The sequence below is a fragment of the Lampetra fluviatilis genome, chromosome 47 (assembly GCF_964198595.1).
Source record: "Lampetra fluviatilis chromosome 47, kcLamFluv1.1, whole genome shotgun sequence".
Lineage (NCBI taxonomy): Eukaryota > Metazoa > Chordata > Hyperoartia > Petromyzontiformes > Petromyzontidae > Lampetra > Lampetra fluviatilis.
In genome coordinates, this window is record NC_136321.1 from 728571 (window position 1) to 800659 (window position 72089).

The window sequence follows — 72089 nt, forward strand, 5'->3', positions numbered from 1 at the left end:
ATTGAATGGCATGGGGGTAGTAAAAAATGCCATGTCGTTAACGTAGCAACCTCGGGACACCGGGCACACCACGTTGTATAAGAGCCTTACTTCTCTACAAGGACCTCTGGGGGGGGCGGACCGTTATTTTTCCTATACTCGTGGGAACAAAAATTGACACCAACAAATAAAAAAAAATCAAGGAACTATGGTAACGACAAATGCTTAACAAATAACGGATCATCGGAACGGAAATTGAAAAGAAACTGCAACAAAAGCGACGGTTAGAAAATGCTCTGCAAAAGTACCAAAAAAAGCGTGCAAATGAAGACGAAGAGGCAAAGCGCGCCAGACTTGAGAAACGACGCGATCGTTTGAATGATGAAACACCATAAGCTCGTGATGCTCGATTGCAACGAGATAGTGAATATCACTCGCAATCAAGAGATGGAGAAACACCAGAAGCACGTAACGTCCGATTGCAACGAGACTGTGAACATCACATACAATCAAGAAATCAAGAAACGCCAGAAGCTCGTGATGCTCGATTGCAATTTGTGCGTGAACACATGTCACAATTAAGAGTTGCAGAAACACTTGAAGCACGTGATGTCATATTAAAGCGAAATCGTGGATATCAATCGCAACGTCTTCAAGCACTCAATGCTGACATGGCAACATTTGACAATGCAATCAATACATTCTGCGATCGAATCTGTAAAGTCTGCACCAAACGATGCTATCCAAATCAGATTTACAGAGCACGACGTAATGAAAATGTATCGCACTATCTACCAACCGAAATGTCATCAAAGCAAACATTGCAAGTGTGTTCACGTTGCAAGACACACATCACCAGTAACAAAAGAGCTACACCGCCAATAGCTCACTGGAATAATTTGGATCCTGGTGAAATTCCAGATGTGATTCGAGTCTTAACACAACCAGAACAACGACTATTATTAAGAGTGATAACATTTGTGAAGATCATCAAATTCAGTGGAGTCTTTGGTCAGGCAGTTATCTTTGCTATAGACATCTTTGAAGTTAGTGACACACTTCCACGAGTAATAGATAATACTGGGATGGTTGTCATCACAGAACATCTTGAGAATCTCAACATCACACGTGAATTTTCTATAAATCGTGAACGAGTTTATAATGCACTCAACTGGCTAATTCGAAACAATCCACTTTATCGGGATGTATCAATCAATGAAGAAGCAAACATCACTGATGTACATTCAGTTGCTATTTCTGCGCAACAACCAGTGGAGCAAAATCAGCCGCAAGAACCTGCAAATGCTTACATGCCAATCAATGAAAGATCTAGAATTGTTCGCGCTGCATGGCATCAAGCAAATGAAGATGTGCTTATATGGGGCAATGCAGGTGTTCAATGTTGTGCAATGGTGTTGGCAAACATTGTAAGAGCTGCTATACTGCCACCAAGCATATGGACCACAAACAGATTAAACGTGAACTTGATTGCGGGTGATGAAATGTATGAAACCATTCGATTGGCCAAACTTGATAATGTAGGATGTCTAATGACAGCAAATGGATATCTGCAAGTCAAAAATTTAGATTTAATAAGAAACGACTTAATTATGTTCAACAACTCATTCTCTAGCCTATGATGAGGAAATTCTACTCGTTGGAAGTCTACAAGACTCGGTCAATGAAGGCGATTCACAAGGAATGACTTTGGGCGATGTATTTAATGAATTGTTCACAAATCATCAGGCTGACATACTAATAGCATGATGTAAATCACTAGGAATTATGCATTACGATGACAAATACTACTTCACTGATTCAGATTCATGTGGTCAGAAAGGTGCACCGGCAGGCAATGGCAGAGCATGCATAATTGAGTTGTTACACAATTGAAGAACTTGAACGAATCTGCAGATGATCAAAGGGATCAAGAAATGTTCAATTCGCCATCAACTTCATAGATGTTCATCCGAAAAATGACATCGTCGATCCAGGAATGCGAGAAGAAGAAGATTCATCACCACATTTGCGAGAGCCAATGCAAGAAAATATGGCAGCACAAGTTGAATCGATACCTGTACAAACATCAGTCATGGCTTCGATAGATTGTGATCAGCCAAAAGTGGAGGATGAATACGAAGTTTCTGAGAATACTCACGAAATAAGGCGTAAAACAACCAACAACATTGTGAACGAAGCACATGAATTGAAAGCTCAAGAGTTTGCATGGTTCTACCTCTTCCCAAAAGGAATCAATGGACTCAAAGAAGTAAGACCTGTCAAAATCACTCCATTGGACTACTTTCAATTCAGAATTATGGGTAGTGATGCACGATTTCAACTAAACGACTACGCATTATCAATGTTTGAGTATTATCGCATCCAATCTAACATCTCAGCTTGTGGAAAGAAGGTTCAAGGACAAGATGGTAGAAGAGAAGATCTTCACCTCTACCTTAAGAACCATCGAGGATCAGCTGCATATTGGCAAACATCACTGAATTAATTGATCAGACAAATACGTTCAATAGGACCACCAACATACTTCGTGATATTCAGTTGCAATGATTTTAATTGGCTTGATATGCGTAAGGCACTCTTAATGGCTGATGAAAGACCTGATGAAGATCCAAATGAACTGAACAGATATGCCACACAACGATTGATCGAACAGTATCCTGTCATAGTCGCTCGACACTTCATGATTCGATTGAACGCACTTATTAAATTCTTGAGAAATAATCATGAAGTGTTTGGTGGTCGATTGAAGGATTACTAGTGGCGAATCGAGTTCCAAAATCATGGAAGTCCACATCTACACATGCTGGTATGGATAGAAGATCATCCCTAATTCAATACCCCTGAGGGAATCAATCAAATTGATCAAGTGTGCACAGCAAAAAAGCCGGACGAGAGTTCTGAGCTATATGAGATCGTGAAAAAGTGTCAGGTTCACCATCATACAATCACATGCAAGAAGAATGATGAGGACTCATCAATAGCGTGCCGCTTCAAATTTCTACGACACGTTTGTGCTGAAACCTGCATCGTCTCTGAAACATCTGATGACTTCATTAGCAATGGTGGTCGAATATGCTTGCTGAAGCGAAGATACGAAAACCGATGGATTTACAATTACAATCCTGTGCTACTCAAGCTCTGGAAAGGAAATATGGACATCCAGCCATGCGGATCAAATGAGTCAATCGCGTACTACATTGCACAGTACATTGCAAAATCTGAACCTACAGAGCTTTCCCCAGGAATCAGACAAGCAATACAGAAAATTCGACGTGAAGAAAATTATGTGTCATGCAAACTGTTCAAGATCTGCATGAGAATAATGAAGAAGTGACAGGTTTCAGCTAGTGAATTCCGATTATGTCATCTCAACCTTCGAGCAAGTTCAAGAAAATGTGTCTTCCTCAATACTTAAAAACCCGAGCAGTGATACAGAGTGTTGAGATTCAATGAACAAGGTCAAGCATCTGGATATTGTTGCCAACATTTTTGAACGATACGAAAAGCGTCCTTTGTAATAGCAAGATATGTGTTTGGTAGAGTTTGCAATGGTGTTTGAACCACATTACGCACAAGGACAAGACAATCTTCAAGTTAATATCAATAACGATGCAAATGAAGAAGTAGAGAACTCCGCAAGTGGAAGAGAGATGATCACGCTCACTGATAGAACGAAAATGGTCAAAATAAATGTTCCAGCAGTTGGTAGTGCCATACTTTGCGGTTGCAACAGATCCTGAAAACTACTATTATAGCTCTTTGGTTCTTTGGTAAAGTCACGTAGGTAGAAAAAAATATAGATCACGACGTTTCGATCGCAACACAAGCAATTGTCATCAGGTGGGACAACTACAGCAAGAAAAAACTGCTGAAGTAGGCAAGAGATCTGCCGTGGCACGAGTTTATTTTGGCCTCGGCAGTAGGGGGAGAGAGAGAAGGGGGGGGGCAAAAAGTGGACCCCGCAGTAGACCCCGCAGTAGCACCCGGGTCACTGGAGTAAAGTGGGCTACTGCAGCAGCACAGGAGAGGTCGGCTGCAGGGGGGAGAGAGAAGGGGGGGGCAGCACAGAGAGAGAGAGAGAAAGACACACAGAGACTCGGAAATAACAGCTGATATGGGCAGGTAGGATGGAGACATCACAGTCAGTTAAGACTTTACCTGGTTAATAACGTCCTTCCAATGATTGCTCAGTTTGTACCCATCTTCTTGGTTGAAGTTGTGTCTCTGTTAATATATCTAGATGGCTTCATGAACAAATCTCTGATAATAGCCGGTGGGTTTGCAGAGTACCTTCGTCTTGGAAAAGTCCATTTCGTGTGAGCCCACTGCGTTAAAACAATGATCAAGCAACGGTAGAGGTATTCGTCCTACCATGTTTCAGATCAGCCTTGTGTTCGCGAACGCGGTTCGAGACATGTCGTTTCGTTTTCGCAATGTAACTGCTGCCACAACTCAGTTTGTAGACACCCGAGTATTGCATATCAGGAATCACATCCTTTACAGATGAGATTAAATCACAGTTTTTGTGTACTGTGTTGAAACGAACCTGGATCTTGTGTTTGTTTAAGATTTTGAAAATCGTTTTGGTAAACCCCTGCTATGTATGGCAAAGTGATGGTATTGGTTGGATCCTCAGATGGTTGTCTCCCCATGGCTGGGGAGACAGCTTTGCGGATTGTACGGTCAGAATATCCGTTCATCCTGAGGGCTTGGTGTACGTGCTGCAGCTCACTGGCTAGGTGATGCTGGTCGGAGATGCAACGGGCCCTATGGTGTAGTGTTTTGATGAGGGAATTCTTCTGGGCTGGATGGTGGTGGGAGTCAGGCTTTAAATAGGCATCCGTGTGGGTGGCTTTCCTGTAGACAGTGTCCCATCAGGTCTCTTCTCGATCAAAACATTTAGGAATGGTAGTTTGCCATCCTTTTCTACTTCCATGGTGAATTTTATAGATGGGTGTATGTAATTGATGTGGTTGAGAAATTGGTTCAGTGCTGGCAGGCCATGTGGCCAGATGACGAACGTGTCATCTATGTATCTCTTCCACAAGGAAGGATGTAGGGTGGATGTCTGGATGGCATCTGTCTCAAATTTCTCCATGAATACATTCGCTACCACTGTCGATAAGGGAGAACCCATTGTGGTACCCTCATTTTGTTTGTAGAATGTACCATTCCAGGTGAAGTAAGTGTTGGTAAGGCAGTGTCTTACCAAAGTTGGTACATCTGGATTCAGTCCCTGTTGGACCAAGTCTTCAATGATTGCAATGGTATCAGGTACAGGTACCTTGGTGAACAGGGAGACTACATCGAAATTGACAAGTAAATCATCTGGAGACAGTGAGATGTTCTTGATTAGAGAAACCAAGTGAGCTGAGTTAAGTACAGCTGAGGTGATCTTGCCCGTAAAAGGAAGCAGGGTGTCAGACAGAAATCGGGCCAGTTTGTAGGTGGGTGAGTTAATGGTGGAGACGATAGGACGGAGTGGGGTACCTTCTTTGTGGATCTTTGGAAGGCCATAAAATCTGGGTGGTCTAGCAGCCGAAGGTTTTAGAGAGTGCTGCTTGTTTGAATCTATAAGAGAAGTCGAATTAGTGATATTGTTGCTTTTGTAGCTAGGCAGTTGGTGGGATCTCTGTTGATTTTGGTATAGCTGCCATCATTAAAAAGGTCCTGAATTTCGTTGTTGTAAGTGGTTTTATGCATGATGACAGTGGCTTTGCCCTTGTCGGCTGAGAGGATGACTGTCATCTTAGCAGATCGCTCGCCTACTTCAGCAGTTTTTTCTTGCTGTAGTTGTCCCACCTGATGATAATTGCTTGTGTTGCGATCGAAACGTCGTGATCTATTCTTTTTTATACCTACGTGACTTTACCGAAAGAACCAAAGAGTATGGATTCCTGCAGTCACAAAAGCTTCAAATCAAGATTCCTATTATAGCGTTCTGATTCAATACATACAGAAGTGAACAAGAGCTATTGTAAGGATTTGATACTGCAAAGGAAGCATTTCTGGCAAATGAACAACAGCTCAAACATATGAGTGAGCATATGGAAGTGCATCGTGAACATGACAGACAACTGGAGAATGCATTAAATCAAGTTCATGCACTCACCATTCTCGAAGAAGCTATACCAGTTCAAATGGAAGACGAAGAAGAAAAGGTGGCAGATGTGGCAATGGATGAAGAACAATTTCAATCGGCACGTAGAGAAATGAATGTAGGACAACAGGAAATGTTTAGAATGGTCACATAAAGCATTAACCCTGAGAGTGAAGACTCTCCTGAACGCTTAAGAGTCTTCATCACTGGTGGAGCTGGAGTGGGCAAAACATTCCTACTGAAATTGTTGAAAAATCAAATCAATCATTGCTTCGCAAAGAAAGCTATAATAGTCTGTGCGTTAACTGGAGTCGCTGCGCACCTTATTCGTGGATCAACTATTCATTCCACATTTAAATTGTCTGTTCAAAGAGATGGTCAAAGTGCTACCATGTCACCATTAGCCGGACATTACTTAAGAACCATGCGACTACAATGGAAGGACATTGAATGCATCATCATCGATTAGATATCAATGGTCTCATATCAGATGCTATGCATGATTGATATGCGTCTTCAACAGCTGAAGAATAAGTATGATCAATTCTTTGGTAGTATCAATGTCACGTTCTTTGGCGATTTGATGCAGCTTCCTCCAGTTAGACCAAATAACACAACTGTCACTCCTATATACAGTGAGGGAAAAAAGTATTTGATCCCCTGCTGATTTTGTACGTTTGCCCACTGACAAAGAAATGATCAGTCTATAATTTTAATGGTATGTTTATTTGAACAGTGAGAGACAGAATAACAACAAAATCCAGAAAAACGCATGTAAAAAATGTTATAAATTGATTTGCATTTTAATGAGGGAAATAAGTATTTGACCCCTCTGCAAAAACATGACTTAGTACTTGGTGGCAAAACCCTTGTTGGCAATCACAGAGGGTAGACGTTTCTTGTAGTTGGCCACCAGTTTTGCACACATCTCAGGAGGGATTTTGTCCCACTCCTCTTTGCAGATCTTCTCCAAGTCATTAATATTTCGAAGCTGACGTTTGGCAACTCGAACCTTCAGCTCCCTTCACAAATTTTCTATGGGATTAAGGTCTGGAGACTGGCTAGGCCAATCCAGGACCTTAACGTGCTTCTTCTTGAGCCACTCCTTTGTTGCCTTGGCCGTGTGTTTTGGGTCATTGTCATGCTGGAATACCCATCCATGACCCATTTTCAATGCCCTGGCTGAGGGAAGGAGGTTCTCACCCAAGATTTGACGGTACATGGCCCCGTCCATCGTCCCTTTGATGCGGTGAAGTTGTCCTGTCCGCTTAGCAGAAAAACACCCCCAAAGCATAATGTTTCCACCTCCATGTTTGACGGTGGGGATGGTGTTCTTGGGGTCATAGGCAGCATTCCTCCTCCAAACACGGCGAGTTGAGTTGATGCCAAAGAGCTCAATTTTCGTCTCATCTGACCACAACACTTTCACACAGCTGTCCTCTGAATCATTCAGATGTTCATTGGCAAACTTCAGACGGCATGTATATGTGCTTTCTTGAGCAAGGGGACCTTGCGGGCGCTGCAGGATTTTAGTCCTTCACGGCGTAGTGTGTTACCAACTGTTTTCTTGGTGACTATGGTCCCAGCTGCCTTGAGATCATTGACAAGATACTCCCGTGTAGTTCTGGGCTGATTTCTCAGCGTTCTCATGATCATTGCAACTCCACGAGGTAAGATCTTGCATGGAGCCCCAGGCTGAGGGAGATTGACAGTTCTTTTGTGTTTCTTCCATTTGCGAATAATCGCACCAACTGTTGTCACCTTCTCACCAAGCTGCTTGGCGATGGTCTTGTAGCCCATTCCAGCCTTGTGTAGGTCTACAATCTTGTCCCTGACATCCTTGGAGAGCTCTTTGGTCTTGGCCATGGTGGAGAGGTTGGAATCTGATTGATTGATTGCTTCTGTGAACAGGTGGCTTTTATACAGGTGTAGTAAGTATTCAGGAGGCTTTGACGACGGGGTCGGAGGCACACTTATTTATTAACACCAACTTGTGTACAGTAACGGGTACACACAGTACTTAAAGGGGTATCGTCCCCTTCACTCGGCTAACAGGGAGACACAACATCTAACCCCGCTAACCTACGCCCAAGTCCTCCACTATGGAGCTAGGGGAGGCTACCTATCCCAGCCCTGGTCAAGCTGGGATCCCGGCACCCTGAGTCTCCAGACCGGCTCTTATAAGAACGTCAGTCTGGGCTCTCGGGGCCACGCCACCGGCTTGCCCTGGTCAGCCCTGACAAGGACAGCGAGCCAGGGGAGCTCCGGGGCCTATTCTAGCTGGTCTTCAGTCTTCGCTGATTTAAGCTAATACTCGACCTCGAGCCCTCCGGCTCACCACCTTTTATAGTACTCGGCCCCCGGGAGGGGCCCGTGGGGGATGCAGGTGCGGACGTCGGTGTGAGCACCTCCTCTGTGTACGGCCCTAACCACGCCCCTTGTGTTTGTTAGGCATCCGTGCCCATACACAATTACACCTCTACATCACCCCCCCCTGTACAGCTCGCAGCCGTCCCCGGCTGCAAAAAAATCAGAAAAAAGGTGCATCCCTCCCCAAAACCGTGTGTGCCTCGCGTAATTTTAACAAGAACAATGACAACCATAACAACAACAGGAAACAGGAAGAAAAAAAATAACCCGACGCACCCCCCCCGAATAAATACCCCATTCCGCAGAACCAACATATATACACGCGCTCCGGACGCCTCCCCCCACCGTCCGCAAGGGCCCCCCAACGGCCGACCTAACAAAAGTCTGCGCGTTTTGGCGCGCGTTCTCGCGGCGGGCCCGTTACAGGGGCCCGTCCCGGCACGCTCAGTGGCGGTTGTTGACGGTCCGGGTGCGAGAGAGTCTGGCTTCGCCGCCGAGTGACCCCCGACCCCCCCGGGAGGGGTTGGCGGTCGTGGATCCGTCACTCCTGTTGCACCTGGAGATGGAACAGTTGATGGTAGGTTAGGCGAAAGCAGCGACGTCGGGGAGTCGGCGGACCACTCACACGTTTGGCCATGCGTGTGTGTGTGCGAACCATGGGGCGGCGCAATGAACGGTTTCAACCTTGAGGGGTGCACGTACCACCGACGCCTCCCCCATTTGACGCGAACACATTGCGGCCGCAAGACCTGTACGACCTCCACGGGCCCCCGCCACGGCCGTACCAACTTTGACGAGGTCGCCAGCGGCACCTGGGGACAGTGCAACCATGCCCTGACCCCCGGTTTCCATTTGAACACATGTACCCGCCCCAGCCTAAGCCTCTCGTTCGCCTTCTGGCGGAGTTCAGAATTTTGCACGGCCGCTTCCCGCGCCTCAGATAATTTGCTGATGTTAAATTTAACGTGTTCGGACAATGTAGACTTCGCCTGAGGTGCCGAGAGCTTCAGCTGGGTCGTCACAGGGGGATTAGCCTCGCGGCCATACATTAAAAAGAAAGGGGAAAATCCGGTGGCCGCATGGGGAGCCATCCTGTAGGCTTGTAACACACCGGCAATGCGAAGGTCCCAATCTGTCTGGGATTCCGATACCTGCTGGGACAGCATGGACGTGATAGTCCGATGCAGCCGTTCCACCATCCTGTCAGTTTGTGGGTGATACGGGGAGGTCCGAATTTTCTCAGTACCCAAGAGGTCGCACACCTCGCGGAGGAGTTTCCCCGAAAAATTCTTACCCTGGTCAGTCAGGAGCCGTTCCGGAGCACCCTTGTCGAGGACATAGCCCTGGACAAAGGCCTCCGCGATGGCTGCTGCCGACTGGTTGGCCAGGGGCCAGGCCATGGGCCATCTCGTGAAGTATTCGACCCCTGTCAATAAATACCTATTTCCCCTGGGTGTAGCGGGAAATGGCCCGAGAATATCCAGAGCAACGAGCTCGTTAACCCGGGAAACCTTTATGGACTGCAGCGGAGGGTTGGACCCCCTCGCTGGTGGCTTCCGCTGCGCGCATTGCGTGCACGACCCCAGGAGATCCCCCACGTCCTTTGCCATGCCCGGCCAGAAGAAATCGAGCTGGAGCATGGCAAAGGTCTTGTGAACCCCCAAGTGTAGGAGCCGCTCATGCGCAGCCCATACCACCTTACCCCTCAATGCTGCAGGCACCACGAGCCGTTTGCGGCGGGATTTTCCATCCCAGTGCATTAAAAGCCCCTGGAACAACCCCCACGAGTCAACGTTCGCCACCCCCTGACCAACCCCCCCGGTGCGACGGCGCAGAGCGAGGAGGGAAGTGTCCTCCATTTGGAGGCGTCCCCACTCTGCAACCAACAACCCCAGCAACGAATCCCTCCCTTCTTGCTCGATAGGACCCGAAGCCGAAGGCGCATCGGCGGCGGCCACGAGGACCGAATCGGTGGTCACGTTCGGGGGCTTACAACGCCCGAACCTAAGAGGCAAGCGCACTCCGAAGTGGGTGGCAACCGCGACAGGGCGTCAGCGTTCGTGTGGCGGACGCCCTTACGATATGTGGTGACAAAGTCGTAGTCTTGGAGAATCTCCAACCATCGAGACAACTGCCCGGATGGTTGTTGAACCCGCAGGGCGTACTGCAGAGCCGCATGATCTGTACGGACGGTGAAACGTCGACCGTACAGATACGGGCGGTACTGCTGAACGAAATAAACAATTGCCAATAATTCCCGACGGGTAATGCAGTACCGTTGTTCCGCCGGAGACAGTACCCGACTACCGTAAGCCACCACATGCTCTACGCCACCAATGAGCTGGGACAGCACGCCCCCAATGCCCGTGTTACTTGCGTCTGTATCGAGCAAGAAGGGTTGTGAGAAATCTGGGTAATTCAACGGCGGAGCCCCCACCAGGGCATTCCAGAGGGCGCGAAAAGCAGCCTCCTCCTCTGGCCCCCAATGAAACCTGACTCCCTTGGACGTCAAGGCATGCAATGGTTTCGCGATCGTAGCGAAGTCAGCCACAAACCGTCGGTAGTACGACGCGAACCCAATGAAACTCCTGACCTCTCCCACCGAGGTGGGAGTTGGCCAGGAGCTGACGCATTCCGTTTTGGCGGGATCAGTGGATATCCCCGAGCGCCCAACAATGTGACCCAAATACCGCACCGATTCGCGGAGCAAATGGCACTTCTGCGGTTTAAATTTCAAATTGGCAGCTCGCATTTTGAGAAAAACAGCACGCAACCTCTGGAGGTGTTCCTCGAATGATTTGCTAAAGACGATGACATCGTCCAAGTAAATTAAACACGAATCCCAATGCAAGCCTGCCAAGACCAGTTCCATTAACCGCTGAAAAGTTTCTGGCGCAGAATGTAAGCCCATCGGCAAGCGGTTAAATTGGAAGAGACCTTGCGGTGTACGGAAAGCAGTCTTAGGTTTGGATTCGTCATCCAGAGGAAGCTGCCAGAATCCAGAAAGTAAATCCAGGGTGGAAAAGAATCGCGCCCCCGCCAAGGCATCGAGCGACTCATCCATTCGAGGAAGCGGGTACGCATCTGCCACAGAAATTTTGTTCAATCGCCGAAAGTCGACACAAAACCGCAGTGAGCCGTTGTGTTTTTTCACCAAAATGATTGGCGCGCCCCACGGGCTGTTGAAAGGGGAAATGATATCGGCGGCTAGCATGTCATCAACGGCCGATTTGACATGATCCTTTTCGGCGGGACTCAGCCGAAAGGGATTTTAGCGGATTGGCGCGCTGTCACCCGTGTCAATATGGTGTCGCAGCAATTTAGTACAACCAATATCAAATTTGTGTTGACTAAAAACGTCGGCAAATTCTTTCAGGAGAACTCGCAGCTGCGCACGCTGCGAGTCGGACAGGTCCACTGATCCCGCGCAAAGTGCATCCAGCCATCCGTCATCACAGTCCGAATGCGGTCGCGACGGAGGATCAGTGATTACCTGACCCACGAGTGGTTCCTCATAGGGTGCTGGCGTTGCGTGTGCAAGCACGGTCCCTTGAGGAACCACGGCCGTTCGCGATCCTACATTAAGGACTGCAATGAAGGGGTCCCCATCCCCTTTCACCATGGTCTGAGCCGCTAGTAAATCGGGGCCATTGACCCCAGTCCGAGATGGTCCCAACAAGACCCCCTGATCCGCAACCCCCTCAGCAAACGGCCGACGCAACCTAAGAGGGACGAGCATCTGAGCCCCCGGGGGTACGCGCACAGTTTTTGCCACGAGCGCCTGCACGGTCGCAAACGCCCGATGCTCCGTGGCGGGGGAAGACAAAAACGTTACACGTCGACCCGACGGGAGCTCGATGCACCCCTGGTCGATCAAGATACGAATGGGCATTTTGGCCAAGAAATCCGTCCCCAACAGGCACGGAACCGCCAGTGAGGAGGAAACCAAAACAGCGCCGGATAATTTAATGTCTCCAATGCAAATTTTGGCGCGGATTTGCCCAATGATGCCTAGCGAGCCCCCGTTAGCAGCATAGCATGGCACGTCAACGGGGAGCAAGGGACGACTTTGAACGGGAAGAATGTTATAAATCAAATCAGATATAATGGTCGCCGATGCTCCTGTGTCAATTAAAATCCGCACCTCTACCCCATCAATATGACCGACCACGACCGACGATCCCGCCGACGCTGCAACGACACGATGGGCGAGCTCCGACCACTGACCCGGTTGGAGCGCTCGCCGCATTTCAGAACAATCGGATGCAACGGCCGTCGATTTGCGAGCCCTGTTCGGTTGAGCACGTGAGTGTGTGTCGGATGTGTGCATGGGCCAAACGTGTGAGGTGCCACGACTCGCCGTATTTCTCTGCTGGAGCTTGGGTGTAGACGGCGTGGCGTCCTGACGAGGTGTCGCCCCGTGCTGACGGGGAGCCCGGCATCCTGAAGCAACGTGGCCTTGAAGGCCACAGTTGTAGCAGCGTGTGAGCGCCCCAGATGGCCTGGGCTGCTCCTCGCGGCTCGGTCCGTTCCGAGCCTGTGGTGCCGCCGATCTCCATTCCCCCCGCCGCTCCACCCCGCAAACCTCCTCCGAAGGGAGGGTGGTGGCCGCCATGGCATGGCCAGCCACCCCCTTGGTGGCCTTGCGACGCAGGGACCGCAAGCCCCCGTGGATGTGGCGCGCGACCAGCAAGGACGACATCTCTGCGTCGTCTTGAGCCAAGACGGCGACGTCCGCGAGTAGCAGCAGCTTTTCAGCCACCATAGCGTCCACTCCCTCCTCGTCCATCCGCGGGAAAGCTGCCTTCGCCAGGGCCAGGAGAGCCGTCCGGAAGGCCAGAGGCGATTCGTTGGCGCCCCGATGACGATCGTGGAATAGCTGCCTGCAGTCCAAAGGCGGGCCGTAGACAGCTGACAGCAGCTGCAGCGCCAAGTGCAGCGTGGCGCGCTTTTCCTTAGGCGCCGAGGTGAGAGTAGCCAGGGCATCATTGTCCAGCATCGCCGGCAGCGCGCGTAGTGCTTCGGCGTCCGTCCAGTTCGCCATCTCCTGATGAGCGATGAACCGCCTTTAGAAGCCGCCCCAGTCCCCGTCCGCGCCCACGAATTCTTTGAGAGGCGGCAGTCGCTGCTGTAACGCGACGTCCATGGCTGCGGATCGCGCTCCGTCGTTCCCAGCAGACGTTACAGTGTGGGCGGGCTGCGAGCATGGCATCGCCGGTCGCTCCGTTGGTGACGCGCTGGCCGGTGTTGATGATGTCACGGCTTGTGCTTGGCCCTCAGCAGTCACCTGACGCGGGCCGACCCCGCCCTGTGCCCGCACTGTAGTGATGGCAGGAAATTTAACCGCGAGCCGCGTCGGGGTGGCGGGAAATGTCGCCGCGTGTCGGCTGCCGTCGTCGTCCCGCGCAGCCCCTCCAGCCCCCAGCCGCGTGATCTCCTCCAACGTGGCGGCCGCAGCGTAGAGCAGCTCCGCCAGGCGGGAGTGAGCCAGCCGAAGTCCCTCGGCCGACGCATCCCCCCCTTCCTGTCGTAGCAGCGCGGGTGTACTCGGCCCCGGCTGCTACGATCCGACCTCGGCCATCTCTGGTGGCGATTCGGCTGCGGTGTCCTCCATCTCCGACTCCCTGGTACGTGTCGTCCCTCGTGTGTCCATCGTTGAACGTTCACTTCTGACCCCAGATGTAGTAAGTATTCAGGAGGCTTTGACGACGGGGTCGGAGGCACACTTATTTATTAACACCAACTTGTGCACAGTAACGGGTACACACAGTACTTAAAGGGGTATCGTCCCCTTCACTCGGCTAACAGGGAGACACAACATCTAACCCCGCTAACCTACGCCCAAGTCCTCCACTACGGAGCTAGGGGAGGCTACCTATCCCAGCCCTGGTCAAGCTGGGATCCCGGCACCCTGAGTCTCCAGACCGGCTCTTATAAGAACGTCAGTCTGGGCTCTCGGGGCCACGCCACTGGCTTGACCTGGTCGGCCCTGACAAGGACAGCGAGCCAGGGGAGCTCCGGGGCCTATTCTAGCTGGTCTTCAGTCTTCGCTGGTTTAAGCTAATACTCGACCTCGAGCCCTCCGGCTCACCACCTTTTATAGTACTCGGCCCCCGGGAGGGGCCCGTGGGGGATGCAGGTGCGGACGTCGGTGTGAGCACCTCCTCTGTGTACGGCCCTAACCACGCCCCTTGTGTTTGTTAGCCATCCGTGCCCATACACAATTACACCTCTACACAGGTAACACGCTGAGATTAGGAGCACTCTCTTTAAGAGTGTGCTCCTAATCTCAGCTCGTTACCTGTATAAAAGACACCTGGGAGCCAGAAATCTTTCTGATTGAGAGGGGGTCAAATACTTATTTCCCTCATTAAAATGCAAATCAATTTATAACATTTTTGACATGCGTTTTTCTGGATTTTGTTTTTGTTATTCTGTCTATCACTGTTAAAATAAACCTACCATTAAAATTATAGACTGATCATGTCTTTGTCAGTGGGCTAACATACAAACATCTACAACCAGCCACTCATCTATGGAGATTATTCACACTGTGCGAGTTTAAAGAAAATATGAGACAGCAAGGTGATAATACGTTCATCAATGTATTGGAGAAATGAGAGCTGAGCGTTTCACAGTTTTGGAAAGCAGTCGTCTTCAAGAACCAATTGGAGAGTTTGCTATAGATAAAGTTCTGCGAATCTATCCAATGAATAATCAAGGGAATGCTCATAACGAAGCAGTGCTTCAATAGTTCAGAGCTCTTAACACCCCTATGTACACAATAAGAGCACAATATCAATTAGTGGATGTTGAAAATATAGAAATGAACACAATAATTCCAAAGGACATCAATAAGACTGGAGGCTTGCCACGTGAATTGATAATATTCATAGGAGCCAAAGTCATATTAAATGGTGCAATGGGATATATCAGAAAAATCACTTGGCCTATTCCTAGTCGTGCACAATTTTACGAAAGACAAATACCTGAAATAGTTGAAATAAACTTTGGCAAGGACGGCACACACGAAATTAAGCCGAAATAAGTTCAGTTCCCTGCTAATCGTGGCTATGGTACAGCTGAACGAAGAATGCTGCCACTAATTCTATCATGGGCATCGACAGTGCAGAAAATGCAAGGATGTACAGTAGATCATGCAGTCGTGTACTTGGGATCAAAGCTCTTCGAAGAAGGTCAAGCATATGTTGCCTTTAGTCGTGTTCGCTCACTGGATGGACTTCGAATTGAAAATTTGGACAACCGAAATCTAACTGGAAAGACACCATGTAATAATGAAGCGTTAGCAGAAATTGATAGAATGAGAAATCATCAACCATATTAAAGAAACTCGATTTGTGTGTCAACATCTTATACTCACAAATATGGTTGAGTACATTGCAAACAACATCAAGGCAATGTATAGAGTTAAGAACAGTGCTGTCGGATCACACTATAAAAGGTAAGGTCCACAAAAGAAGTAGTCTTAGTCTTAGACTGTCTATTTTTTGCAAGTAAGTATCAAATAATATATTCTTAGGTTTTTTCGGTAAAGTCACGTAGGTAAAAAATTTAAATTAATAAAAGTAAAATAAAACAAAATAAAAAATCACGACGTTTCGGAAGCAACACAAGCCTCCGTCTTCAGGTGGAACCGTCACAGCCACGACAGCTGTATCAAGTAAATGAGAGATCACAAGAAATACCACCCCGTATATATAATGGTTGAGGGGGGAAGGGCCAGGAACGGCACACTTTTAATTAATATGGTAAGGTGAGGCTTAAGACTAAGAATAGACTGCATAACAAAGGACTGAGCCTTTGTTATGGAGAGGTGCGGTTTGTAACTAACACAAGTGTGAAAAAAGAAAGCAAGTAAAAACTAAAACTGGTAAAACAACAAACTGGCTGTCTATAAATAACCTGTAATAGTTGTCTGTCAAATAAGATGGTCCAAATAAGTGTAGTTACATCTTTTTTGCATGGTTAATCACATCTTTCCAATGATCACTCAGTTTGTAACCCTCATCACGGTTGAAATAATGTCTGTGTTTGTATATTTGTATGGCTTCGTGTACAAACCTTTGATGGTAGCCAGGAGGTTTGCAGAGCACCTTGGTCTCGGAAAAGACAATTTCATGAGAGCCCACAGAGTTGTAGCAATAATCGGCAACAGCCGAAGAACCAGTTCAAAGAATATTCCTTGAAAAAAAAATCATTGTTAAAATAAAAACAAAAAATGTAAAAATAAACTTTTTTTTTTTAAACCAACCGTTTTATTTTAAAGTGCACTGAAAAGTAAAAAAAAAAGATTCAGCCATCACCAGCTGATCAGAATGTTTTTTTACATTTGTAACTAAAAAATAATACCGTGGGGCGCTCCTTTGATATCACTATTATCTTCATCGATGACCAAGAATAGCTAAAGAAAGTTATCAACAAATGGTACTCAATAGCATAACAAAATACTATAAGATTTCTAATAATATAGCGGGGCTATTTGCTTTTACCAACCTCATGATGGTACTTAGTTGGTCGAGATGGCGTGATGTCTTAGTAGCACGTTTGGAATCATCAAAACTATTCCATGCTAAAATTCAAGTATTTAGGTTTTGAAGAGTTGGAACACAGTATAATATGAAGTGGCTTGTAGCGTTCCTTTGTAAAGTGAAGTCTCACAATATGAAGGGAGTGGTATCTGATATCACTAGAAAAGGGTAAGTTGTAAGGTCCTAGGCAATATAGAATATGCGTGATATGGAATATCACGTGTCAATAATAAAAAGCCTAGTATGAAATTATAATAGAAAGTTCACCATTGATCTGTAAATCTTGACGAGCAATCATTACTTATCAAAAGTGAAAGCTTAACAACACAAGTAATAAGCATTTGAAGCAATTGAAACGCACATGTCGACTTGATTATGATCGGAAATTTTTAAAATGCATAAATAATAGCTAAAATAAGTACAAATACTTGACAAATACCTTCAAAATAATTTGAAACAAATTTACTACGTTTTTGATATTATCGGATAAGCAAAGATAGATTTTATAATTTCTAGTAATAACATGCACATGTCATTTATGTACTTATCTTCCCTTCGACTAATATACTCTGACCAAGAACAGAAGTTGCCATAGGAAGTTGAGAAAAATAATAATGGGTTTTTGTAAACTTTTGATCACTTTGCAGTCAACTGTTCTTTAAAAAAGCAGTTCAACACGGATACGAGTAGAAAGAAAACATCGAAATTAAGAATTATACTCAAAACAGTTGTAAATGTTCTACACTTCATCTCAAAGTTAAATGACATCATTATCAACATTTTCCCTTCTACTAATTAAAAACATTTTTTAGAGATAAATTGGATCATGGAAATATACAAAAAAATTCTAAAGAAACCCATTATGCATAAAAATATTTAAGGAACGCCCCACGGTTTTACTTTTTAGTTACAAATGTCCAAAAATATTCTGATCAGCTGGTGACGGCTGAAATTTTTATTTTTTTACTTTTTAGTGCACTTTAAAATAAAACCGTTGCTTTAAAAAAAGATTAAGGAGTTTTTTTTACAGATGTCCAGTCTGGGCGGTTTTGTCTACAGTCGAAAAGGTGGCACCCTTCGTGCACCTTTAGCGGCTTCAGCATCACACTGGAGATTAAGACACCCGCAATTGCGAAACACTCTTGGCGATTCAATTAAGCATCGCAATTCGATCGTGATTATTTATTACCACTGCCGACACTGCAGCGCCCTCTAGCGTCTGCAGGGGGTCATGCGGAACTCACTGCACAACGTGGCTCGGAAGCCATGTATCGTGGGGGGAGCTTGTGGGATCGATAGGAACTGATGCATCGGTCACATCCCTGCTGCCAGCGATACCGTATTGTGCAGCCTGTTCTCAAATATAATCCCATGCCCAGTGTTTGGTGTTTGAGTAAAATATAGCTACAGAGTGTCTGTAGAGGTGTCATCATGTTTGTAAAGCATTTCAATTAGACTGCGCTCTGAGATGGGGTCATACAAAGGTCCCCCGTATAGCCTTAACAGACTGTTGGGGGCAAGTGCTGTTAGCGAGCACCTATGAAGGCGGGCACGGCACACGAGTGCGTGTGTGGCCAACACCACGCTCGGCCACCTTTGTCTCACACCGTACCAGGTACTAATTTGAGGCTGAGTCGATCGAGGGGAGGCCCATGATCGTTTCAGATAATCGTCACTGGTGTTGGCCGTGAGTGGGAATCGAACTCGAGTCGCCGGGGTTGGTAGCGCAGTGTAGCACTAACCGCTGCACTGTTAGAAAAAAAGGGGAAAACCCTACTATCATATTTTCGTACTGGCAAATTAGGTCCCATGATGTAGATGCTCACCCCGAGCTCTCGTTACTCTGATAGAGCATTGTTTCTGTGCTGTACGCCTTTTGGTGTCCTCTGGTCTAACACCGTTTGAGACGAGGCTCAAAAGAAAGCTGTCTCTGGTGTGGACCAATCAGTTTCAAGGACAATGCATATATTATCAGAGTATGTTTTTTGTTTGCATTCTGACCACGAGCATTGTGGTTAATGCAGACATGATTCCTTGTAAAAGGTTTTAGTTTGGTGTTTTAATATTTTAACACAGCTGTTTTGTTGCAAGAAAAAATGGGAAAAACCTATTATCACCGATAGCTCGGTCCGAGCTGTTTAATTGCCAGAAAGGATAAAACCCGATTCCTATTTGTCACCATTCCCACAGTGCTGTTTGTTGCTGGCCGCTTGTGGATGCGTTTTTTTGTTGTTGGACCTTGCCGATGGACCTTTGCGGCCGATGCTCAGTAACTGTGGGGATACCCCAACATCGATAGCTCAAAACTTTCCGTCGAAATAGCGCGTAGCGCGTCATTCATTCAGAGCAGCCACTCCCTCCCAAAGACGCTCAACGCGACGCGACACACACACACCCTGGGACAGCCAGACACACTCTGGCTGCAGGAAAACCATTGCGAGAACTCGACTTGCGATAAATATATAATTATTATTTTGGGGTACAATAAAAAAAATTGTCCCGATACGGCGATTATTGCGATATCAGAACCTAGTAATTGTCTTCAGCAGTTGTATTGATTTGGGCATTTGGTTATACACGCGAATTGGCGCCCTGCAAATGAAGGGAGTTTCTGCTGCTTTGTTGCATTTCCAGCGTGAATGAAGATCGCTTTGAAGGTCTTCAAATGCAGTTGTCCCAACATTAGCCCTGCCATGAACTTGTACCTTTACAATGGATACCGCTTATATAATGCACATGCTGTTAGACACATAACTACACAGACTTATTAAAACGACTCATCACTGATTGTTGGGGTGAGGCCACGTAATGGATCTTAGCATATCTGTGTCGCTAGACCCTCCACCACCCGACGCAGGCGAGATAGAGATAAATTCTCGCCGCCAGATTGAGCAGCGATTAGACGCAAGGAACGACGTTTCGCTTGAAACTGCGCCAAGCATCGTCAGCACAAGATCCCCACTCTCGCTCTCCGTGTGAGTCACGTGCTTTCTTAAAAACACATCGGCGACCATGGCCTATTTAGCTCTGTCCGAGATGTTTACTCAACAACTTGTTAGTCTAGGTGCAATGTTAGTCTACGTGCAGTGTTTGTCTATGGGCAATGTTAGTTTACGTGCAGTGTTAATATATGGACAATGTTAGTCTGTGAAATGCTCGTCTAAACTAAAACTATTTTTTATTTGAGCAATGTAGCGCTTTTTCAGAAACGACCTGGCTATCACAAATGATAGCTCCATAAAGTTTATTGTAATGTGGACATTTATAGCAGTCAAATACTCTAAACGCGTGTTGATTTTAAATATGGAAGGGAAAACTGGAGGATCCGGAGAAAAATCCACGCAACCACGGGGAAAGAGACTTGCAAACTCCAAATATACAGCAGGCGTCAGGGTCGGGATCAAACCCACGACCTCCTGTACACCAGGCAATGTAGAATCACTTCTCGCCCCTGTGGCGCCCTCTATGCGCAGTTTTAATCCTTATGCAATGTTAGTCTGGGCAATGTTAGTCTACGTGCAGTGTTAAACTCTGGTAAATGTTAGTCTTGGGCAATATTGTTACAAATTAATTAATAATAATATATTTTTCTTTTTCATTCGAAAGCCACACTAAGTCATGTGACTCTTTTTCTGGAGGGTCCTGCTACACTGGGGTTTTACTTGAAGACGTTTACAGCCAACCAATGATGGTGACCTAATTTACATTTGGTATTCCATATTTTTGGCAGCAAATAAAATATACATATGTACGTGAACGAGCACCAACAATCGCGATGTGATATCTTTTTTTATTGCTAAACGGAGGTTACGATTATCGCGGAACCGTGACATCGTGTGATGCCGAGTGGAGCCGCGTGGCGCTGCGTGGCGCGCGCAGCGTGAATCCGCACGCCAGCGCGGATCATGGGCAGCAACTGGTCGCGAATCGTGGAGCGAGCCGCGTGCTCCCTCCTCCGCCGTCTCCGCGCTGATGGCTCACTCATGCTGCCATACACACAAAGACAAAGAGCCCCCGTATAGCCTTCGCGGACTATTGGGGCAAGTGCCATTCACGAGCACCGATGAAGGCCGGCACGGCACACGACGGCGTGGTGTTGGTTATAGCACCGTGCCTAGCCATCTTTGTCTCCCCACTTGTGATGTTTACACATAGCACCAGGCACTCATTTAAGGCTGAGCCGACCTAAGGGAGGCCCACGGACCGGTTCATGAAATCGTCACCCTTTGTGGACCATGGGCGGAAATCGAACTTGGGTCATGGGGTTCGTAGCGCAGTGCACGTAACCACTGTGCCACCGCTCCCCAGGTGCACACAACGACACATGCACACACACGTCCAACGCACGTCAACAGAGGGTGCGTACTGTAATGATGGCTCCTCAGGGCACCTATTTGCCCTGACTTGTATTATCTTTGGGCACACCGTCTGCTGAACTGCGCTCCATCAACCTCCAAACATTCTACTGGGGTTGATGGGATTTCCGCTGAGTGGACAGCGTCAGCTGGCTTAGGAAGAGCCAGTCCCCTGCTGTGTCACGCCTCACTTTGTCGTACCGCTGGACTGCGTGGCAGTGAATAGGCGGCAGGGTGGTGCAGCGCTAACGATGAGAAACCCGACTGGGTCCCAGCACTCGCTCGCCCCCATGTGTGGCACGCGTAGTGGGGCCTGGGTTGCGCATGTTCCTGAAGAGCACTGGAATGCATTCCAGCTGCCAGAAAATACCCACAATGCTGTTCTCTTTTAAAAATTACCCATAAAGCTGTCTAGAAAATTATCCATATAGCCGTTTAAAAAAAAGTGTCCATAATGCTACGTATGGAAAGTAACCCATAATTCTGTCTACAAAATGACCCAAAGTGCTGTCTATAAAATCAACAATGCTGCGTATAGAAAATTACCCGTAATTCTGTGTATAGAAAATTACCCATAATGCCGTGTCTATAAAATTATCCGTCATGCCGTCTATAATTATACCATAATGCTTTGTCTATGCAATTACCCATAATACTGCATCTAGAAAATTACCCATGAAGATTTTCTGCCCAGAAAATCACCCATAATGCTGTTCTGCCCTGTCGTGAGTGGGGGGCACGGGGTGGGAGGATGGGGGGAGGATGGGGGGAGCAAGGGCTGGGAGGAGGGGGGAGCAAGGGGTGGGAGGAGGGGGGGCAAGGGGTGGAAGGAGGAGGGGCAAGGGGTGGGAGGAGGGGGGGGCAAGGGGTGGGAGGAGGGGGGCGGCGGCAAGGGGTGGGAGGGGAAAGGGGTGGGAAGAGGGGGGAACAAGGGGTGGGAGGAGAGGGGAGCAAGGGGTGGGAGGAGGGGGGGAGCAAGTGGTGGGAAGAGGGGGGGGAAGGGGTGGGAGGGGAAAGGGGTGGGAGGAGGGGGGGGAGCAAGGGGTGGGAGGAGGGGGGGAGCAAGGGGTGGGAGGAGAGGGGAGCAAGGAGTGGGAGGAGGGGGGGAGCAAGGGGTGGGAGGAGGGGGGGGAGCAAGGGGTGGGAGGAGAGGGGAGCAAGGAGTGGGAGGAGGGGGGGAGCAAGGAGTGGGAGGAGGGGGGGCAAGGGGTGGGAGGAGGGGGGGAGCAAGGGGTGGGAGGAGGGGGGGGGGGCACAGGGTGGGAGGAGAAAGGGGTGGGAGGAGGGAGGGGAAAGGGGTGGGAGGAGGGAGGGGGAAGGGGTGGGAGGAGGGGGGGAGCAAGGGGTGGGAGGAGGGGGGGAGCAAGGGGTGGGAGGAGGGGGGGCAAGGGGTGGGAAGAGGGGGGGCAAGGGGTGGGAGGGGAAAGGGGTGGGAGGAGGAGGGGAGCAAGGGGTGGGAGGAGGGGGGAGCAAGGGGTGGGAGGAGAGGGGGGGGGGGCGAGGGGTGGGAGGGGAAAGGGGTGGGAGGAGGAGGGGAGCAAGGGGTGGGAGGAGGGGGGGAGCAAGGGGTGGGAGGAGGGGGGAGCAAGGGGTGTGCTCCGTGGCAACCGCGGCGGTGGTGACGGCTGGTCACGCAGGCCTAGGACGTGTACGGGTAGCGGCACAGCGCTCTGCCAATGAGCAGGAAGAGCACTCCGGCCAGCACGGCCTGCGGCACGGCCAGCGCGGCCACGATGAACGACCAGCCATAGTGCGCCCCCACCGCGCCGTCGGGGCACGCGGAGCGTGCCGGAGGGGCCACGCCTCCCGCTTCTGCGGACACGTAGCCCTCCAGGGAGACCAGCGCCTCCAGCCACAGCACCAGCAGCAGCAGTACCAGCAGCAACAGCACCCCTGCTCCAGCGGGGGAGGGCGGGGGGAGACACGGGCGTGCACACACAACACACGAGTCGTGATCCACTCGGCCGTGAGAGGTCTCGGAGACTCTGCAGTGTCATTCACGCAAAGTGGATGGGACACATTCATGCAGTGGGTAGTGGATGGCAGGAGGAGATGCGTGTGAGTCAAGGCCGTAGCCATGGAGTCAACATTGGGGGGGACCAAATCTTCCAGGGGGTCTGGGGGTCCCCCCCCCCCCCAGAAAATAAATTTTAATTTGAAAACTAATTTCCTGTCTAAATTTTTTTTTTTTTTACTAACACATAGGATAGACTTTTTATTAATTTTTACAATAATGTCTAATAGTGTATTGTATTTATTACATTGCTCTGTTTTTTTTCTTTTTTCCCTTTTCTTGTTTCATTGTATGTAATGGCAGAGATTAGGGATTGATAAAGTACAACCATAACCACAATCATATAAACAGAAATCTATTGGATAGCAATATTTTATGGGAGACATTTTGAGCATATTTGAATATTGAGGGGGATGTGTCTCTCAATATATATTATAATTACGGCCTTGGTGAGAGTACCTGCGTGGAAAGAGCGGTAGTTTAGCGGTTAGCGCACTGCGATACGAACCCGGCTATCCGAGTTTGTTTCCCGCTCATGATCAACAACAGTGGCAAATATTTAAACCGGTCCAGGGCTTCCCCTAGGTCTACTCAGCCTCAAATGAGTACCTGGCGCTATGTGTAAACATTGCCAATAGGGAGACAAAGGCGGCCAGGCGTGATACTGACCACCCACCCCCTCTTGTGCCATACCGGCCTTCATAGGTTCTACTCGCTAACAGCACTTTCCCCAACAGTCTGTTAAAGCTATACGGGGGACCTTTGTCTTCTTGTCTTTGGGGTTGACATCAGACCCCAAGGCCACGTGTTTAATACTCACACGGGAATCCGCTCTGCTGGTGGATGCAGAGCCCCCCGCTGTGCGTGCCTTGCACAGCGGGGGGCTCCCGCGTGGACCCCTCTACGGGCACCTCGACACGCTGAGTGAGCGACTTGCAAGCGGAAGGATGCGAGTTCAAATCCTGGTTGGGGTGGGCGGTGGTTGACTCAGCCCATCATCCCTACCGCTGTGGTCGTTAAAATAGGTTCCGCTTTGTGGGGAAGTCAACAGCGGTTAGCCTATAGATTCGGCTCTCAGAATCATATATATTTAGACTGGAGTAGGAATCCGATAAGCTATGAAGTTCTTTTCACAGGATGTCCAGTAGGGGTGGGTCAGTAAGTTACAACAAGTCCTACGACGACTATTTTTTTTTTTACCAGGTAACACCCACTGAGCTACGAAGTGGCTTATCACGTGGACATTATCGCAGCCAAATACTCTAAATGCGCGTTTCTAAATGTGGAGGGAAAAACCGGAGGACCCGGAGAAAAGTCGGCACGACCATGGGGAGAGAGACACGCAAACTCCTAATATCGAGGCGTCAGGGTTGGGATTGAACCCATGACTTCCTGTATATCGGGCGAGGTAGTTAACATCTCGCCACCACTGCGCCCTGCAGGGCAACAACGCCTCCCATGCTGATTGAGCGACAGCGAACCGCTCGCTATGCCAGGCCAGCGGTGTCCTCACCAGCGGCGACAAAGATTCCGCCTGCCACCTTGTAGGCCAACGCGCTGTTCTTGGGAGAAGCGCAGATGGCGAGCAGCCCGGCAACCAACACCAGGCCCAGGGCCACGAGCAGCAGCACGGTCCACGACTGGCGCAGGGCTGCAGGGACACGCACACAGACAAAGGTCACCCGTGTAGCCTTTAACAGGCTGTAGGGGAAAGGGCTGTTAGCGAGCACCTATGAAGGCCAGGACAGCACACGAGGGGGTGGGTGGCCAACACCACGCCCGGCCGCATTTATCTCCCCAGTGGCGATGTCAAAACATCTCGCCAGGTACTCATTTGAGGCTGAGTGGACCAAAAGGAGGCCCAGGCCGGGTTCGTGGCGCGAACCGTCGCCGCCTCCCCCGCTCCACACACGCGCGGCGCTAGTGGCCCGCAGAGGGCACCTGGTGGCTCTCCACTTGCGCCCTGTGTGTGAGAGCAACACACGGCAGGGTGTCACCCCTCACTCCGTGTGTGGGGAGTAACACTCGGCAAGGTGTCACCCCTCACCCCGTGTGACTGTAGGGAAATACATTAGTGACCAAGGCTGCACATGGATCTTCTCCTCACTCTTCGCATATGGGTGGAGCCTGGAAATGCATGATCGGGATTGCTCGACGCATTCTCGACTCCATGTTGTGTGATGTCGGGTCCACACGGCTCTCTCACGAGGTCTTGACCACTCTCTTTGCCGAGGTCTCAGCCATAATTAATTCAAGATCCCTGATCCCCGTCTCAACCGACCCGGAGTCACCATTCATCTTGACTCCTGCTACACTTCTTACCCAGAAGACAGACGTGCTCACAGCACCCACCGAGGAGGTCAGCACTGCAGACCTCTACAGACGTCAATGGAGACAAGTGCAGAGCTTCGTCAACACGTTCTGGCATCGCTGGAAAAACGAGTACCTTGCGACACTCCAAGTGCGCAGCAAGTGGCAGTCGAACAGACCAGATATCCAAGGTGACCTCGTCCTACTGAAGGACAACCAAGCCAAACGGAATGAGTGGCCAATGGGCCACATCCTCAAGTCAATTCCCAGTGCTGATGGAAAAGTTCGAAAGGTCGAGGTTATGATAGCGAAGTAAGGTGTCGCAAGAACTTTCGTCAGGCCTATAGCTGAGACAGTACTACTTTACTCTCGCAAAGATTTGGACAAATAATTTGACCCGTTGAAGTTGTTACACATTTGTTTATGAGATAGAAAATAAATGGTGGTATCTCCTAGATACCAGACAGGGAGTGTTCTGCCTCACGGCAGGTGTTTTGCTCCACGGCAAGAGTGGGGGTGTGTGTACACAGGCATTTCCTGTTTTGAGGTTGAGATTGGTCACGTGAACGGGAAGTTACGATTTGACAGTCTTTCAACCACGAGGCTGGCGTCCGCCATTACACAGAGTTCAAAATGGTGCACACATTGCGTCCCAGTGAAGACAGCTGTAACTGTACATTGTGGGACTTTAAGAAGCATTGTCTGTAAGTTCGTTTATGTTTTTATAATATTGGGGATGTTGTTATAATGTTAGAACGACCGTTATAATGCTGTAACTGCCTTTATAATGCTGTTAAATTGTTATGATAAATACGAGGCCTAGTGAACAACGAAGCCTGCAACCTGCCTTATTGTGAATGTTACTTGTAATTTAATAAGTCGAGTCAGACTTGTACTCAAGTAACTATATTGCGATCTTGAGAGCAAGGATGGCGAAATGTCTCATCCATAGTTATATGTAGTGATGTACATTTGGGGTGCAGTGTGATGATTACACGATGTGCCTTTATTTAACACAGTAGCTTATTCTCTTGTATAGCTGTTCAGTACTTATGTAGGTGTCTGGTCCATTCAGGATTTAATGTTGAGTTTCAAGTTATCTAAGACAATGTTATGATGCTGTAGTGTTCATTCATTGTGTGTCTCTGTGTGTCTACGTGTCTGTGTGGCTGTGTGTGTGTCTGTGTGTCTCTGTGTGTGTCTGTGTGTCTATGAGTCTCTATGTGTGTGCGTGTCTATGTGTGTGTGTGTGTCCGGCAAAATAACCCCCTACCTCCTCGCGGTGCCGGACGGGCAACACTGTCGTGGACAGTGTTGTGGGGGGAGGGCCAATGCCCATTGGCCTCTCCCCTCATGGCGTCTGTGACCACCACAGTGGCTAAACGGGGGCTGTGGACGGGTGCGAGGGGCTGGTAACCCCTCCACCTTCAATTCATTACCACGAGACTACGAATTAAACATAAATATGTAACAAATAAGCTTGTGCCGGAGGCCCCGGGGGGGCGGAGCCAGGAGGTTGAATCTTCACCCTCGGGGCTCCTCCAGAAACAACGAAAAACCACTTCGTGTGGCCACATGGAATGTTCGAACGCTCACTGCGGAGGAGAGGCTGCCACTCCTTTGTCGGGAGCTGGACCGGTACCGCCTGGATCTCTGTGGCATTCAAGAGGTCCGGTGGACCGGTTCTGGCTCCTGCCACCATGAGGGGTGAACAGTCCTCCACTCGGGGCAGGAGACTGCCAAACAACAGGGTGTGGCTCTTCTTCTGAACAAAAGAATGAAGGGGGCGTGGGAGCGTGGCGACGAGGTGTGGGAAACTGTAAGCCCCAGAATACTTTGGGCTCGCCTTCCCATCAACCGGAGGCGAGGAGTGGTGGTCGTGGTTACTTATGCCCCCACAGAAGACGAACATCCGTGGAGGGATGCAGGCAAAGCCGATGAGTCAGATGCCTTCTATGACCTCCTGTCACAGGTGCTGGCTAAAGTGGCCACTCGGGACAGAGTCATCTTGTTGGGTGACTTCAATGCCTGAGTTGGTCATGATGCTGGTACCTGGTCTGGAGTGATTGGAAGGCATGGGCCAGATCAGCTCAATAACAACGGTAGGAGGCTGCTAGATTTTTGTGCAGCCCATGGGCTTGTAATTACCAACACGCTCTTCCGGCATCGGCGCATCCACATAACATCATGGATGCATGCCGGGTCCAAGCAAGAACATCTGCTGGACTATATAGTGACGGACCAGCGGATGCGAGCCCATGTCCTTGACACCAGGACCTACCGTGGAGCTGATCTGCCCTCTGACCATCGACTAGTCATCTGTAAGATGCGCCTGCCATTCTTCCACTCCGGTGGTGGGTGTACACCCAGGACCCCATTCCAACCAAAAGTGGCCTGGTTTCAATTAGCTGATGAAAGTTGCAAGCGAGAATTTCATCATCGCTTGCAGCTGGGGTTGGCATCGTCCCCCACTCCTCCTGATGTCGAGGGTAAATGGGCGAGGTTTAGGACTGTGACTCATGCAGCTGCAATGGCTGCCTTGGGTACGCGGTCCAGACCTCCCCAGAAAACCTGGCTGACAGAGGAGGTGTTCAGGTTAGTTGAGAAAAAGCGACAGGCCCACTCTCATTGGCTACAGCATCCCACGTCAGAGAGTGAGGAGGTTTACCGCACCCTTCGCTCGGAGGTTCGAAGAGCCGTAAGGCACTGCAAGGATGGGTGGTGGTCGCGGGTTGCTGAGGAGATGGAGTCTGCCTCAGTGGCCCGTGATCACAAATCACTATTTAATTCCATTAAAAAAGTAACCTGCAGCGCCACACCTATTACCATCATTAGGGGAAAAAACGGTGATCCAATCTCCGACCCCCAGGAACAGGTTTGCAGATTTGCTGAGCATTTCTGTGAGGTCCTGGGGGAGGGGAAATCCCTCAGCCTAGAAAACATCATGGCACAAAGTGGGGATAACCCTGCTGAGGCTGCGGTGCCTCAAATAGTGGAAGAGGTCACCCCCTGTGAGTGGCTGGCTGAGGTGTCATCTGTTGAGGAAGTACTGAAGGCGATCCGGAGTCTGAGACCAGGAAAGGCACCGGGCAGAGATGATCTCCCAAGCGAAATGCTCAGGGTGGGTGGCGTTTGTGCACAGACTGCCCTATATGACATCATAACAACAGTCTGGACCACTGGACGGGTTCCGCAGGATTGGAAGGATGCCCTGGTGGTCCCCCTCTTTAAGAAGGGGGAGCGCACAGACTGTAACAACTACAGGGGCATCTCACTCCTCAGTGTGCCGGGAAAGGTCCTGGCAAGGATTATTCAACATCGCCTTGCTAGGCACGCTGAGGAGAGGCTTGCGGAGCCCCAATGCGGTTTCAGGAAAGGGCAGTCCTGCACAGATGCCATATTTTCTGCCCGTCTGCTACAGCAGAGGTATAGGGAATTCCAACAAAACCTACATCTCTGCTTTATTGACCTGGTCAAGGCCTATGATACCATCAGTAGGCCTGGGCTCTGGGTTGTTCTTCATGCTTTCAGAGTCCCTGACCCTCTGCTCACGATCATTAAGGACCTTCATGATGGTGAGCGGGCCCAGGTAAAACTACGTGGCCGGGAGTCAGAGCCTTTCCCTGTACACCTTGGGGTGTGACAGGGATGTCCTCTGGCTCCAACATTATTTAACATCTATTTTGACCGCGTAGTTCGTGAAGCCTTCAATAACTGTACCGGGGGAATTTCCATTTGGTACAGATATAATGGGAGGCTGATCGATGCCTGGGTGCGATCATGGGATGGCTCCCTATTGGTCAACCACGTTATGTATGCCGATGATTTGGTAATAGCTGCTCATTCAGAAGAGGAGTTGGAGACGCTGCTGCTGAGACTGGAGCGTGCCACTAAGAGGTAGGGCCTTACCATCAGCCCCACCAAAACTAAGCACCTGCCTGGGTATTTTGTACCATCGGACACTCCACCCCCACAACTCCCAATCGGTGATGGGGCAGTAGTGGAGAGAGTGGAGAGTTTCCCATACCTGGGCAGTGTGCTTATCACCGGCTCCAGTTTAACAGCAGAGGTCTCACTCCGAATCAGTCGAGCGGCAATATCTTTCCATCGGTTGCGTAACACTGTGTGGAAGCTACCTGGTCTGTCACTCCGCACGAAGCTTCAGGTCTTCTTGGCCACAGTCATTCCCTCCCTTCTCTACGCTTGCGAAACGTGGACCCCCCTAATGGAGCATCTTCGCCAGTTGGAAACATTTAGGCTGGCCTGCCTACGATCTATCCTGGGTTTAACCAGGCTGGATTGTGTGAGGAGCTCACAAATCCTTGAAAGATCTGGGCAAAGTCCCATTGGTGAGCTCCTCCGGGAGGCAAGGCTGCGTTGGCTGGGTCATGTAGCCCGCATGCCCAGCCACCGCATGCCTAAACAGCTTTTGTTCGGCCGGATCGAGGGGGCTAAACGGGCCCGGCACGGGCTAGAGAAAAGATGGAGTGATGTGGTACAGGAGGACGTGGAGCTGAGTGGATTTGCCGATGACTGGTACCAGCGGTGTCAAGATCGGCCTCTGTGGAGGAGGCTCGTGAAGGACGCTACTGGGCAGTTGGAGGCAGTCGCCCTCCAACAACAACGGAGGGCGGAGGAGCGACGCTCACAACAACGAGCGGAGCGCCGGGTGGATAAAGCACAGAAAGTTGGTACAGTAGGGGGCACAGGTGGTGCATCTTGGTCATCTCGGTCAGTCGACCTGTGGCACCTGGATCTGCCCCGTGACCTCCTGCCAGCGGGCGTTCGACACTTCACGTGGCCTCAAGGTGCACATGGCCTGGCACAAGTGTCGTGGTGACGTCACCGCCACTTAGTGGCGAATGGCGGTTGTTGTTGTTGTTGTTGTGTGTGTCTATGTGTCTCTCTGTATGTGTCTCTGTGTGCCTATGTGTCTGTGTGTGTGTCTATGTGTCTGTGTGTGTTCTCTCTGTGTGTGTCTATGTGTCTGTGTGTGTGTTCTCTCTCTCCCTGTTCTGGGTGTAGAGTCTCTGCGTGTGGAGTCTCTGTATGTCTATGTGTCTGTGTGTGTGTCTCTGTGTGTGTTGTCTGTGTGTCTCTGTGTGTGTCTGTGTGTCTATGTGTCTGTGTGTGTCTGTGTGTGTGTTCTCTCCCTCACTGTTCTGCGTGGGTTTCCTCCGGGGTCTCCGGTTTCCTCCCATAAGATAAAATAATAATAAAAGTTACATACAACGTAACCGGTATTGGCCAAACATGCCAATGCTGAAACATTATAATGTAAATTAACTAAATTGCAAAAATGTCAACCCTTACGGTTTACTCCGTATTCTTGTATAAAGAAATTGAGTTTTTTAGGTCCATATGGCGTACAGGCCTTTCAATATGGGACTTTTTTGTGTTTCTCCCATGTGATGGGACTTTGTAGATGAACGTTGAGATTTATTAGGACACGGGGTGATCAATAATGTTTGAATTGGTCTGTAATAAGGTAGGCACTGATAAGGGGTTGACAGTTATGTAATTGGGATTGCACAGCAGCAGCAGCATCAACATCACTACCCCCTGCAAAAAAACATGGCAGGACCCGCCTGAAAAAGAGTCTTGAGACTCGGCGAGGATTTTTCTGGACAAGCCAGCAGAATAATAATAATATTCCTGCATTGTTGCCTTTGAGCAGCACTCACCGAACAGCTCGTGGCTGTCAGACGTCGAGTTTCCCTGCAACGCTTGGTCCGGCAGGGGGAAGAGGCGTGAGGGTGAACAGTTCTTCCTCCCGTGGGGGGCTGTGGGGAGAGGGGGGGGGACACGGACACGAAAGCGGGAATCGTACAGCTGTAGACCCCCAGAGAGTATTCCATCACCCCCTCTCATCCGGGGCCACGGGGGGTGGGTGGGAGGTTTTATGGGACGCGGAGTCCGTGGGGGGACAGCTCGCGCGCGTCAGCAGGGCTCCACGGGGTCAACTTTCGTTCCCAGGGGCCGAACGAGAAACTTCCCAGCGTGGAGGGAGGGCGGGGCTTTGAGGTGGTCCAAGAATTCCAAGCTTTTTAAAACGGGTCCCCCTACATGAATAAAATATACTGACGCATTCAATTAATTTCTTCTGGTGAATGTCAATAAAATGCAAATGCTTGGGGGTGGTCTGAAGGAATCGGGGGGGGGACGATCGATTCCCCCCTCTCCCCGCCGCGGGTCCCTTGGATCCACTACTCACAGCACGAGCATTGCGGTCGCGCGCCCCCACGACTCACAGCGTTGTGCGGCGAGCGGTTGCGCAGTTGTTGGTGCACAGCTCTATGTAGGGCGATCGTAAACCCGGCGAACCGAGTTCAGCTCCTGTTTCGTGGCCGATGTCAGTGAGCGGTTTCACTTTAAATCGAGGACCCGATGGTTGCCGACTGCACGTCGCCACGGTGGCGAGATGTTAACTACCTCGCCTGGTATACAAGAGGTCGTGATTTCGATCCCGACCCTGACGCCTGTTATTTGGATTTTGCATGTCTCTCTCATCGTGGTCGCGTGGATTTTTACATCCGAGCCTTCCGGTTTTTCCCTCCATATTCAGAAGCACGCGTTTAGAGTATTTGGCTGCTATACATGTACACGTGACGAGCCACTTCGTTGATCTGTCATTTGTGATGGCCAGGTCGCTTCTTACCTGGTAAAATAAAAAAAAAAATCGCTTAAATAATACAAAAAATATCCCAGAGCTGCGAGTGGAGTGAGGTGAATACTCTCTCGGGTTCACGTTCATTCTAGAACGGTGCAATTGTTATTCCCTGGGGGTGGCACTATCCGCCAGTAAATGTGGAATGTTGGGCCCAACGTTGGACACAACGTTGGTTCAAAGGTACCAACCAACCAACGCTTTACTGGGATGGCCGGATATCTAACCTACAAGCGGAAGTAAGTCGCGAGTTCACAACCTGGTGCAGGGGTCGAATCAGCCCATCATCAATCTGACGTTGATAAAAATGAGTACCATTTCGCATAAGTCTGCAGTAGCCGTCCGGTATAGTTTTTCGTCCCATCATAGGAATATGGAATTCCCAGCACCTGAGATGCAGCACGGCCCAATACTCACTCTTACAGATTGGGTGGCATGAGGCACGCTGTTCTGCGACAGAGCCACCCACGAGCTGATTAATATTAATTGCGTCTTTGCTTGCTGTCATGAAACAGATTAAACAGATTATCTTTATTAGCGCTTCTCATTTTCATAATTACAATATTTTGATTGCAGTGGAAGGCATCTGAGATGCAACACAACTCTAAACAAGTAAAGAGTCGACAAGACGTGATGTGCCGTGATGATGTCCCATGCGACTTGGTGGCAGAGGGACATTCCAGCGAGGGCGCTCAATCGCGATGCTGGATCGGGGGAGTCGTGCCACAGCTGCTGGGCTCGCTCGCCCTGGACGGCCGTGTCTCATTGACCCCCCCCCCCCCACACATACAGCTGTGCAACAACAAACCCCAACCTCTCAGACAGTTCATCCGAAGCTGCTTCTTCGCACAAACGCCCCGTGACATGACGGAGCCGCCGAGGCGAGCGTGTGCGTCCACGCTGCGTGGGGGGCGCGACCCCGCCGCCAACACCGCCCGGCTGACGCTGCGACAGCCGCCACAGCTCTTGTTGCACGTGAGACGACATGACGACGAGGAGGAGGTGGAGGAGAAGGTGGCGGTGGTGGTGATACCCGTGCACCACGTGGGTGGGGGGCTCTCTGTGATTCGCTCCATAGCGACCAGACTCGGCAATTCAGCACCCCCCCCTCCCCCCCGTGGCGAGTGCACGGGCGGGCCGAGGTGCGGGGGAACTGGCGGTGGACTCACCCAGCCAGAAGTTCCAGAGGCTGCCGCGGTTGTCCTCCCCCGAGATCCAGCAGCGGAAGAAGAAGCCCTCGTGGAGGAAGAAGGCGTCGCGGTGCTCCTCAGCGCCCTGCTGCTGCCCGCCAGCACCGCCCGTGGTCTCCGCACTCAGCGCCGCATCCTGCAGAGAGATCGGCAGCAGCAGCGGCGGCCGCTCGCTGGGCGAGTGCGGGCACTTGGCCCCACGCCACGGGAACCCCCCACGTCAGGGGAACCCCCCCCGCCCCCCCCCCCCAGGTCTCGAGTTGGTTTCGTGCGACCCAGGTGAGAACTCAAAACGACCACAGCGTGAGTCTAATTCGTGAGAGTTGAGCTGGGTCACCACGATGATGAAGGCAATCACGTGACAAAAAGAAAGACCAAGTACGGCAATGAAGCGAATGGATATGAGAACAACAACAAACACAGCCAAATAGAATTCAGAGCCAACGCAAGAACATTGAAATCAACCGAAAAACAATTGCATTGCAGAATAAATTGAAAACGAGGCACAATCGGAGTCCTAACAACATTCCCGGTAACAAAGATGGCTCATGAGTAAAATGAAGTTGTAGAAACATCGCAATGGATTCGGGTGATTACTGCGCTCGTGAGTAAACAGACAAGAATGTGACAGCATAAGTTCTTTATGATGACTTTGATAGCAGTCTGATACTTAAGATATCCATCCAGTACGTGGGCAGCGTGTCAGGGTTCACGGAGGGGTCGTTAGCAAGCCGTACATCTGGAACACAGAGCACCTCCTGCTATTCCAACTGAACTATTAAACTAGTTTTATTTACCAGGCAAGGCCCACTGAGCGATGTAGCTCCTTTTCAGAAGTGGCCTGACCACAAATGGTAGCCCAGTGAAGTGGCTTATCACGTAGACATTTAGAGCAGCCAAATACTGTGGCGAGATGTTAACTACCTGCTACCCGAGGCCCTGCTGTCCGAACGAGGTTACACCAGGCCCTGCCGTCTGTACGAGATCGCACCTGGCCCTGCGTGCGCCGCGTGCCCCTCATAGCGGGCACGCCGCGCCCGCGCCAGACTGGCACCGACCAGCCCACGGTCGCAACCCGAGACCCCCCCCCCCACGCACGGGAGCACGCGCGTCTCACGGAGCAGGGCTCCCAGAAGGGGCCTCGCTGCGAGAGCTGGGCTCTTGTCAACAGCTCATGATGCTGGGTGTCAACTACATTGAAACGTCGTGCAGATTTGTCAAAAACGTAGCTTTCTCTTCAACATTACTCCCGCGGTTCGCTGAAAAAAAGTATCAATTGGTACATTTGCCCTCGTGACGACTTGATTTGATAGGCTCAGTCGGGTGGTGGAGGGTTATTGTTAAAACATTGATCTTATACCTTCAGGATCGAATAAAAAACAAATGCTTTATGAAAAATTATTTGTGAATTATGAAATTATGAAATCATATAATTGGCATACCGTCAATTGCAGTTTCTAAAGCAACCGTTTAATGGGGGAAAACATTTTTTGTTTATAACTTTAATTCCTGAGTTGTATGATTTCATGAAAATGTTGTCAGGGTTATGTCCACGACCACCTGCCGAGCCCTCTCGTCGCCAACGGAGGTGTCCAGGGCCTCCAATGCTGCCACGGGCGCGCTGGGCTTGGTGGGGAGTTGCCACCTGTCCTGGTTTTCCCGGACGTTGTTGCTATGCGATGCACTTCTAAATCTACATTGAAAACTAATTTCTTTAGAACTGAATTTTTGTGTTTAGCTTGTTGTCCTTCCCCCCGCACCTCCGATTAGCACGGTTGGTTACATAGGGTGCGAAAGAAGTTTCTACATACATACATTGTTGAGGTGGCTACTTGTCCTTGGACATCTGTGAGTCTTCCCAGGACATTAAAAGTCCCGGTATTGTCATTTAAATATAAAAAAACAATATTACACTACTAGGTAGATCTCCCCACGTTCTGGCATTGTGAAATATTCCTCTTCCCACGACACGCCATGGGTTTTTTGTTGTTGTACCTCGGAGGTTTCAAACCCGATCCGTGTGGGTTAGAGGTCAGGGCCTCATCTTGCTCAGGGAATACCGCGAGTTCCCAGGATGTGAGCTATCGCATGGCGCTGTCACGCAGATCGATGGCCCCCTGCACGGCGCCACGCGCATCCCCGTATCTCTGCTCATGGTCAGAGGCTTCTGGTGCAGAAAAAAAGTCCGCGAGCCAAGAAGGCAACACCCATGCTAATGTAATGTAGTAACTCGGCGGGAGACGACTTCACGGGTAACACACTCTTTATTTCACCAAACTCGTTCACAGGTGACTAACACCTACTTTGTATCTCGGGTGACAAACACCCACTTAGTATCTCGGGTGACAAACACCCACTTAGTATCTCGGGTGACAAACACCCACTTAGCTACTTGGCGACTAACGCCCACTGAGCTACTCGGATGACCAACATCCACTTAGTATCTCGGGTGACAAACACCCACTTAGCTACTCGGCGACTAACGCCACTGAGCTACTCGGATGACCAACATCCACTTAGCTACTCGGCGACTAACGCCACTGAGCTACTCGGGACACTCCCTGCCCGGGGTATCCGTCTCGACTGTGGGTCCCCAGCCCGACCCACGGGGGCGTCGGACCCCGGGTCCCACAGCCTCGCCTCCGAGCCACACAGGGCCCCGGTCCCCACAAGGACGGCGGGACTAGGGGTCTCGGGGCACTAGGTCTTCAGCTCCGTCTTCGGGTCTTCAACTGGGTAACTCTTTTCGAGTGCTCTCGCGCGTCCCCCTTTATACCCCACCTGCGGACGTCGCTGCGAGCACCCACTTATTCGACCAATCGCTGGGCGCTGGCTACGATCCTCTTTTCCCACATCTCATCGTGCCTCACCACCCACGCCGCGCCGCCCCGTCATCTGTCACTCCCGGCGCGCGCGTCCACACCACGCCCACAACGCGTGCCCAACCCCGCACCCCGCGCCGCCCCGTGATCCATCACTGTCACAGTCGGCGCACGTCAATACCACCACTACATCACCCCCTACCACATAGCTCGCAGCCGACCCGGCTGCTATAAAAATATACAAACCGCCCTATGTGCCCCGTAACACAACACAACAACAAGAACAACAACTAACGTAACAACACAACACGACGCGAACACTACCATCCGCAACCATCAACCAATGCCACCGCGACAATAGAACAATATATACAAACCGGCGAGTGACAATAGCAATGTGTATGCAGAAAGGAAAATAAATGGACAACATTTTTTTTTTTCTTTCGACTCGTGCGGTGTCCCCTTCTTTCCGAGCGTCCCTACAATGGGACAATACCCCGGCAGAGGGGAACACCGGGCGAGCTCGGTGTAGAGAAAAAAACGTCTTCATGAAAATTGTTGAGCCCTAGCCCGAGTCCGCCTTGCCGGTCCGTCGTACGGCACCAGACGCGGTTGAACGTCCGGTGGTGCCGGCGGTTCAGGAAGACATCGGCCAGGCATCGAGGACCCGTGCGTGCCCCGGGGTTCAGGCTCCCGACGGTCAGCAGCCGTCAAGCCCGAGGCACCTGGGGGTGGGTCAGGTGGAGACACGTGAGGATCAGCCTGCGACACCTCCCTCCCCGAGTCGACGGTCACATCACACGCCCGGTCGTCACGGCACAGAACGGGGTCACACGGTGCCGCATAGGGCTTCAGTCGGGAGGGGTGCACATACCAACGGCGTTTCCCCCATTTAATCTGTATACTCTGGGGTCGTGCAACCCGCACAATTTCCACCGGTCCCCTCCAAGGTCTCAACAACTTGGGGGACGTAGCCAACGGTGCATGTGGACAATGCAGCCAGGCCTTATCGCCCGGTTTCCAATCATGCGTATGCACCCTCCGCTCATGCAATCTCTCGTTCGCAATTTGCCGCGACCGCGAATTCAACCTCGCCGCCTCCCGCGCTTCAGTCAATTTGGCGATATTAAATTTGATGTGGTCTGCCAATTTAGATTTTGCACGTGGCTGGGAAATCCCCAGTTGGACGTCCATGGCCGGATCGGCCTCCCGCCCATACATAAGAAAAAATGGGGAAAACCCCGTCGCCGCATGAGGGGCCATTCGATAGGCCGCAAGTACCCCCGGCACCTGTAAGTCCCAATCAACCTGATCGTCGCAGACCTGTTGGCACAACATAGACGTAATCGTCCTGTTCAGACGCTCAACCATCCCGTCAGTCTGCGGGTGGTAGGGGGAAGTACGCACTTTCTTTGTACCCAACAGGTCGCACACCTCGCGCAACAAAACGCTCGAAAAATTCTTTCCTTGATCCGTCAGCAAGCGTTCGGGGGCGCCCTTGTCCAAAACATAACCCTGGACAAAGGCGTCCGCCACCGCCGCAGCCGACTGGTTGGCGAGCGGCCATGCCATAGGCCATCGGGTGAAGTATTCCACGCCAACCAGCAGGAACCTATTTCCCCTTGGTGTAGCCGGAAAGGGCCCCAAGATGTCCAACGCTACCAATTCGTTTATACGCGAAACCTGAATGGATTGCAGCGGTGGATTAGCTGCCAATGGTGGCGGTTTCCTTTTGGCGCACCCTACGCATCCCTTAAGAATATTCGCCACGTCGTTACCCATCCCCGGCCAATAATAGTCTCGCTGGATTAGGGCGAGCGTTTTGTGAAAACCCAGATGCATGAGCCGTTCATGAGCTGCCAGAACAACCCTACCCCGCATAGCAACAGGCACAACGAGCACGTGACGCCGGGACATGTTGTCCCACTTCATCAAAAGGCCCTGTCTGCACACCCAGGAACCGACCCGCGCCTCCCCTAGCTCGGGAGCGCCAACTTTCCGACGTAGCGTAAGTAGGGAGCTGTCGGACATCTGGAGACGGCCCCACTCAACGAGGGGCAACGACAACAGCGAATCCCTCCCCGTGGGGGCGTCCTCTCCCGGGGTGTCAGAGGCGGCGAGCGCAACTCCCGGGGTGCTGGCGACCGGGGGTTTGCACCGCGCCGATCCCAACAAACATGTGCAGTCCGTGCACGGAGGCAACCGCGACAAGGCGTCCGCATTTGAGTGTCGCAATCCCTTGCGGTAAATCGTCGTGAATTGGTAGTCCTGAAGGACTTCCAACCATCGGGACAATTGGCCCGATGGCTGTGCCACGCGCATAGCGTATTGTAGAGCCGAATGGTCCGTACGGACCGTAAAATGACGGCCGTAAAGATACGGCCTGAATTGCTGTGTAAAAAACACAATCGCTAACAATTCACGACGAGTTACGCAATAGCGTTGTTCGGCGGGGGAAAGAACTCTACTACCGTAGGCGACCACCCGTTCAACCCCCCCGACCACCTGTGAGAGCACCCCCCCGATACCCGTGTTGCTGGCGTCTGTGTCAAGCAAAAACGGTTGTGTGAAATCGGGGTAACACAAGGGGGGAGCCTGCACCAAGGCGTCACGAAGGGAGCAGAACGCAGCCTCCTCTTCCGCCCCCCAGTGAAACCTCACACCCTTAGCCGTCAAAGCGTGCAGGGGCCTGGCTATGGTGGCAAATTGCTTGACAAAACGACGGTAATAGGAGGCGAAACCAATGAAACTGCGAACCTCCGTGACCGAGGTTGGCGTTGGCCATGAGCTGACGCAATGCGTCTTAGCAGGGTCCGTCGAGATCCCTGAACGACTCACGATATGGCCCAAATACCTGACCGATTCCCGAAGCAGAAAACATTTAGCCGGTTTAAATTTAAGCTTAGCGGAACGCATCCTGAGGAACACCGCTCTCAGTCGCTGGAGGTGCTCCTCGAAAGTCCGACTAAAGACGATGATATCGTCGAGATAAATCAAACAGGTATCCCATTGGAGGCCCGACAAAACCAATTCCATGAGTCTCTGGAACGTGGCGGGAGCGGAATGTAAGCCCATGGGCAAACGGTTGAATTCAAATAGGCCACCAGGTGTCCGGAAAGCAGTTTTAGGTTTAGACTCGTTATCGAGTGGCAATTGCCAAAATCCAGAAAGCAGATCGAGTGTGGAAAAAAACTGTGCTCCCGCCAAGGCATCCAGCGACTCATCCATCCTGGGGAGCGGATACGCATCCGCCATCGAGATTTTGTTTAAGCGGCGGAAATCGACACAAAACCGCAAGGACCCGTCCTGTTTCTTTACTAGAACAATAGGAGCACCCCACGGACTAGAAGAGGGCGAAATGATATCGGCCGCCAACATATCATTAACCGCCGATTGCACATGTTCCTTCTCGGCTGGGCTGAGCCGGAAGGGATTCTGACGAATAGGGGCCGCGTCCCCTGTAGCTATGTGGTGGCGCAACAGGTCAGTGCAGCCGATATCGTACTTATGTTTGCTGAACACATCAGCAAACTCGAGTAGCAACCCCCTCAATGCTCCCAATTGCACCTCGGACAAGTTAGCAGAACCGGCACACAACGAGTCCAACCACTCAGTCCCCTCATCACTTGGAGGATGCGACTTGACAGTGAAATCTGCTTGAGCCACGAGCCGTTCCTCAACGGGTAGCGGCGCGGCGTGAGCCAGCACCGTTCCCTGCGCAATTACGGCCGGCCGCGACCCCGTATTCAGGACCATTACGAACGGCTCACTGTCCCCTCTCACCATGGTTTGAGCAACCGCTAAGTCGAGGCCCCTTCTGGCCCTGTTAGACGGCCCCAACAGCACCCCCTGTGCCTCCGCACCCACCTCGAGTGGCTTCCTGAACCGAAGGGGTACTAACATTTGCGATCCCGGGGGCACCCGTACAGTGTGAGTTGCCAGCGCCTGCACCGTCGCACAAACCGTGCGCATTTTTGTAGGGCCCGTCAAGAACGCAACCCGCCGACCTGACGGAAGCTCTATGCAGGCCTGATCTATAAGAATTTTGATGGGCATTTTGGACAAAAAGTCCGTACCTAGCAAACAGGGAACGGCCAGCGATGATGATACAAAAATAGGGCCCGCCAATTTGATGTCACCAATGCAAATAGTCGCCCGAATCTGGCCGATGATCCCCAGGGATCCCCCATTCGCCGCATAAAATGGCACGTCTACTGGCAGAAGGGGTCTACTTTGGACGGGAAGAATGTTATAAATAAGGTCCGAGATGATGGTGGCCGACGCACCCGTGTCAACAAGCACCCGGACCTCAACCCCGTCAATGAACCCCGTTACCACGGACGACCCGGCCGACGCAGCCACGATCCTGTGGGCCAATTCGGACCACTCGACTGCTTGCGGGCCGCGTACGGACCCCCCTCGCCGAAATGAACCCCCGGCACCCAGCCGCGAACCCCCCACCGCCAAGCGGCGACCCGAATGTGCCGTGTTTGTGGACCGAACGTGTGAGGTGCCGCGACTTGCCGGGTTTTGTTGGGATGACTTGTGGCCCTGGTCGTCGTCCCGACGTGGTCCTGTGGCGCGCTGACGCGGGGCCCGGCACCCGGCTGCGACGTGACCCCGAAGGCCGCAGTTGTAGCAGACGACGGACGTCGTAGGTTTCGGTTGCTCCAGCTTGCGGGGTGAACGTGTGGGCGAACGACCTCCCGTTCTCCACTCCCCCGGACGCGATGCAGCGAAGGCCTGCTCCTGATCCGCAGCTGGCTGAGGTTCGGCGATCGTGGCGGCCAGTGCCGCGTTCCCCGCCCATTTGCAGACGACCCCCGGCTTGCGTTTGAGGACCTCGTACGCGTGAATGCTCGTGGCGATCGCCAGGGAGCAGATATCCATCTCGTCCGCCACATTGATGGGGACCCCCAACTCGTGGGCCAACGCCAGCAGCTGCTCCGTCACCATGGCGTCCTTCCCCTCCTTATCCATGCGGGGAAAAGCTGCGTCCGCCAAGGCGAGTAGTGCCGTGCGATAGGCGAGCGTCGTTTCTCCAGCCACCTTCCGCCGATCGTAGAACTGGTGGCGACACGTGGAGGGCGGCCCGAACACCTTCGCCATCAGGTGTAGTGCGGCCTGGAGCATAGAGCGGGACGACCTTGCAGCAGATGTGAAGGCTGCAAGCGCGTCGTCGTCAAGCATCGCTGGCAACGCACGCAGGGCAGTGGTGTCGGACCACCCCGACATCTCCTGATGAGCGAGGAACCTTCGTTGGAAAGCTCCCCAGTCGCCCCCATCCGCCTTGAACGCCGACAGCGCGGGCAATCTTTGCTGGAGGACCCGATCGTCGTCGACGTCGGAGAGATTTTCCCGCGCTCCGCTGTAGTTGTGTAAAATGTCGGCTCGGTTGTCAGGCGCAAAATGGAGAGCTCCGGCGCGCGCTGATGACGTGGGCTGCGCTGAGCGGAGGTGTCCGGCCACGTGGCGTCCGTCTTTCCCGCCAATCGGTGGCGGCCCCCCAAAAACGGCGGCAACTTCCAGACTTTTGGCGCGAAGCGCCTTTTGGCGGGATTCCTCCAACGTCGCTTCCTCCACCAACCCCGCAGCCGTTTTTCCGCTCGCCGGAACGGAGATGTCGGCCAAGACAGCGGCGGCGGCGAGTAGCAACTCCGCCAACCGGGAGTGCGCGTCTTGGAGGCTGGTGTCGGAGGCAAGCGGAGCGTCGGCCATCTCCGCGAAGGGCTGCATCGGCGGCAACTCCTCGTCCTCTCCTCCCGAGGTTGGTGTCCCCGGTACGCCGTCGTCTTCCCGACCTCGCTCGTGGGTACGGGTAGTCTTCCTCGTGTCCATTCTTCTTGAAGACAGGTTCACTTCTGACGCCAGTTGTAATGTAGTAACTCGGCGGGAGACGACTTCACGGGTAACACACTCTTTATTTCACCAAACTCGTTCACAGGTGACTAACACCTACTTTGTATCTCGGGTGACAAACACCCACTTAGTATCTCGGGTGACAAACACCCACTTAGTATCTCGGGTGACAAACACCCACTTAGCTACTTGGCGACTAACGCCCACTGAGCTACTCGGATGACCAACATCCACTTAGTATCTCGGGTGACAAACACCCACTTAGCTACTCGGCGACTAACGCCACTGAGCTACTCGGATGACCAACATCCACTTAGCTACTCGGCGACTAACGCCACTGAGCTACTCGGGACACTCCCTGCCCGGGGTATCCGTCTCGACTGTGGGTCCCCAGCCCGACCCACGGGGGCGTCGGACCCCGGGTCCCACAGCCTCGCCTCCGAGCCACACAGGGCCCCGGTCCCCACAAGGACGGCGGGACTAGGGGTCTCGGGGCACTAGGTCTTCAGCTCCGTCTTCGGGTCTTCAACTGGGTAACTCTTTTCGAGTGCTCTCGCGCGTCCCCCTTTATACCCCACCTGCGGACGTCGCTGCGAGCACCCACTTATTCGACCAATCGCTGGGCGCTGGCTACGATCCTCTTTTCCCACATCTCATCGTGCCTCACCACCCACGCCGCGCCGCCCCGTCATCTGTCACTCCCGGCGCGCGCGTCCACACCACGCCCACAACGCGTGCCCAACCCCGCACCCCGCGCCGCCCCGTGATCCATCACTGTCACAGTCGGCGCACGTCAATACCACCACTACACTAACATGGCCACTGTTCGTGATGTCATCGCTCCGTGTGTCGTTCAGCCAGTCCCAGCCCGAGGTAACTCGCTGACCCGCCCGTACTGGACATCTGTGATGAAGAGCTTTATAGCTGATCAGATTCCTCCGCAAGTCCAAGTAAAGATTCTGATTCTAAAGTTCAGTCAGTTAAAACATTCTAGATATAGCGTTCAGTTGACATTAGGACTACACGGCTTGATTGTTCACCGCTGAGGAGAGAGGTATCGGGCGAGGCGTTCTATTTCCAGACGACCTTGCGAGGGTATCCCCCATGGTACGAGCAGAGGGATGCAGACGCAAGGCTGCAGGCAGGTGGCGGAAGGGGTTTTCCCAAACATTTTGAGCCGACGGTAGCCACTCCACCAGGCACTGTGATGATTCTTTCCGGCGGATATCTCATGATCAACAATTAGCCGGATGGTACACTGTAATAGGGGTGTATAAACCGATAAACGTTAATTTGATTGACGACGATGCGTTATTGCGTTCGTTAAGAATTAACAAATTCTTGTCAGTTGACGTCTAGTTTGTTCCGTTATTACGTTTTTTTTCCCCGCTATTACAATCCCAAATTAATATTTTTTGGGTGGGAAAAAAAAGCTAAATACCATAGAGTAAATGCACGTTGTGTGGTTTGTCTGCGTGTGCATTGTATACGGTTCCAGGCTGTTTGCCTAGCCGCTGCGTATTGTCGCCTCACCGCTCATTGTATGAACTGTGTATGTTGAACTTCTTTCGCCCCATATGCAGCCAACCGTGTTAATCGGAGGTGCAGGGGAAGGATAACAAACTAAACGAAAAAATCAGTTCTAAAGACCTAACTAGAAAACTATAGACAGACATACAAGCAGACAGAACAAGGACACAGAGAGAGGACACATATCGGCACAGAGAGAGGGGTCGTTTCTGTGACGGTCCCTTAAATATAGAGAGGGGGGGCGGGGACGGAGAGAGGGAGGGGGCAGAGAAAATTAGCATATCAATGAGTGGACGGCAACGTGTTGCTGCTGCGCAAGTAAGATGACGACGTGGCACGGCACGCAAGCTTGAAAATTAGGAGAAAGGCACACTAAAATTAAATAACCTCGCAAAATATCGAAATGTGATGTAATGCAACACAGAGAGTCGGTCAACACACAATTAACGCATAGCCTGGTTGATTACGTATTTCAAAGATTGCTAAGTTAGAATTTAAGTGTGAAAATTCCAAAGAGAGGACACAGGCAGAGAGAACAAATAGCCAGAAAGAGAAAAAAGATAAGCTTAAAACTTCCCCGTAGAAGTGGTTCAATCTTAATTTTGGAGCTTTCGTGACTGCAGGAATTATTCTTTGGTTCTTTCGGTTAAGTCACGTCTAAAGATAAAATAATAAATTAAAATAATAGCGACGTTAATAGCGACGACGGCAGCAGCCAGAAGCCGCTGCTGTGAGGATGTCGACCAGAGTTTACAGACCAAGGCGCGGAGATCAGCCTGCGGTTCGTTGACCACGCGGCTCCGTCCCTTGTCCTTACACGATTATGATTCTTCGTTTATTTGTGGTTAAGGCCAGGGCCGTCCGTGGGGGTGAAGGGGGGGGGGGCAGGGAAAATCCCACCGTGTGGGCCCCCCCTATGCATTCAAATTAAAGCGGAAGTATGACATCTTACACCGTGATGTTGAAGCACGGGGGGGGGGGGGGGGCAAGCGCGGGGCCCGGGGCGGTCAGCCCCAGATTCGCCGTACCCTAGGGACGCAGGCCACGCAGTGATCTTGTCACTTTGGTGTCGTTAAGACCTTCTGACACCCGACACGGCCAAGACAAAGTCAACTGTACAAGCATTTAACGACGCGCCAATCGTTATTGATTCAGAACAAAACATTTCCAGGATCTTTATTCTGACTTCCTAGACCGTGCGCTGAAGATGCTGGACACAGTTCTACGCTGAGCGTCGCGCATCTAAATCGCTGCTTTATCTTGCCGTGAGGATCGTTCTTCAGCTCACCCGGCGAGCGGGCTGAAGCAATCATTAGCGTTGGCGCGCTGAATACTTGCACACCACGTGACAATTCAATTTGGCTGTGTCGAGTAGTGGAGGGTCTCAATGACACGGGCACACTGACACACGGACACACGGACGCACTGACGCACTGACACACGGACACACGTGCACACTGACACACGGACACACGGACACACAGACACACGTGCACACTGACACACTGACACACGTGCACACGTGCACAATGACACACTGACACACGTGCACACAGACACACTGACACACGTGCACACTGACACACGTGCACACTGACACACTGACACACGTGCACACGGACACACTGACACACTGACACACGTGCACACGGACACACTGACACACGTGCACACTGACACACGTGCACACTGACACACGGACACACGAACAGTCGGGGGCCGCTGGGAGCCACTGACCGTGGGCGCCGCGGCGATGGCGACGGCCGTCGCGTTGGGCCCGGGCGGCGCGGGGCAGAGTTTGGTGACGAGCAGCCAATAGTCGGTGCCGAACGCCAGCAGGGCGAAGAAGGCCGCCCCCGCCGCCAGCAGCGCGGCGATGAACGTGGCGACGCTGAAGCTCACCGTGGCAGCTCCCCTCCCCATCGTGGTGCTCCCGATCGGCGTTGGCGGCGGCGGCGGCGGTGATTCCGATCACACAGGGGGACAACCACCACGGTGGCGATTCCTCTTCCTAGTTGTCATCGTTTGGAAAGGAGAATGAGTCGTCGTGTTTGATGAGAATGATTCGTGATTGATAAGAATGATTCGTGATTGATAAGAATGAGTCGTGATTGATAAGAATGCGTTGTGGTTGATAAGAATGAGTTGAGTTTGTTAAGAATGAGTTGTGAATGAGTTGAGGTGTCAAGGGGAGCGCTTGCCTCATCGCATCTCAACACAGTTAGAAGGGGGCACCCCCAGTGGCAGCTGTCCCAACAGACGCGTACAGACACCACATCAGCCACAAAGCCATCGTTCTCGGGCTCAGCTCACAGTATTGAAGTGCTCCGTGCCATCCGCTCACTTATCACGCCACTGATTTGTGCCAAATATCTCAATGCAGCACCCTCGTGAAAATGAGTCTTGAGACTCGGTGTTATTTTCCCCCCTCCCCGAGATCAACCCACGATGGCGATTGCTGCCGGTATAAATACTTCAAATCTAGAATAAAATACTTTGGTTTGAGACGTGAAGCTCACGGTGCACGCGTTACACGATTTGTTGGTGCCCGCCTGGTCCCGGCAGCCACTGGAGGCGCTCCCGTTCACCGCGACCATCCACTGCTGGACGAGGAGGCGGGGGGGGGTGACCATACTTCACCACGCTGGTCAGTGCGGGTTGGTGAAGCTAATCGGCGAGCACAGACGTATTTGGAGCACAGTAGATCCCTCTGCTACCCACATTGCCCAGCAGCAACAGCAGCAGCAGCCTATAACACCTGGTATTAAATGCATGTTGGTCACCCATACACGCTTAGCTTCCGCTCAGACGCTTTCTGGGTGATGTTGTTGGTTATAGGCTAATGTGAGATGCATAGTCGAGTAAACAACAAGACGAGCAGATGAGTGAGGCGCAGAGTGAACGACTTCCCCACAGAGTGGTACTCAAATTTAATGACCCCGGAGAGAGGGACGATGATGCGCTGAGCCGCCCCCACAGCCAAGGTTTGAACTTGCAACCTCCCAAATGCGCGCCGCTCGCTCGACCGCTGAGCCACGCCACGAGTACAACACCTCGACACATTCATCAGCAACAGTAGGCGACGTTTCGGCCAATGGACCCTTATTCATAGCGCACAGTTGATTCTCTGTTCACCAGGCTACGAAGGAATGGGGGTCCCGTCCACTCTCCGCCACAGCCCCCCCCCCACACGCGCGCCCCGCGGCGCAGGCCAGGGAGCTCCACACGCACCTGCAGTGGCCGAGGAGCTCCGCGTGCCTCCTGAGTTGTGGCCGCCGCGTCCTCCTCTCGCGGGGCTGCGCGAGCCGCCTGGAGCGTTTCAGATGTCGCGGAGCCGAGGATGAGGGGCTGTGGTGAGGATGGCGAGGCCTGGCTGACTCGGGGTGAGGCTGACACGGGGTCTGGCTGTCACGGGGTGAGAGTGGCGATGCTGGTGAGGCTGCGAGTCGTGGTCGAGGTGGGGCCGCTATTTTGGGACTGGTGGCGGGCGGGTGGTCGGGGCGAGCCGCTGGGGTACCTGGCATGCAGCAGCAGCAGCGGTGGCGACTCCCTCCGCACTCTCCCCACTTCCCCACAGCCAAACTTGGACTTAAACTCCGAGAGGGAGAGGGAGGGAGCCGCCACGGAGCCCTCGCAGCCGGGCAGTGCAGAACGCCGCCACCCCAGTCAGCATGCCAGCGGTGGCCCAACGTTGGTATGTGGTTGGAACCGTTGGATTAACGTGGTGCCAACGTCGGCTCAACGTTGCCAACGTTGGCCCAATGTCGGTACAACTCTCCGTGTTTACCGGGACATTTCTCTTCCAATTGTCACGCTACACGTGTGTGTAGCAGTGTCACACTACACGTGTGTGTAGCAGTGACACACTACACGTGTGTGTGTGGCAGTGACACACTACACGTGTGTGTGTGTGGCAGTGACACACTACACGTGTGTGTGGCAGTGACACACTACACGTGTGTGTGGCAGTGACACACTACACGTGTGTGGCAGTGACACACTACACGTGTGTGTGGCAGTGACACACTACACGTGTGTGTGTGGCAGTGACACACTACACGTGTGTGTGTGGCAGTGACACACTACACGTGTGTGTGTGGCAGTGACACACCACACGTGTGTGTGTGGCAGTGACACACCACACGTGTGTGTGTGGCAGTGACACACTACACGTGTGTGTGTGGCAGTGACACACTACACGTGTGTGTGTGTAGCAGTGACACACTACACGTGTGTGTGTGGCAGTGTCACACTACACGTGTGTGTGTGGCAGTGACACACTACACGTGTGAGTGTGTGGCAGTGTCACACTACACGTGTGTGTGTGTGTAGCAGTGTCGCACTACACGTGTGTGTGTGTAGCAGTGTCACACTACACGTGTGTGTGTGTGGCAGTGACACATTACAAGTGTGTGTGTAGCAGTGTCACACTACACGTGTGTGTGTGTAGCAGTGTCACACTACACGTGTGTGTGTAGCAGTGTCACACTACACGTGTGTGTGTGTGTGGCAGTGACACACTACACGTGTGTGTGTGGCAGTGACACACTACACGTGTGTGTGTGTAGCAGTGTCACACTACACGTGTGTGTGTGTGGTAGTGACACACTACACGTGTGTGTGTGTGTAGCAGTGACACACTACACGTGTGTGTAGCAGTGTCACACTCCACGTGTGTGTGTGTGTAGCAGTGTCACACTACACGTATGTGTGTGGAAGTGACACACTACACGTGTGTGTGTGGCAGTGACACACTACACGTGTGTGTGTGTGTAGCAGTGTCACACTACACGTGTGTGTGTGTGTGTGTGGCAGTGACACACTACACGTGTGTGTGTAGAAGTGACACACTACACGTGTGTGTGTGTGCAGCAGTGTCACACTACACGTGTGTGTGTGTAGCAGTGACACACTACACGTGTGTGTGTGTGGCAGTGACACACTACACGTGTGTGTGGCAGTGACACACTACACGTGTGTGTGTGGAGCAGTGTCACACTACACGTGTGTGTGTGTGTGTAGCAGTGACACACTACACGTGTGTGTGTGTGGCAGTGACACACTACACGTGTGTGTGTGGCAGTGACACACTACACGTGTGTGTGTGTGGCAGTGTCACACTACACGTGTGTGTGTGTGTAGCAGTGTCACACTACACGTGTGTGTGTGTAGCAGTGTCACACTACACGTGTGTGTGTGTGGCAGTGACACACTACACGTGTGTGTGTAGCAGTGTCACACTACACGTGTGTGTGTGTGTGTAGCAGTGTCACACTACACGTGTGTGTGTGTAGCAGTGTCACACTACACGTGTGTGTGTGTAGCAGTGTCACACTACACGTGTGTGTGTGTGGCAGTGACACACTACACGTGTGTGTGTGGCAGTGATACACTACACGTGTGTGTGTGGCAGTGACACACTACACGTGTGTGTGTGTGGCAGTGACACACTACACGTGTGTGTGTGTGGCAGTGACACACTACACGTGTGTGTGTGGCAGTGACACACTACACGTGTGTGTGTGGCAGTGACACACTACACGTGTGTGTGTGTAGCAGTGACACACTACACGTGTGTGTGTGTGTGTGGCAGTGTCACACTACACGTGTGTGTGTGTAGCAGTGTCACACTACACGTGTGTGTGTGTAGCAGTGTCACACTACACGTGTGTGTGTAGCAGTGTCACACTACACGTGTGTGTGTGTGTGTAGCAGTGTCACACTACACGTGTGTGTGTGTGTGTAGCAGTGTCACACTACACGTGTGTGTGTGTAGCAGTGTCACACTACACGTGTGTGTGTGGCAGTCACACACTACACGTGTGTGTGTGGCAGTCACACACTAAACGTGTGTGTGTGTGTGGCAGTGTCACACTACACGTGTGTGTGTGTGGCAGTGTCACACTACACGTGTGTGTGTGGCAGTGACACACTACACGTGTGTGTGTGTGGCAGTGTCACACTACACGTGTGTGTGTGTGTAGCAGTGTCACACTACACGTTTGTGTGTGTAGCAGTGTCACACTACACGTGTGTGTGTGTGTGTGGCAGTGACACACTACACGTGTGTGTGTAGCAGTGTCACACTACACGTGTGTGTGTGTGTGTGTAGCAGTGTCACACTACACTTGTGTGTGTGTAGCAGTGTCACACTACACGTGTGTGTGTGTGTGGCAGTGACACACTACACGTGTGTGTGTGTGGCAGTGACACACTACACGTGTGTGTGTGGCAGTGACACACTACACGTGTGTGTGTGTAGCAGTGTCACACTACACGTGTGTGTGTGGTAGTGACACACTACACGTGTGTGTGTGTAGCAGTGACACACTACACGTGTGTGTGTGTAGCAGTGACACACTACACGTGTGTGTAGCAGTGTCACACTCCACGTGTGTGTGTGTAGCAGTGTCACACTCCACGTGTGTGTGTGTAGCAGTGACACACTACACGTGTGTGTGTGTGTGGCAGTGACACACTACACGTGTGTGTGTAGCAGTGACACACTACACGTGTGTGTGTGTGGCAGTGACACACTACACGTGTGTGTGTGTGGCAGTGACACACTACACGTGTGTGTGTGTGGCAGTGACACACTACACGTGTGTGTGTGGCAGTGACACACTACACGTGTGTGTGTAGCAGTGACACACTACACGTGTGGGTGTGTGGCAGTGACACACTACACGTGTGTGTGTAGCAGTGACACACTACACGTGTGTGTGTGTGTGGCAGTGACACACTACACGTGTGTGTGTGTGGCAGTGACACACTACACGTGTGTGTGTGTGGCAGTGACACACTACACGTGTGTGTGTGTGGCAGTGACACACTACACGTGTGTGTGTGTGGCAGTGACACACTACACGTGTGTGTGTAGCAGTGACACACTACACGTGTGTGTGGCAGTGTCACACTACACGTGTGTGTGTGGCAGTGTCACACTACACGTGTGTGTGTGGCAGTGACACACTACACGTGTGTGTGTGTAGCAGTGACACACTACACGTGTGTGTGTGTGGCAGTGTCACACTACACGTGTGTGTGTGGAGCAGTGTCACACTACACGTGTGTGTGTGTAGCAGTGTCACACTACACGTGTGTGTGTGGCAGTGACACTACACGTGTGTGTGTGTGGCAGTGACACACTACACGTGTTTGTGTGTAGCAGTGTCACACTACACGTGTGTGTGTGTGTGGCAGTGACACACTACACGTGTGTGTGTGTAGCAGTGACACACTACACGTGTGTGTGTGTGCAGCAGTGTCACACTACACGTGTGTGTGTGTGTAGCAGTGACACACTACACGTGTGTGTGTGTGTGGCAGTGACACACTACACGTGTGTGTGTGTGGCAGTGACACACTACACGTGTGTGTGGAGCAGTGTCACACTACACGTGTGTGTGTGTGTAGCAGTGACACACTACACGTGTGTGTGTGTGGCAGTGACACACTACACGTGTGTGTGTGGCAGTGACACACTACACGTGTGTGTGTGGCAGTGTCACACTACACGTGTGTGTGTAGCAGTGTCACACTACACGTGTGTGTGTAGCAGTGTCACACTACACGTGTGTGTGTGTGGCAGTGACACACTACACGTGTGTGTGTAGCAGTGTCACACTACACGTGTGTGTGTGTGTAGCATTGTCACACTACACGTGTGTGTGTGTAGCAGTGTCACACTACACGTGTGTGTGTGTAGCAGTGTCACACTACACGTGTGTGTGTGTAGCAGTGTCACACTACACGTGTGTGTGTGTAGCAGTGACACACTACACGTGTGTGTGTGTGTGTGGCAGTGACACACTACACGTGTGTGTGTCAGTGACACACTACACGTGTGTGTGTGTGGCAGTGACACACTACACGTGTGTGTGTGTGTCAGTGACACACTACACGTGTGTGTGTGTGTGGCAGTGACACACTACACGTGTGTGTGTGGCAATGACACACTACACGTGTGTGTGTGTAGCAGTGACACACTACACGTGTGTGTGTGTGGCAGTGTCACACTACACGTGTGTGTGTGGCAGTGTCACACTACACGTGTGTGTGTGGCAGTGACACACTACACGTGTGTGTGTGTAGCAGTGACACACTACACGTGTGTGTGTGTAGCAGTGTCACACTACACGTGTGTGTGTGTGGCAGTGACACACTACACGTGTGTGTGTGTGGCAGTGTCACACTACACGTGTGTGTGTGTGTAGCAGTGTCACACTACACGTGTGTGTGTGTAGCAGTGTCACACTACACGTGTGTGTGTGTGGCAGTGACACACTACACGTGTGTGTGTAGCAGTGTCACACTACACGTGTGTGTGTGTGTGTAGCAGTGTCACACTACACGTGTGTGTGTGTAGCAGTGTCACACTACACGTGTGTGTGGCAGTGACACACTACACGTGTGTGTGTGGCAGTGACACACTACCCGTGTGTGTGTGGCAGTGACACACTACACGTGTGTGTGTGTAGCAGTGTCACACTACACGTGTGTGTGTGTGGTAGTGACACACTACACGTGTGTGTGTGTAGCAGTGACACACTACACGTGTGTGTAGCAGTGTCACACTCCACGTGTGTGTGTGTAGCAGTGTCACACTCCACGTGTGTGTGTGTAGCAGTGACACACTACACGTGTGTGTGTGGCAGTGACACACTACACGTGTGTGTGTGTAGCAGTGTCACACTACACGTGTGTGTTTGTGTGGCAGTGGCACACTACACGTGTGTGTGTAGCAGTGACACACTACACGTGTGTGTGTGTGGCAGTGACACACTACACGTGTGTGTGTGTGGCAGTGACACACTACACGTGTGTGTGTGTGTGGCAGTGACACACTACACGTGTGTGTGTGTGGCAGTGACACACTACACGTGTGTGTGTGGCAGTGACACACTACACGTGTGTGTGTAGCAGTGACACACTACACGTGTGGGTTTGTGGCAGTGACACACTACACGTGTGTGTGTAGCAGTGACACACTACACGTGTGTGTGTGTGGCAGTGACACACTACACGTGTGTGTGTGTGGCAGTGACACACTACACGTGTGTGTGTGGCAGTCACACTACACGTGTAGTGTGTGTAGCAGTGACACACTACACGTGTGTGTGTAGCAGTGACACACTACACGTGTCACACTACACGTGTGTGTGGCAGTGACACACTACACGTGTGTGTGTGTGTGTGGCAGTGACACACTACACGTGTGTGTGGCAGTGACACACTACACGTGTGTGTGTGTGGCAGTGACACACTACACGTGTGTGTAGCAGTGATACACTACACGTGTGTGTGTGTGGCAGTGACACACTACACGTGTGTGTGTGTGGCAGTGTCACACTACACGTGTGTGTGGCAGTGACACACTACACGTGTGTGTGTGGCAGTGACACACTACACGTGTGTGTGTGTGGCAGTGACACACTACACGTGTGTGTGTGGCAGTGACACACTACACGTGTGTGTGTGGCAGTGACACACTACACGTGTGTGTGTGTGGCAGTGTCACACTACACGTATGTGTGTGTGGCAGTGTCACACTACACGTGTGTGTGTGGCAGTGTCACACTACACGTGTGTGTGTGGCAGTGTCACACTACACGTGTGTGTGTAGCAGTGACACACTACACGTGTGTGTGTGTGTGGCAGTGACACACTACACGTGTGTGTGTGGCAGTGACACACTACACGTGTGTGTGTGTAGCAGTGTCACACTACACGTGTGTGTGTGTGGCAGTGTCACACTACACGTGTGTGTGTGGCAGTGACCCACTACACGTGTGTGTGTGTGGCAGTGTCACACTACACGTGTGTGTGTGTGTAGCAGTGTCACACTACACGTGTGTGTGTGTAGCAGTGTCACACTACACGTGTGTGTGTGTGGCAGTGACACACTACACGTGTGTGTGTAGCAGTGTCACACTACACGTGTGTGTGTGTGTGTAGCAGTGTCACACTACACGTGTGTGTGTGTAGCAGTGTCACACTACACGTGTGTGTGGCAGTGACACACTACACGTGTGTGTGTGGCAGTGACACACTACCCGTGTGTGTGTGGCAGTGACACACTACACGTGTGTGTGTGTAGCAGTGTCACACTACACGTGTGTGTGTGTGGTAGTGACACACTACACGTGTGTGTGTGTAGCAGTGACACACTACACGTGTGTGTAGCAGTGTCACACTCCACGTGTGTGTGTGTAGCAGTGTCACACTCCACGTGTGTGTGTGTAGCAGTGACACACTACACGTGTGTGTGTGGCAGTGACACACTACACGTGTGTGTGTGTAGCAGTGTCACACTACACGTGTGTGTTTGTGTGGCAGTGACACACTACACGTGTGTGTGTAGCAGTGACACACTACACGTGTGTGTGTGTGGCAGTGACACACTACACGTGTGTGTGTGTGGCAGTGACACACTACACGTGTGTGTGTGTGTGGCAGTGACACACTACACGTGTGTGTGTGTGGCAGTGACACACTACACGTGTGTGTGTGGCAGTGACACACTACACGTGTGTGTGTAGCAGTGACACACTACACGTGTGGGTTTGTGGCAGTGACACACTACACGTGTGTGTGTAGCAGTGACACACTACACGTGTGTGTGTGTGGCAGTGACACACTACACGTGTGTGTGTGTGGCAGTGACACACTACACGTGTGTGTGTGGCAGTCACACTACACGTGTAGTGTGTGTAGCAGTGACACACTACACGTGTGTGTGTAGCAGTGACACACTACACGTGTCACACTACACGTGTGTGTGGCAGTGACACACTACACGTGTGTGTGTGTGTGTGGCAGTGACACACTACACGTGTGTGTGGCAGTGACACACTACACGTGTGTGTGTGTGGCAGTGACACACTACACGTGTGTGTAGCAGTGATACACTACACGTGTGTGTGTGTGGCAGTGACACACTACACGTGTGTGTGTGTGGCAGTGTCACACTACACGTGTGTGTGGCAGTGACACACTACACGTGTGTGTGTGGCAGTGACACACTACACGTGTGTGTGTGTGGCAGTGACACACTACACGTGTGTGTGTGGCAGTGACACACTACACGTGTGTGTGTGGCAGTGACACACTACACGTGTGTGTGTGTGGCAGTGTCACACTACACGTATGTGTGTGTGGCAGTGTCACACTACACGTGTGTGTGTGGCAGTGTCACACTACACGTGTGTGTGTGGCAGTGTCACACTACACGTGTGTGTGTAGCAGTGACACACTACACGTGTGTGTGTGTGTGTGGCAGTGACACACTACACGTGTGTGTGTGGCAGTGACACACTACACGTGTGTGTGTGTAGCAGTGTCACACTACACGTGTGTGTGTGTGGCAGTGTCACACTACACGTGTGTGTGTGGCAGTGACCCACTACACGTGTGTGTGTGTGGCAGTGTCACACTACACGTGTGTGTGTGTGGCAGTGTCACACTACACGTGTGTGTGTGTGTAGCAGTGTCACACTCCACGTGTGTGTGTGTAGCAGTGTCACACTCCACGTGTGTGTGTGTAGCAGTGACACACTACACGTGTGTGTGTGTGGCAGTGACACACTACACGTGTGTGTGTAGCAGTGTCACACTACACGTGTGTGTGTGTGTGTGGCAGTGACACACTACACGTGTGTGTGTAGCAGTGACACACTACACGTGTGTGTGTGTGGCAGTGACACACTACACGTGTGTGTGTGTGTGGCAGTGACACACTACACGTGTGTGTGTGTGGCAGTGACACACTACACGTGTGTGTGTGGCAGTGACACACTACACGTGTGTGTGTAGCAGTGACACACTACACGTGTGTGTGTGTGGCAGTGACACACTACACGTGTGTGTGGAGCAGTGTCACACTACACGTGTGTGTGTGTGTAGCAGTGACACACTACACGTGTGTGTGTGTGGCAGTGACACACTACACGTGTGTGTGTGGCAGTGACACACTACACGTGTGTGTGTGGCAGTGTCACACTACACGTGTGTGTGTAGCAGTGTCACACTACACGTGTGTGTGTAGCAGTGTCACACTACACGTGTGTGTGTGTGGCAGTGACACACTACACGTGTGTGTGTAGCAGTGTCACACTACACGTGTGTGTGTGTGTAGCATTGTCACACTACACGTGTGTGTGTGTAGCAGTGTCACACTACACGTGTGTGTGTGTAGCAGTGTCACACTACACGTGTGTGTGTGTAGCAGTGTCACACTACACGTGTGTGTGTGTAGCAGTGACACACTACACGTGTGTGTGTGTGTGTGGCAGTGACACACTACACGTGTGTGTGTCAGTGACACACTACACGTGTGTGTGTGTGGCAGTGACACACTACACGTGTGTGTGTGTGTCAGTGACACACTACACGTGTGTGTGTGTGTGGCAGTGACACACTACACGTGTGTGTGTGGCAATGACACACTACACGTGTGTGTGTGTAGCAGTGACACACTACACGTGTGTGTGTGTGGCAGTGTCACACTACACGTGTGTGTGTGGCAGTGTCACACTACACGTGTGTGTGTGGCAGTGACACACTACACGTGTGTGTGTGTAGCAGTGACACACTACACGTGTGTGTGTGTAGCAGTGTCACACTACACGTGTGTGTGTGTGGCAGTGACACACTACACGTGTGTGTGTGTGGCAGTGTCACACTACACGTGTGTGTGTGTGTAGCAGTGTCACACTACACGTGTGTGTGTGTAGCAGTGTCACACTACACGTGTGTGTGTGTGGCAGTGACACACTACACGTGTGTGTGTAGCAGTGTCACACTACACGTGTGTGTGTGTGTGTAGCAGTGTCACACTACACGTGTGTGTGTGTAGCAGTGTCACACTACACGTGTGTGTGGCAGTGACACACTACACGTGTGTGTGTGGCAGTGACACACTACCCGTGTGTGTGTGGCAGTGACACACTACACGTGTGTGTGTGTAGCAGTGTCACACTACACGTGTGTGTGTGTGGTAGTGACACACTACACGTGTGTGTGTGTAGCAGTGACACACTACACGTGTGTGTAGCAGTGTCACACTCCACGTGTGTGTGTGTAGCAGTGACACACTACACGTGTGTGTGTGTGGCAGTGACACACTACACGTGTGTGTGTGTAGCAGTGTCACACTACACGTGTGTGTGTGTGTGGCAGTGACACACTACACGTGTGTGTGTAGCAGTGACACACTACACGTGTGTGTGTGTGGCAGTGACACACTACACGTGTGTGTGTGTGGCAGTGACACACTACACGTGTGTGTGTGTGTGTAGCAGTGTCACACTACACGTGTGTGTGTGTAGCAGTGTCACACTACACGTGTGTGTGGCAGTGACACACTACACGTGTGTGTGTGGCAGTGACACACTACCCGTGTGTGTGTGGCAGTGACACACTACACGTGTGTGTGTGTAGCAGTGTCACACTACACGTGTGTGTGTGTGGTAGTGACACACTACACGTGTGTGTGTGTAGCAGTGACACACTACACGTGTGTGTAGCAGTGTCACACTCCACGTGTGTGTGTGTAGCAGTGTCACACTCCACGTGTGTGTGTGTAGCAGTGACACACTACACGTGTGTGTGTGGCAGTGACACACTACACGTGTGTGTGTGTAGCAGTGTCACACTACACGTGTGTGTTTGTGTGGCAGTGACACACTACACGTGTGTGTGTAGCAGTGACACACTACACGTGTGTGTGTGTGGCAGTGACACACTACACGTGTGTGTGTGTGGCAGTGACACACTACACGTGTGTGTGTGTGTGGCAGTGACACACTACACGTGTGTGTGTGTGGCAGTGACACACTACACGTGTGTGTGTGGCAGTGACACACTACACGTGTGTGTGTAGCAGTGACACACTACACGTGTGGGTTTGTGGCAGTGACACACTACACGTGTGTGTGTAGCAGTGACACACTACACGTGTGTGTGTGTGGCAGTGACACACTACACGTGTGTGTGTGTGGCAGTGACACACTACACGTGTGTGTGTGGCAGTCACACTACACGTGTAGTGTGTGTAGCAGTGACACACTACACGTGTGTGTGTAGCAGTGACACACTACACGTGTCACACTACACGTGTGTGTGGCAGTGACACACTACACGTGTGTGTGTGTGTGTGGCAGTGACACACTACACGTGTGTGTGGCAGTGACACACTACACGTGTGTGTGTGTGGCAGTGACACACTACACGTGTGTGTAGCAGTGATACACTACACGTGTGTGTGTGTGGCAGTGACACACTACACGTGTGTGTGTGTGGCAGTGTCACACTACACGTGTGTGTGGCAGTGACACACTACACGTGTGTGTGTGGCAGTGACACACTACACGTGTGTGTGTGTGGCAGTGACACACTACACGTGTGTGTGTGGCAGTGACACACTACACGTGTGTGTGTGGCAGTGACACACTACACGTGTGTGTGTGTGGCAGTGTCACACTACACGTATGTGTGTGTGGCAGTGTCACACTACACGTGTGTGTGTGGCAGTGTCACACTACACGTGTGTGTGTGGCAGTGTCACACTACACGTGTGTGTGTAGCAGTGACACACTACACGTGTGTGTGTGTGTGTGGCAGTGACACACTACACGTGTGTGTGTGGCAGTGACACACTACACGTGTGTGTGTGTAGCAGTGTCACACTACACGTGTGTGTGTGTGGCAGTGTCACACTACACGTGTGTGTGTGGCAGTGACCCACTACACGTGTGTGTGTGTGGCAGTGTCACACTACACGTGTGTGTGTGTGGCAGTGTCACACTACACGTGTGTGTGTGTGTAGCAGTGTCACACTCCACGTGTGTGTGTGTAGCAGTGTCACACTCCACGTGTGTGTGTGTAGCAGTGACACACTACACGTGTGTGTGTGTGGCAGTGACACACTACACGTGTGTGTGTAGCAGTGTCACACTACACGTGTGTGTGTGTGTGTGGCAGTGACACACTACACGTGTGTGTGTAGCAGTGACACACTACACGTGTGTGTGTGTGGCAGTGACACACTACACGTGTGTGTGTGTGTGGCAGTGACACACTACACGTGTGTGTGTGTGGCAGTGACACACTACACGTGTGTGTGTGGCAGTGACACACTACACGTGTGTGTGTAGCAGTGACACACTACACGTGTGTGTGTGTGGCAGTGACACACTACACGTGTGTGTGGAGCAGTGTCACACTACACGTGTGTGTGTGTGTAGCAGTGACACACTACACGTGTGTGTGTGTGGCAGTGACACACTACACGTGTGTGTGTGGCAGTGACACACTACACGTGTGTGTGTGGCAGTGTCACACTACACGTGTGTGTGTAGCAGTGTCACACTACACGTGTGTGTGTAGCAGTGTCACACTACACGTGTGTGTGTGTGGCAGTGACACACTACACGTGTGTGTGTAGCAGTGTCACACTACACGTGTGTGTGTGTGTAGCATTGTCACACTACACGTGTGTGTGTGTAGCAGTGTCACACTACACGTGTGTGTGTGTAGCAGTGTCACACTACACGTGTGTGTGTGTAGCAGTGTCACACTACACGTGTGTGTGTGTAGCAGTGACACACTACACGTGTGTGTGTGTGTGTGGCAGTGACACACTACACGTGTGTGTGTCAGTGACACACTACACGTGTGTGTGTGTGGCAGTGACACACTACACGTGTGTGTGTGTGTGTCAGTGACACACTACACGTGTGTGTGTGTGTGGCAGTGACACACTACACGTGTGTGTGTGGCAATGACACACTACACGTGTGTGTGTGTAGCAGTGACACACTACACGTGTGTGTGTGTGGCAGTGTCACACTACACGTGTGTGTGTGGCAGTGTCACACTACACGTGTGTGTGTGGCAGTGACACACTACACGTGTGTGTGTGTAGCAGTGACACACTACACGTGTGTGTGTGTAGCAGTGTCACACTACACGTGTGTGTGTGTGGCAGTGACACACTACACGTGTGTGTGTGTGGCAGTGTCACACTACACGTGTGTGTGTGTGTAGCAGTGTCACACTACACGTGTGTGTGTGTAGCAGTGTCACACTACACGTGTGTGTGTGTGGCAGTGACACACTACACGTGTGTGTGTAGCAGTGTCACACTACACGTGTGTGTGTGTGTGTAGCAGTGTCACACTACACGTGTGTGTGTGTAGCAGTGTCACACTACACGTGTGTGTGGCAGTGACACACTACACGTGTGTGTGTGGCAGTGACACACTACCCGTGTGTGTGTGGCAGTGACACACTACACGTGTGTGTGTAGCAGTGTCACACTACACGTGTGTGTGTGTGGTAGTGACACACTACACGTGTGTGTGTGTAGCAGTGACACACTACACGTGTGTGTAGCAGTGTCACACTCCACGTGTGTGTGTGTAGCAGTGACACACTACACGTGTGTGTGTGTGGCAGTGACACACTACACGTGTGTGTGTGTAGCAGTGTCACACTACACGTGTGTGTGTGTGTGGCAGTGACACACTACACGTGTGTGTGTAGCAGTGACACACTACACGTGTGTGTGTGTGGCAGTGACACACTACACGTGTGTGTGTGTGGCAGTGACACACTACACGTGTGTGTGTGTGGCAGTGACACACTACACGTGTGTGTGTGTGGCAGTGACACACTACACGTGTGTGTGTGGCAGTGACACACTACACGTGTGTGTGTAGCAGTGACACACTACACGTGTGGGTTTGTGGCAGTGACACACTACACGTGTGTGTGTAGCAGTGACACACTACACGTGTGTGTGTGTGGCAGTGACACACTACACGTGTGTGTGTGTGGCAGTGACACACTACACGTGTGTGTGTGGCAGTCACACTACACGTGTGTGTGGCAGTGACACACTACACGTGTGTGTGTGGCAGTGACACACTACACGTGTGTGTGTGTGGCAGTGACACACTACACGTGTGTGTGTGGCAGTGACACACTACACGTGTGTGTGTGGCAGTGACACACTACACGTGTGTGTGTGTGGCAGTGTCACACTACACGTATGTGTGTGTGGCAGTGTCACACTACACGTGTGTGTGTGGCAGTGTCACACTACACGTGTGTGTGTGGCAGTGTCACACTACACGTGTGTGTGTAGCAGTGACACACTACACGTGTGTGTGTGTGTGTGGCAGTGACACACTACACGTGTGTGTGTGTAGCAGTGTCACACTACACGTGTGTGTGTGTGGCAGTGTCACACTACACGTGTGTGTGTGGCAGTGTCACACTACACGTGTGTGTGTGGCAGTGACCCACTACACGTGTGTGTGTGTGGCAGTGTCACACTACACGTGTGTGTGTGTGGCAGTGTCACACTACACGTGTGTGTGTGTGTGTAGCAGTGTCACACTCCACGTGTGTGTGTGTAGCAGTGTCACACTCCACGTGTGTGTGTGTAGCAGTGACACACTACACGTGTGTGTGTGTGGCAGTGACACACTACACGTGTGTGTGTGTAGCAGTGTCACACTACACGTGTGTGTGTGTGTGGCAGTGACACACTACACGTGTGTGTGTAGCAGTGACACACTACACGTGTGTGTGTGTGGCAGTGACACACTACACGTGTGTGTGTGTGTGGCAGTGACACACTACACGTGTGTGTGTGTGGCAGTGACACACTACACGTGTGTGTGTGGCAGTGACACACTACACGTGTGTGTGTAGCAGTGACACACTACACGTGTGGGTTTGTGGCAGTGACACACTACACGTGTGTGTGTAGCAGTGACACACTACACGTGTGTGTGTGTGGCAGTGACACACTACACGTGTGTGTGTGGCAGTGGCACACTACACGTGTGTGTGTGTGGCAGTCACACTACACGTGTAGTGTGTGTAGCAGTGACACACTACACGTGTGGGTTTGTGGCAGTGACACACTACACGTGTGTGTGTAGCAGTGACACACTACACGTGTGTGTGTGTGGCAGTGACACACTACACGTGTGGGTTTGTGGCAGTGACACACTACACGTGTGTGTGTAGCAGTGACACACTACACGTGTGTGTGTGTGGCAGTGACACACTACACGTGTGTGTGTGGCAGTGTCACACTACACGTGTGTGTGTGGCAGTGTCACACTACACGTGTGTGTGTAGCAGTGACACACTACACGTGTGTGTGTGTGTGTGGCAGTGACACACTACACGTGTGTGTGTGTAGCAGTGTCACACTACACGTGTGTGTGTGTGGCAGTGTCACACTACACGTGTGTGTGTGGCAGTGTCACACTACACGTGTGTGTGTGGCAGTGACCCACTACACGTGTGTGTGTGTGGCAGTGTCACACTACACGTGTGTGTGTGTGGCAGTGTCACACTACACGTGTGTGTGTGTGTGTAGCAGTGTCACACTCCACGTGTGTGTGTGTAGCAGTGTCACACTCCACGTGTGTGTGTGTAGCAGTGACACACTACACGTGTGTGTGTGTGGCAGTGACACACTACACGTGTGTGTGTGTAGCAGTGTCACACTACACGTGTGTGTGTGTGTGGCAGTGACACACTACACGTGTGTGTGTAGCAGTGACACACTACACGTGTGTGTGTGTGGCAGTGACACACTACACGTGTGTGTGTGTGTGGCAGTGACACACTACACGTGTGTGTGTGTGGCAGTGACACACTACACGTGTGTGTGTGGCAGTGACACACTACACGTGTGTGTGTAGCAGTGACACACTACACGTGTGGGTTTGTGGCAGTGACACACTACACGTGTGTGTGTAGCAGTGACACACTACACGTGTGTGTGTGTGGCAGTGACACACTACACGTGTGTGTGTGGCAGTGGCACACTACACGTGTGTGTGTGTGGCAGTCACACTACACGTGTAGTGTGTGTAGCAGTGACACACTACACGTGTGGGTTTGTGGCAGTGACACACTACACGTGTGTGTGTAGCAGTGACACACTACACGTGTGTGTGTGTGGCAGTGACACACTACACGTGTGGGTTTGTGGCAGTGACACACTACACGTGTGTGTGTAGCAGTGACACACTACACGTGTGTGTGTGTGGCAGTGACACACTACACGTGTGTGTGTGGCAGTGGCACACTACACGTGTGTGTGTGTGGCAGTCACACTACACGTGTGTGTGTAGCAGTGACACACTACACGTGTGGGTTTGTGGCAGTGACACACTACACGTGTGTGTGTAGCAGTGACACACTACACGTGTGTGTGTGTGGCAGTGACACACTACACGTGTGTGTGTGGCAGTGGCACACTACACGTGTGTGTGTGTGGCAGTCACACTACACGTGTAGTGTGTGTAGCAGTGACACACTACACGTGTGTGTGTGGCAGTGTCACACTACACGTGTGTGTGTGTGTGTAGCAGTGTCACACTCCACGTGTGTGTGTGTAGCAGTGTCACACTCCACGTGTGTGTGTGTAGCAGTGACACACTACACGTGTGTGTGTGTGGCAGTGACACACTACACGTGTGTGTGTGTAGCAGTGTCACACTACACGTGTGTGTGTGTGTGGCAGTGACACACTACACGTGTGTGTGTAGCAGTGACACACTACACGTGTGTGTGTGTGGCAGTGACACACTACACGTGTGTGTGTGTGTGGCAGTGACACACTACACGTGTGTGTGTGTGGCAGTGACACACTACACGTGTGTGTGTGGCAGTGACACACTACACGTGTGTGTGTAGCAGTGACACACTACACGTGTGGGTTTGTGGCAGTGACACACTACACGTGTGTGTGTAGCAGTGACACACTACACGTGTGTGTGTGTGGCAGTGACACACTACACGTGTGTGTGTGGCAGTGGCACACTACACGTGTGTGTGTGTGGCAGTCACACTACACGTGTAGTGTGTGTAGCAGTGACACACTACACGTGTGTGTGTAGCAGTGACACACTACACGTGACACACTACACGTGTGTGTGGCAGTGACACACTACACGTGTGTGTGTGTAGCAGTGTCACACTACACGTGTGTGTGTGTAGCAGTGTCACACTACACGTGTGTGTGTGTGGCAGTGACACACTACACGTGTGTGTGGCAGTGTCACACTACACGTGTGTGTGTGTGTAGCAGTGTCACACTACACGTGTGTGTGTGTGTGTCAGTGACACACTACACGTGTGTGTGTGTGTGGCAGTGACACACTTCACGTGTGTGTGTGGCAGTGACACACTACACGTGTGTGTGTGTAGCAGTGACACACTACACGTGTGTGTGTGTGGCAGTGTCACACTACACGTCTGTGTGTGGCAGTGTCACACTACACGTGTGTGTGTGGCAGTGACACACTACACGTGTGTGTGTGTGTAGCAGTGACACACTACACGTGTGTGTGTGTAGCAGTGTCACACTACACGTGTGTGTGTGTGGCAGTGACACACTACACGTGTGTGTGTGGCAGTGACACACTACACGTGTGTGTGTGTAGCAGTGTCACACTACACGTGTGTGTGTGTGGTAGTGACACACTACACGTGTGTGTGTGGCAGTGACACACTACACGTGTGTGTAGCAGTGTCACACTTCACGTGTGTGTGTGTAGCAGTGTCACACTCCACGTGTGTGTGTGTAGCAGTGACACACTACACGTGTGTGTGTGTGGCAGTGACACACTACACGTGTGTGTGTGTGGCAGTGTCACACTACACGTGTGTGTGTGTGTGGCAGTGACACACTACACGTGTGTGTGTAGCAGTGACACACTACACGTGTGTGTGTGTGGCAGTGACACACTACACGTGTGTGTGTGTGGCAGTGACACACTACACGTGTGTGTGTGTGTGGCAGTGACACACTACACGTGTGTGTGTGTGGCAGTGACACACTACACGTGTGTGTGTGGCAGTGACACACTACACGTGTGTGTGTGGCAGTGACACACTACACGTGTGGGTTTGTGGCAGTGACACACTACACGTGTGTGTGTAGCAGTGACACACTACACGTGTGTGTGTAGCAGTGACACACTACACGTGTGTGTGTAGCAGTGACACACTACACGTGTGTGTGTGTGGCAGTCACACTACACGTGTAGTGTGTGTAGCAGTGACACACTACACGTGTGTGTAGCAGTGACACACTACACGTGACACAATACACGTGTGTGTGGCAGTGACACACTACACGTGTGTGTGTGTGTGTGGCAGTGACACACTACACGTGTGTGTGGCAGTGACACACTACACGTCTGTGTGTGTGGCAGTGACACACTACACGTGTGTGTAGCAGTGATACACTACACGTGTGTGTGTGTGGCAGTGACACACTACACGTGTGTGTGTGTGGCAGTGTCACACTACACGTGTGTGTGGCAGTGACACACTACACGTGTGTGTGTGGCAGTGACACACTACACGTGTGTGTGTGTGGCAGTGACACACTACACGTGTGTGTGTGGCAGTGACACAATACACGTGTGTGTGTGGCAGTGACACACTACACGTGTGTGTGTGTGGCAGTGTCACACTACACGTATGTGTGTGTGGCAGTGTCACACTACACGTATGTGTGTGTGGCAGTGTCACACTACACGTGTGTGTGTGGCAGTGTCACACTACACGTGTGTGTGTGGCAGTGTCACACTACACGTGTGTGTGTAGCAGTGACACACTACACGTGTGTGTGTGTGTGTGTGGCAGTGACACACTACACGTGTGTGTGTGGCAGTGACACACTACACGTGTGTGTGTGTGGCAGTGACACACTACACGTGTGTGTGTGTAGCAGTGTCACACTACACGTGTGTGTGTGTGGCAGTGTCACACTACACGTGTGTGTGTGGCAGTGACACACTACACGTGTGTGTGTGTGGCAGTGTCACACTACACGTGTGTGTGTGTGGCAGTGTCACACTACACGTGTGTGTGTGTGTAGCAGTGTCACACTCCACGTGTGTGTGTGTAGCAGTGTCACACTCCACGTGTGTGTGTGTAGCAGTGACACACGACACGTGTGTGTGTGGCAGTGACACACTACACGTGTGTGTGTGTAGCAGTGTCACACTACACGTGTGTGTGTGTGTGGCAGTGACACACTACACGTGTGTGTGTAGCAGTGACACACTACACGTGTGTGTGTGTGGCAGTGACACACTACACGTGTGTGTGTGGCAGTGACACACTACACGTGTGTGTGTGGCAGTGACACACTACACGTGTGTGTGTGTGGCAGTGACACACTACACGTGTGTGTGTGGCAGTGACACACTACACGTGTGGGTTTGTGGCAGTGACACACTACACGTGTGTGTGTAGCAGTGACACACTACACGTGTGTGTGTAGCAGTGACACACTACACGTGTGTGTGTAGCAGTGACACACTACACGTGTGTGTGTGTGGCAGTGACACACTACACGTGTGTGTGTGGCAGTGACACACTACACGTGACACACTACACGTGTGTGTGGCAGTGACACACTACACGTGTGTGTGTGTGTGGCAGTGACACACTACACGTGTGTGTGGCAGTGACACACTACACGTGTGTGTGTGTGGCAGTGACACACTACACGTGTGTGTAGCAGTGACACACTACACGTGTGTGTGTGTGGCAGTGTCACACTACACGTGTGTGTGGCAGTGACACACTACACGTGTGTGTGTGGCAGTGACACACTACACGTGTGTGTGTGTGGCAGTGACACACTACACGTGTGTGTGTGGCAGTGACACACTACACGTGTGTGTGTGGCAGTGTCACACTACACGTATGTGTGTGTGGCAGTGTCACACTACACGTGTGTGTGTGGCAGTGTCACACTACACGTGTGTTTGTGGCAGTGTCACACTACACGTGTGTGTGTAGCAGTGACACACTACACGTGTGTGTGTGTGTGTGGCAGTGACACACTACACGTGTGTGTGTGGCAGTGACACACTACACGTGTGTGTGTGTGGCAGTGACACACTACACGTGTGTGTGTGTAGCAGTGTCACACTACACGTGTGTGTGTGGCAGTGTCACACTACACGTGTGTTTGTGGCAGTGACACACTACACGTGTGTGTGTGTGGCAGTGTCACACTACACGTGTGTGTGTGTGGCAGTGTCACACTACACGTGTGTGTGTGTGTAGCAGTGTCATACTGCACGTGTGTGTGTGTAGCAGTGTCACACTACACGTGTGTGTGTGTGGCAGTGACACACTACACGTGTGTGTGTGGCAGTGACACACTACACGTGTGTGTGTGTAGCAGTGTCACACTACACGTGTGTGTGTGTAGCAGTGTCACACTACACGTGTGTGTGTGTGGTAGTGACACACTACACGTGTGTGTGTGTTTGTAGCAGTGACACACTACACGTGTGTGTAGCAGTCACACTCCACGTGTGTGTGTGTAGCAGTGTCACACTACACGTGTGTGTGTGGCAGTGACACACTACACGTGTGTGTGTGTGGCAGTGACACACTATACGTGTGTGTGTGTGTAGCAGTGTCACACTACACGTGTGTGTGTGTGGCAGTGACACACTACACGTGTGTGTGTAGCAGTGACACACTACACGTGTGTGTGTGTGCAGCAGTGTCACACTACACGTGTGTGTGTAGCAGTGACACACTACACGTGTGTGTGTGGCAGTGACACACTACACGTGTGTGTGTGTGGCAGTGACACACTACACGTGTGTGTGTGGAGCAGTGTCACACTACACGTGTGTGTGTGTAGCAGTGACACACTACACGTGTGTGTGTGTGTGTGGCAGTGACACACTACACGTGTGTGTGTGTAGCAGTGTCACACTACACGTGTGTGTGTGTGGCAGTGTCACACTACACGTGTGTGTGTAGCAGTGACACACTACACGTGTGGGTGTGTGGCAGTGACACACTACACGTGTGTGTGTAGCAGTGACACACTACACGTGTGTGTGTGTAGCAGTGACACACTACACGTGTGTGTGTGTAGCAGTGACACACTACACGTGTGTGTGACAGTGACACACTACACTATACCGGCCTGTGAAACAGAGCACCTTACTGAGAGACGGCAGCGTGCCAATGACGCTCGTGCTGTGATTGACAACCGACACAGAACACGGCCAGCAGAGTTGTTGCCACAAAGACAAAGATCCCCCGTGTAGCCTTAACAAACTGTTCGGGCAAGTGCTGGGAGCGAGTTACACCTATGAAGGCCGGCACGGCACAAGAGGAAGTGGGTGGCCAACACCACGCCCGGCCGCCTTTGTCTCTCTAGTGGCGATGTTTACACACCGCATCAGATACTCATTTGAGGCTGAATCGAACTCGGGTCGCCAGATTCGTAGCGCAACGCGCTCACCGCCCCCCGCCCCCCATGTGTTCTACATCGCTCTGGCAGCTGATACAATGCGCACTGTCTCGGCCGTGGTCAACATTGCGCAACTGCTATTATGTTACGAGCTTGTTTGCCCGTACAAGGACGGGTGTATATTGCAGTAAATCTGAAATATAAAATTGTAAAATTGTTCAGCTCATGATTATTATTGGGGGGGGGGTTGCCCCATGTGGAGTGACGTCACCCGCTAACGATAATTATTAATGAGGGGGGGTGCCTCACGTCATCCACTCATGATTATTAATGAGGGGGTGCTTCATGTGGAGTGACGTCACGCGCGGGACACACATGCTTGGCTTATTATATGAGTAATTATTAATTTGCCATGAGAGCCTCGCCGAGTCTCCAGACCGGTTATGTTTCATTTCTAATGCCAATTTTTCGCATTAGAGGGGAAATGTCGCTGCTGCTGTTTAATCCCAAGTGGAGTTTGTGTTTAGCATCGAGATGTTTGTCTCACGCCACAGCCACATTGTATGTGTGTGTCTGTGCGTCTGTGTGTAGCAGTTAGCACGCTGCGCTACGAACCCGGTGACGCGAGTTCGATTATTGCTCACGGCCAACACCAGTGACGATAATCTGAACCGGTCCTGGGTCTCCCCTCGGTCGACAAAGCCTCAAACGAGTACCTGGTGCGGTGTGTAAACAGTCTCATACTCTCCCCCAGTCCCTCACTCCTATCCAGCCCCTCACTCCTATCCAGCCCCTCACTCTCCCCCAGTCCCTCACTTCACTCCCCCCCAGTCCCTCACTCTCCCCCAGTCCCTCACTTCACTCCCCCCCAGTCCCTCACTCTCCCCCAGTCCCTCACTCCCCCCCAGTCCCTTACTCCCCCCCAGTCCCTTACTCCCCCCCAGTCCCTCACTCTCCCCCAGTCCCTCACTCCCCCCCAGCCCCTCACTCTCCCCCAGTCCCTTACTCCCCCCCAGTCCCTCACTCTCCCCCAGTCCCTCACTCCCCCCCCAGTCCCTTACTCCCCCCCAGTCGCTCACTCCACCCCAGTCCCTTACTCCCCCCCAGCCCCTCACTCTCCCCCAGTCACTCACTCTCCCCCAGTCCCTCACTCTCCCCCAGTCCCTCACTCTCCCCCAGTCCCTCACTCTCCCCCAGTCCCTCACTCTCCCCCAGTCCCTCACTCTCCCCCAGTCCCTCACTCTCCCCCAGTCCCTCACTCTCCCCCAGTCCCTCACTCTCCCCCAGTCCCTCACTCCCCCCCAGTCCCTCACTCCCCCCCAGTCCCTCACTCTCCCCCAGCCCCTCACTCCCTTCCCAGTCCCTCACTCCCCCCAGTCCCTCACTCCCCCCCAGTCCCTCACTCCCCCCCAGTCCCTCACTCTCCCCCAGTCACTCACTCTCCCCCCAGTCCCTCACTCTCCCCCAGTCCCTCACTCTCCCCCAGTCCCTCACTCTCCCCCAGTCCCTCACTCTCCCCCAGTCCCTCACTCCCCCCCAGTCCCTCACTCTCCCCCAGTCCCTCACTCTCCCCCAGCCCCTCACTCCCCCCCAGTCCCTCACTCCCCCCCAGTCCCTCACTCTCCCCCAGCCCCTCACTCCCCCCCAGTCCCTCACTCTCCCCCAGTCACTCACTCTCCCCCAGTCCCTCACTCTCCCCCAGTCCCTCACTCTCCCCCAGTCCCTCACTCTCCCCCAGTCCCTCACTCTCCCCCAGTCCCTCACTCCCCCCAGTCCCTCACTCTCCCCCAGTCCCTCACTCTACCCCAGCCCCTCACTCCCCCCCAGTCCCTCACTCCCCCCCAGTCCCTCACTCCCCCCCAGTCCCTCACTCTCCCCCAGTCCCTCACTCTCCCCCAGTCCCTCACTCTCCCCCAGTCCCTCACTCCCCCCCAGTCCCTCACTCTCCCCCAGTCCCTCACTCTCCCCCAGCCCCTCACTCCCCCCCAGTCCCTCACTCCCCCCCAGTCCCTCACTCTCCCCCAGCCCCTCACTCCCCCCCAGTCCCTCACTCTCCCCAGTCCCTCACTCCCCCCCAGTCCCTCACTCTCCCCCAGCCCCTCACTCCCTTCCCAGTCCCTCACTCCCCCCAGTCCCTCACTCCCCCCAGTCCCTCACTCCCCCCCAGTCCCTCACTCTCCCCCAGTCACTCACTCTCCCCCAGTCCCTCACTCTCCCCCAGTCCCTCACTCTCCCCCAGTCCCTCACTCTCCCCCAGTCCCTCACTCCCCCCCAGTCCCTCACACTCCCCCAGTCCCTCACTCTCCCCCAGCCCCTCACTCCCCCCCAGTCCCTCACTCCCCCCCAGTCCCTCACTCTCCCCCAGTCCCTCACTCTCCCCCAGTCCCTCACTCTCCCCCAGCCGCTCACTCTCCCCCAGTCCCTCACTCCCCCCCAGTCCCTCACTCTCCCCCAGTCACTCACTCTCCCCCAGTCCCTCACTCTCCCCCAGTCCCTCACTCTCCCCCAGTCCCTCACTCTCCCCCAGTCCCTCACTCCCCCCCAGTCCCTCACTCTCCCCCAGCCCCTCACTCCCCCCCAGTCCCTCACTCTCCCCCAGTCCCTCACTCTCCCCCAGCCGCTCACTCTCCCCCAGTCCCTTACTCCCCCCAGTCCCTCACTCCCCCCCGTCCCTCACTCCCCCCCAGTCCCTCACTTCCCCCCAGTCCCTCACTTCCCCCCAGCCCCTCACTTCCCCCCAGCCCCTCACATCCCCCCAGTCCGTCACTTCCCCCCAGCCCCTCACTTGCCCCCAGCCCCTCATTCCCCCCCAGCCCCTCACTCTCCCCCAGTCCCTGCCCCTCATTCCCCCCCAGCCCCTCACTCTCCCCCAGTCCCTCACTCTCCCCCAGTCCCTTACTCCCCCCAAGTCCCCTCACTCTCCCCCCAGTCCCTCACTCTCCCCCAGTCCCTCACTCTCCCCCCCAGTCCCTCACTCTCCCCCCAGTCCCTTACTCCCCCCCCAGTCCCTCACTCTCCCCCCAGTCCCTCACTCTCCCCCAGTCCCACACTCTCCCCCCAGTACCTCACTCCCCCCCAGTCCCTCACTCCCCCCCAGTCCCTCACTCTCCCCCAGTCCCACACTCTCCCCCCAGTCCCTCACTCCCCCCCAGTCCCTTACTCCCCCCCCAGTCCCTCACTCTCCCCCCAGTCCCTCACTCTCCCCCCAGTCCCACACTCTCCCCCAGTCCCTCACTCTCCCCCAGTCCCACACTCTCCCCCAGTCCCTCACTCCCCCCCAGTCCCTCACTCTCCCCCCAGTCCCTCACTCCCCCCCAGTCCCTCACTCCCCCCCCAGTCCCTCACTCTCCCCCAGCCCCTCACTCCCCCCAGTCCTTCACTCCCCCCCAGCTCCTTACTCCCCCCCAGTCCCTCACTCCCCCCAGTCCTTCACTCCCCCCCCAGCCCCTCACTCCCCCCCAGTCCCTCACTCCCCCCCCAGTCCCTCACTCCCCCCCAGTCCCCTCACTCCCCCCCAGTCCCTCACTCTCCCTCCCCCAGTCCCTCACTTCCCCCCCCAGTCCCTGACTCTCCCCCAGTCCCTCACTCTCCCCCCAGTCCCTCACTCCCCCCCAGTCCCTCACTCCCCCCCCAGTCCCTCACTCCCCCCCAGTCCCTTACTCCCCCCCAGTCCCCTCACTCTCCCCCCAGTCCCTCACTCTCCCCCAGTCCCTCACTCCCCCCCAGTCCCTCACTCTCTCCCAGTCCTTCACTCTCCCCCCCAGTCTCTTACTCTCCCCCAGTCCCTCACTTCCCCCCAGTCCCTTACTCCCCCCCCAGTCCCTCACTCTCCCCCAGTCCCTCACTCTCCCCCAATCCCACACTCTCCCCCAGTCCCTCACTTCCCCCCAGTCCCTCACTCCCCCCCCAGCTCCTCACTCCCCCCCAGTCCCTCACTCCCCCCCCAGTCCCTAACTCTCCCCCAATCCCACACTCTCCCCCAGTCCCTCACTTCCCCCCAGTCCCTCACTCTCCCCCAGTCCCTCACTCTCCCCCAATCCCACACT

The 72089-nt window shown here is 52.5% G+C and overlaps 1 protein-coding gene across 2 annotated transcripts; it reads right to left on the reverse strand.

The window, feature by feature from the left end:
* Nucleotides 1-22886: 22886 nt before the first annotated feature.
* On the reverse strand, nucleotides 22887-47388 carry TMEM182 (transmembrane protein 182). 2 transcript variants are annotated; one of them, XM_078877208.1, is made up of 7 exons: nucleotides 47284-47388; nucleotides 46998-47171; nucleotides 45504-45777; nucleotides 33535-33691; nucleotides 31383-31481; nucleotides 24902-25039; nucleotides 22887-23267 (listed from the first exon to the last, which is right to left on the reverse strand). In XM_078877208.1, exons 3-7 carry the CDS (start codon nucleotides 45687-45689, stop codon nucleotides 23014-23016), a joined length of 834 nt encoding a protein of 277 aa, XP_078733334.1. In that variant the 5' UTR covers nucleotides 45690-45777; nucleotides 46998-47171; nucleotides 47284-47388; the 3' UTR covers nucleotides 22887-23013. The 2 variants fall into 2 exon arrangements, with proteins under 2 accessions (XP_078733334.1, XP_078733335.1); XM_078877209.1 differs by lacking the exons at nucleotides 46998-47171; nucleotides 47284-47388 and adding an exon at nucleotides 45968-46005.
* Nucleotides 47389-72089: the final 24701 nt, after the last annotated feature.

Coding starts and splice junctions, on each gene's coding strand:
- TMEM182 (XM_078877208.1), bottom strand. CDS start 45,689: ATGGGGAGGGGAGCTGCCACGGTGAGCTTCAGCGTCGCCACGTTCATC. Junction 31,482..33,534: donor CCTCTGGAACTTCTGGCTGG/GTGAGTCCACCG, acceptor CTCTCCCCACAG/CCCCCCACGGGAGGAAGAAC. Junction 23,268..24,901: donor CGGAATCTTTGTCGCCGCTG/GTGAGGACACCG, acceptor CCGCTGGAGCAG/GGGTGCTGTTGCTGCTGGTA.